The following is a 71,018-nucleotide window of genomic DNA, read 5'->3' on the forward strand; positions in this document are numbered from 1 at the left end:
GTTCTGATTTGCATACACGATTGCTGTTCGCATTTAGCAAGACGCAAATAACACTTCCACCACTACAATAAAGACATGATTCAAAACTAGAGAATTTCAATAAGAGAGTGCAACATTGAGGTAGATAAACTGAAATGCAAAAACGAGGGGGTACTGCCCCCCCCCCCCACCCTCCTAGGATTTTCATGCACTACAGTGTTTATAGTTTGTAGAGAATAATGATAAACAACAACAAAAAAAAAACTATTCAGTCAGGGGCAGTTTTGTGGCTGAAAACAGAGAGAGATCAGAGGGGAATCGTCAGACTCATTAACACTAACAGAAACCCAAAGGTACAAAAATAAAACTCAAACATAGTCAGCACAACTAGGATAGTGTAATAGCTTCTCTGAAGGCAGAACTCATCAGACATTTCTGGAGACAAAAGGGGTTAAAATAACTCCAAGTGGCCATACTTTTTGTAATGTTGAACATTTAAAACAGAGTACTTAATTGTCAGAACTGTGGGATGGGGGGGGGTGATTATCTCATTCAGACTATGTAGAGCAGTGTCTCCCAACCCAGTCCTCAGGGATCCCCAAGCCATCCATGGACCAAGAATGTGGAGTGTCTAGCATAAAGTTTAGAAGGAACTAAAACTTGGACCATCTGGAGGTCTCCGAGGACCGGGTTGGAACACACTGCTGTAGAGAGAACTCCTGCAGGACAGCTGCGATGGGCTTGCCGCTCAGATTCAGAGCCTGCCTGCTGTGCCCCTCAGCCTTTCATGGAGCAGAAGGCCAAGCAGAACCTGCTGCATGGGAAGGCAGACATCACAACTACTGGGCTGTCTCCAGCTCTCCACCTGTACTCTCACCTTCTGCACCAACAGCACATGGCTTATAAACCCAGGCAGTAACCCTTGGATCATCAGGAGGACCTGCTTCAGAAGAATCCTGTTGGATTCTGGTCAGCAGAGCTCCCTTTGCACAGAATGGATCCACATTGCAGAAGAAAGAAGGTCACGGATAATTGGCTCAGAGTTCTTGCCTTTTGTAATCCTCACTATCTCCTCCAAGGCTTCCTCCAAACCCCTGACCCCTGCCAGCCAGTGGAGTAGGTCATCTCTCTGTTGATACTTCTGGGAATGCCCAGTCTCTTTTGTGAAATTTATCCTAGTTAAAAATCCATCCATGCCCAGTTGTTCGCTGTTCTCGCTTAAGGATGGTTTTGAACTTTTCGCCCGAGTAATCCATTCTGCCATCCAGCACCACAAAGGGACACATTTTGCAGACATGGCCTGGAAAATGGCCCCCAAAATGACAATGAAGGCATCATAATGTCCCTTGGGCTGTAGATCCAAGTGAGACGAGAAAGCCAGTGGTGTCTGGTAGTGATATCTATCATGTGTACAGTGCTTGGTATCTTGATATCAAAAAAATGTCTATTTGCCTCAATGTAACTGTATAGTCCTTGAATTCCTATAATGCCACATAGTTCCTAGGTGGAAATATCTTTGTCATCACTTTTTATCTACTGGCCAGGGTAATATTTTTTTCTTTTCTTTTCTCCCCCACAGACTGCTGACAATGCAAATATTTTCTGTAAGAACTGTCTTCTTGATGATTTTTTCTATAGCAGGAAATTCACCTGCATTAAGATCTTTTTCATTAAGATGGCATTCATACATTATTACCGTCGTGGCATTTGTGAATGAAGTAGCGAAGTCAGTCCATAAAAACACCGTCAAAGCATTTCATGGAAAAATTATGAATGTAACGAAATGAGTAAGAAGACAGATACAATTCAACCGGAAGGACACTGACTGTTGGCCATATCGGGCACTTAATGTGTAAAGGCGCTATGTGGCTCTGTGGCTAGGGGATCCATGCCTGTGATCAGGAGGTTGCTGGTTCAGATCCCCTTGTTGGCAGAGTGGTCCCACCATTGAGCCTTTGGGCGCCATTAACCCCCAAATACCCCAGAGACTGACCATGATTTGTGAATTAGATGACAGTGGACAAAAATGTCTATTAAATAAGTCAATGTAAAGTAGTCTAATATTTGCCATGATTACAAAGCATTCTTTCACAAAAAGCATTATTCTAAATGAATCATAAATGACTCATTAATGTTAATACCAGTCTAATACTAGTTTAGTATAGGGAAAAGCAGCGAAAGACCTGCTATAAGAAGGGGCATGAACAGGGACATGTGACGAGAGAGAGAGAGAGAGAGAGAGAGAATGTAATTGGGGCTGGAAATGGCGGTGGTGTAATGGGAGGTTTGAAAATGTGTGGTGTGGGTGTAAACATGGATGGGGGGTGAGATCCCTGATAGTATGATAATGAGAATGACACAGCAGGGAAGTGACTGTGGGCTTGTCATGCGGCTTCACCCTGCCCCCTCTTTCTGAGCTATACGCAAGATTCTAAGAAATACTCTTTACAGTCTGAAGCCTTTTAAATCCTAAATAACATGAATGCCAGCAGTGAGCATAGAGCATAAGAAGATGCTATTCCAGGTCATGATACTACAAAGAGAAACTGACGTTTCATTCTGCTCATGGGTTATCTACAGACAACAAATCGTTTTTTGTCAGTAGAAGAAGCAGCTGAATTTAAGAGGCAATGGCTGTCTCTGGTGTCACCTCACGTCTTTTATCAATATGAGAAGGAAGACTGTGGAGTGTGGGTGTATGAAACTGCATTTCTGCTCTTTGAGTCGGAATCAAAGAGTATTTGACTGACTCTAGTTCAGTTTTGCAGAGCAGTGTTTCCTAACCCAGTCCTCGGGGACCCCCCACCCAGTCCACATTTTTGCTCCCTCCCAGCTCCCTAAACTGTACCAGGTTCTTGATTGGATGGGATAAATGTGCATAAATGTGGACTGTCTGGGGACCCCGGAGGACTCGATTGAGAAATACTGTTGTAGGGTTGGGAAACTCAGAAGATAAGCTGCCCGAGGGAAACGTGAACTGAAACTAGCATCAAAACCTTGATTGTGCTTTTGATATTATTGATGAAACTGAGACATCAAATCATTCAACAGCAGAGATGCTTCCTCTTTCATATAGTTCTATGCAGAAGTACCGCAGCATTTCCTTAGAAAAAAAAACAATTTAACATATCAATATATGCTAATTAAGAATAACAATAAAAACTAGTGCGACTTTCTTCCAAGAAGTTACTGATATCTAGTTGGACGGCTAGATGAACACCGCTTCAGTTCCCAAACCTCCCCTCAGGGGCACCCCAGCCATTCCATGTGTTTGTTAAATTTCACCACCAGCTTATTTAATTCATTAATTTAATTAGTTAAAAATCAATGAGATATTGATTAGCCATGTGAGTTGTGCTAGTGGTCGAATCAAAAAGTACATGGGTGCGTTGGATGGTTCCTGCCAATAATGGAGTGATTTTAGCAGAGGATTTGAAAGGGCTAAGCTAACACACTATGACAGGCATAATAGCATTGTTTTATAACAATGTGACATTCATTTAAATTATTTTCTTTAGCCGCCTAAGACATTTGCACAGTACTGTGCATATGCAGAATAAATTCAAGTGTCTACATTTACCGTACATACTCTGTATTAGGGACCTGGCCTGCATGCAGGCTCCTCGTAGCTCATGATATTTTTATACTGCAGAACTGAAACCACCCCACCTACTTCCTGTGTTTTGATCTGAGGCACAACTGGTGTATGAAACCACAGTTTACATGGGAGTGGAGTAAAGGCATTTTTCAATGACTATCTCACGTTCTCGGAACTTTAAGAAACAATGAAAAGTAAAAGCACCATTGGTGTGATCATTTATTCTTAATTTGGGGGGGGGGATAATTTGTTTTATGAATCTGCTTTAAAAAAATACTGTATAACCAACATTATCAAGTATATAATTGATGTTGTGCTTCTGAACAAGGATAACATTCTTTATGTGCTAGTAGAATGATGTTTTAATACCTTGATTAGTAATATCTTTAGTAATAACTTACTTTTCTTAACTACATTATAACCCAGCTGGGGGATGGACAGCACAGGGTCAGTGGGCTTCTCAGGACGGACAGCCAGCTAACCTGGAATTCCTGTAATGATTCCCTCATTCTGAGTCTAGTAAATATTGGTATTTTCTCTTCTACCTTTCTTGAAGTAGCCCAGACCCTGGTGTTGATGCCAGTCCACTTTGGGTCATTCGGTTACTTCCCAAGAAATCCAGCCCCAAGATCAATTCAGTTTTGTTTTCCTCTCACCATGCTGGCTTCCTGATTTAGTTTTTCTTTTTTCTGATAACTTCTCCTACTGCTGGCCCAGCCCCGTGTCACACAGCTTCACTTGCTGCTCTGACACCCCATCCAGAGCAATGCTGATGCTCAGCATGTTCCCTCCCGTCACCGTGGCAACGTCCGGCCAAGTTCTAAGGAGGCAGCACTACACAATGTTCACCTTGGACTGTTCCAGGTAGAATCCCGGGAAGACTGGACCTTGCGCTTTAATGTGGAATGTATGCAGCAGATTCCTAATATCCTTCCCAGGGGCAGATTCATCAGCGATGGCAAAGAACGAGAGCATGCTTCCCTCACAGTCCAGGCAAACCCTGATCCTTCCCGGGGCCTGCTGCATGGAGTGCAGCAGGGGGCTGGAGTGACGTGTATTGCCCTCAAATGCCTGCAGCCTCCGGCCATCCCAGCGCAGAGCCCAGGCGATGCAGGAGTCTACCCAGGAAGGACCGGGCCCTTTACAAGTGGCCCCCACCTCCCAGCGGCGTGTCCCTGTCAGGGTCACCTCCCAGGAGTGCTGCCCGGAGGTAAATCCCTGGGAGCAGAGGACCTGTGGGTGCAGCCTGAATCGCTCAGGGTGGGCAGGGCATGGCCGCCTCTGCTCCACCCACTCCGCAGAGCGGAGATCGCTAGACAGGCTCAGGTTGCAGTGGGCGGTGTTCGGATCCAGGGTCAGCCTGGACGTGTTTACTTCTGCGGGAGTCGGGATAGTCTGTGACCTCTGTCTCGGGGCAGGCGTTCTGGCCGAGGGGCTCCACTTCAGCAGCAGCTCCTGGCTTTGGCTGGTCCTGTCTCGGATCATCTTGCCAATCCTCCTCACCAGAAGCTGGGACTCCTTTCCCACGTGGCTGACGGAAGGCCTGTCCAGTTCTCGCTTCTGCACGGTGATGCTCCGCACGTGGACGTCGGCCTTCTGCAGCCTGTCCAAGGTCTCGTGATACAAGGTGATGAACTGCCAGTGCGGCAGCTCCACTCGGGCCAGCGCTCGTGCCTCAGCGAGAAGCTGCTGGGAAGCGTCCCTTTTGCTGCTCATCTCTCCCACACGGTCCGCCAGCCGGGAATCCTCCATTCTCTCTTCGGCCTCAATGGAGTCCAGAATTCCATGTTCCTCGGTTGTGAGTATTTCCCGGATGCTGGTGAAAAGTCCTGATACCTGCTCCCTCAGCCTGGCCCGGTCCGCTCTCAGCTGGGCCTGTGCACCCTGGAGCCAGTCCACTGTGTCCTGCAGCAGGGCCTGGGCCTGCTCCAGCCTCCCAGCTTCCTCTAGCAGCGTAGCCCTCCTGTCTGCTGCCGCCTTTTCCAGAGGCTGCCAACTGTGCTCACGGTGCTTTTCCCAGCACGACCGACAGAGGCAGACCTTATGCTGGCAGCAGAAAAATTCCCAGGGTTCCTTGTGTTCTGCGCACCCCGTGACTGTAGGTGGAACCTCCTCTTCTGACTTGCCATCGCTACCTTTTTCCAAAAGCAAGCATTCGTGCTGGATATCTGTGGACTGCGTGGACATCCTTGAGGCACAGAAGCATTCCACAATGTTGGCCAGCTTGAGATTCCTCTGCGGAGCCAGGCGGCAGGAGAAGACGGCCCGGCACTCGGGGCAGGAATAGCTGTCCCGTCCCCCCCGCAAGCGTTCCAGGCAGCAGCCACAGAGGTTGTGTCCACAGCCCAGCTGGACGGGCTGCCTATAGATGCTCAGGCAGATGGCACACTTCAGCTCAGCCTCCAGGTCCGACACAGCTGATGACATCTTCCAGCAGGTTGGCGTTAGGCTTTCAAGGTCCCTGCTCTCAGAAATTTCTCAACATGGAGGATCGGGCAAAGTCTGCCTCTCCTTCATGCTGCCTCTTGAGAGTATTCTCAGGCTTTAGTGTTAGCACAGTGTCACATTTGCAACAGCGGTTTAGCAACTAGTTCGCTGAGAAGGGTGGCGTTTTGTTTCCTTATATGGTGCTGCCCAGTCTAATAGGAAGACGTCCTTTCAGAGATACCACACCTAACTCACCACCAGTGCATTTCCTCATGACCACTGTGCTGTTAGTGCATATAACAAGCAGACAAGATGAACTGTCAAACATTCAAATGTTAATATAGTTTATTGAATGCATGATTATACAAGCAGGAAATTGCCCCAAGATGTGAAACTTACAATTATTCCATGGCACATATAAAGAAGGTGCTCAGATCTTAGATGTTCTGTACAAGGACATATGAATTATGGCTCAAAAAAGAAAAAGGCCAGAGGACAAGAGATTAAAAACAAAGAAAATCCCTAAAGAATGACAACAAACTAAAAAAGTTAAAGCACTTTGGATCTTTTCGTGTTAATTGTACATGTGTGTATAGTAACAGCGCTCGTGTTTAGCAGGGCCTGTCACAGGCCAGCCCACTATTGTGGTGTTTGGCACAGTGTTCAGGGCCTGTCACAGGCCAGCCCACTATTGTGGTGTTTGGCACAGTGTTCAGGGCCTGTCACAGGCCAGCCCACTATTGTGGTGTTTGGCACAGTGTTCAGGGCCTGTCACAGGCCAGCCCACTATTGTGGTGTTTGGCACAGTGTTCAGGGCCTGTCACAGGCCAGCACACTATTGTGGTGTTTGGCACAGTGTTCAGGGCCTGTCACAGGCCAGCCCACTATTGTGGTGTTTGGCACAGTGTTCAGGGCCTGTCACAGGCCAGCCCACTATTGTGGTGTTTGGCACAGTGTTCAGGGCCTGTCACAGGCCAGCCCACTATTGTGGTGTTTGGCACAGTGTTCAGGGCCTGTCACAGGCCAGCCCACTATTGTGGTGTTTGGCACAGTGTTCAGGGCCTGTCACAGGCCAGCCCACTATTGTGGTGTTTGGCACAGTGTTCAGGGCCTGTCACAGGCCAGCACACTATTGTGGTGTTTGGCACAGTGTTCAGGGCCTGTCACAGGCCAGCACACTATTGTGGTGTTTGGCACAGTGTTCAGGGCCTGTCACAGGCCAGCCCACTATTGTGGTGTTTGGCACAGTGTTCAGGGCCTGAAATATTGCAGCTGATGTGCGACTTGCCTCACTTATGTGTAACTTTGGACAAAAGCATCTGCTGAATAATAAACAAAAATGTGTAAATGTTAAGCTTATTTCATGTGATTAATGAAGAATTTCGGTTAAATGAATTACAGAAATTACAGTTTCTTTCAGCGATGTCTTCATCCTAAGATCTGGGGAGGGGAGGGGGGTGAGAAGCTGATAACTGAATGAGGAAGCTGAGAAGAGTGTGGGTCAGACATGTGAACCAGCAGCAGCAACGTCTGCCAGTCACACTGCCATCACAGCACCCCCTTTTGGTAAACTTTGTAATGACCTCTATCTGCATGACCTCAATAGAAAAACGCACTATGTGATGTGCTGGATTTGTCGGTCTGACTTGTGTTGGACCCATTTAGTGTCTTTGTGGGTCATGAGACTAACCCAGAATTAATGTTTCACTTTTCAGATAAGAATGGTTCAGCATTTTACTGATGATTCTGAAAGGGGGTTTCTGTCCTTTTGTTAGACCACAGAGGATGTTCTTTTAAATCCTGTTTCTAAGGGAATATCAGTGTTTTAATGCCCTTGAAAAATGTGTCAAAATAAGACAGGATCCGGTCTGGCCAACATTCATACTACTGGGAGGGAAATATTCCAGTCAGCTACTAGGGGGCAGTGTTGTGCCAGACAGGAGTAAATCCCAGTGAAGCCAATCCAGGTAGAATTGGTCAGATTATTCATTGCAATTAGGAAACCAGACCAGACTGAATGTAAGGGGCATAGCAGAAAAAATTAAATATGACCCTGACTTGTAGGTTACAATAATTTATTGCTGTAGCACTAACTAATCTCTTGCCATGTCATCTGAATCCTATCAGACAAAAAAAGTTAAATAATCTGAATACAGGAATGTGTGCTAATTACAGCCCTGCTTTCTTCAGGCACCTCTAATATTTTTTACTTCTTAGCATCAAGACTACTGTTGACTTTCTTCCTCATCATAGTCATTATTGAGGCCTAACACTGAAAACCTGTTGTTGAGTGTCACATCGTTTGCAGGTCCTCCTTCGGGTTGCTGCTGCCCTCGATCTTGTTTTCTTGTCGTCTTCTCATTACTCAGCACTGCCCCCTGGAGGTCACTGAAGAACTTCTCAAGTGAAGGCAGTCCCTCCAGCAGTGACTCTGGCGTCTGTCCTTCACTCAGCTGCCTCACCACCCCATGCACCAGCGTCCCGCTGTACAGCCTGTGATCCAGGAGCGACAACGTGTGTGAGACAGATCCCACAACCAAGCCCTCACCCCACAGCGAGCAGACTGATGTCAGGAAATTATGTCATGAGGTCTAGAATTAAGACACCATATTGGTGTCTGATTGTGATGCAGAAAAGCTCATCCTGATGACACTGGGTTGGATACAGAAGGAAAATGAAAGGCCATTGATTTTTGACGCTCGGTAAGGAGGGTGAGAGGGACAGAGATGAGATGAAGGTACTGAACTGGGAACACGTAGGCTTGGGCAGAGGACAGCACAGCAGCTGGTTGAGATGGAAGCTGCTCCTCATACAGGACTGCCACTGGTTGTAGAGGTGGGTCGCTGTCCAGTTTGGCCCCCTTTGCTCCCAGTTGATCCGCATACTGCTCTGCTTTCTGACCAACTTTTCTCTTACTGCTTCATCAGTTTCTGTGTTAACTGAAATGTATGATGTATGAAAAGGCAGTCATACATCAAAAGGTTAGGAATTCAAATCCCATAAATTTACTCCTGATTTACCCCTAAAACAACTGCATTTGAATGGGCCTGTATGTCACTTTAATTATTATTATTATTATTATTATTATTATTATTATTATTATTATTATTATTATTATTATTATTTAATACCATCCTGTATGAGTTTTCCATACACCATCCCCAACAGCAGCGCTTGCAGGTGCAGCAGCTCGGGTTTTGGCCTGCAGTTGGACATCCAGTAGCAGGTGACACACACAGGCAATTTCATGCAGGGGGGGACCCCCTCAAGGACAGATATCTCCACTCCAAAGGTGTCCAGGAGGAAACTGAGGCGTTCCTCTCCTGGTGCCTGCAGGACAAAGCGCCTCTCGTGAGCCATTTCCTGCTTGAGGGTGCAGTAGCACCACACCTTTCAACACTGATCTTCACAGGACTGTAGCTTTTCTGCTCTGGTTCTGCTCAGGCTGCATGATCTCCCAGGTCACCCAGGAGTGCTGCCAGAGATTTTAGGCCCCATGAAAGCCTATCACACTGGGCCCCTAACCCAGATCAATCTAAGTATGTTCCAAATTGTTTAGGGCCCCAATCACTCAGGGGCCCATGGAATCATCTTAACTTTCTCCCACTTAAAGAACCCTGAGGATACCTAAACACTGGTTGACGGGAAACAATTCAGTTTTGCTAGATGACCTTCGAGTATCAAATGCAAAAATATCAGGTGTGTAGCTGACGCTGATAAGCGTGTTTATATTGCCATGACAACGCTATTAGTTAAAGTGAATTTCCTAAAACAGAGTTAAAATAATAGCATTAATTTTATGTACTGTTAAAAGCAGTTTGTGGTGTTGCCTACATATTCTAAAGTTTAAAAAGTAAGTATTTTGCATCATAAGGATGAGGTATTAAGTCACATGACCAACGTGGCTTTGAATAGGAAGTTCTTAATACGTGAGAGACATTCATTTATAGATAATTAATGAGAACCCACAACTCATTCTACGACTGGTCAAAGAGGCATCACGGTAAATATAATTTTTGTTACGTAAATATTTAAGATGTGTTTGTTTTCTCTATAGAGTGTGTATGATACTCCATCCACCCATCACTGTAACTACTTAACCCTAACTGGGGTTGTGGGGGGGACTGGAGCCTATCCTGGGAACAAGGGGTTCAGGCAGGAACCAACACACCACAGGGTGTGCACACACAGGGCTGATTTAGACTTGTCAAGCAACCTGCCCTGCACACTTTTGGACCGTGGGAGGAAACCGGAGCCCCCGGCAGAAATCCATGCGAACACGGGGAGAGCGTGCGAACTCCACACAGACAGGTCCTACACCCAACCACTGCACCACCATGCGGCCCGTGTGCATGATACTGAAAAACTTTATTTGTTTCGCGTCCATAGTTTTCATGGTGTAAAGAAGATGAATAAAAAGAATTTGAACATCAGTATGAAGCATTGACTCCCTTGTGACTGGCATAGCTGCAAGGTCCAAATGTCAAAGAAAATGTTTAAAGATATTTATGTGTTAGATATGTAGATATTTATCTGTTATAATTAGAATATATGTAAATGAACAATAATACATAAAAAAGACACAACAACAAGATTTTCTTCTGTTCTTCAAAGAGTTACTGATATCTTTTTGGATGACTAGATGGATGACATCACTTCAGTTCCCAAAACTCTCCCCAGGGGCACCCCAGCTATTCCATGTATTCATTAAATGTCACCATCAGCTCACGTAAATAAATTAACATAATTAGTTAAGTCATTTAATGATGTATCAATTAGCCAACCATGATATGCTGATGATTTGAGTCAACAAATACAACAGATTACCTTTGGAAATGGCAAATTCTGAAATTGCTAAGCTAACACATTTAGACAAAAAATATCATAGTACTAACATGAAGATCACTTAAATATAATTATCTTTGACTGGGTAAGACTTTTCCACAGAACTATAGATATTTTTAAAGAAAAGCTGTAAAGTATTGAGATCGTACCTCTATCAGGCTCTGCAGTGATTGCTTTGGCCTGACGACTGTAACAGGTTTTGATGTCAGTGTCAGACCCTCTCTGCCAAACTCCTCCACATAGTATTCACCTCCTGGTGACCTGTGCTGGCCCAGTGTCCCCTGGCTGACTCCCTGCCGTCTCTGCAGTTCTTCCCCCTCGTGGAGCAGCAGGCCGTACAGAGCCTTTCGTATGGGTAGGGCGACATCATGGCTGCTGGGATCCGACTCGTTCTCCACTTGAACACCAAGCATCACTTTCCCCAGGACCAGTGCATCGATAAGAAGGGCGGTCAGCTCCCCTCTGGCCAGGTCCATGCAGATCCAATCTGGAAGAATCCTTATGGCTTCTGGTATGTCGCTCAACAGAGCTTCCTTCTCAAAGAATGGGGCCACATTGCTGTTAGAGACCCTGTACTCTGCTATTCCCGAAATGAGCAGGTCACGGACATTCGCCTCATTTTCTTTCTCTTTAGTAATCTTCACTATCTTCTCCAAGGCTTCCTCCAAACCTATGAACCCTGCCAGCCAGTGAAATAGGCCATCTATCTTTTGATGATTCTGGGAAAGCCCAACCTTTTTTGCAAAATTCATCTTAGTGAAAAATCCAGCCATGGCCTGAGATTGGACCCAGTCATTCCCACACATGGTGGCAAAGAGAGGGAGGAGCTCTTTCTTCATCCTGAAGTGTGCACAGAAACGGTCAGCAGAATACATTTGGGCTGGGATGTACTTGCTGCCTTCAGTCACAGTTTTCCATTGGAATTCCTTGACAGGGAGGCACCCCCCCTTCAGGTCAAAGATAAAAAAGTCACTGTCTGACGTCAGCACAGGACAGCTCCACTCATTGGCCAGGGAGGCAGCCTCCCTGTCAGCTTCAGCCATACACTGAACAAAGGGCACCTGGAGGCTAGAGAGGACCTCTTTGAAGACCTCTCTGATGAGCAGGGGCATAACCTCCTGCTTTTTTCCAGTAGACATGTCATGTGCTTTCTTGATCTTTTGCTGGGCTCTCTGCTTGACAGTGTCTAACTTTCTGCCTGAGTAATCCTTTCCACCATCTAACACTACAAAAGGTTTTATTTTGCAGATGGAAAGGGCTTTGAAAAAAATTCTAATTGTGTCAGCAAGGGCATCATAATCCCCCCCATGCTGCAGATCCAAGGTGGGCCAGAAAGCCAGATAGTAGAGAATACTTGATCCATCAATAATGAGCTTAGTATCTTGAACCTTCACCTTCTGAAAAAAACATTTTTTTCCCATAACATAACTGTAGAGTCCTCGAACTCCCATGATGATGTAGAAATTCTTTGTGCAAAAAAGTCATAAACAGAAGTATTGCAGAGATTTTCCTTTTCTATGTCTAGAATAGATTAGAGAGGAAACAATTATATCACGGTTAAATTTTTTAATGTGTATGCAGTACAATGAAATTCTTGCATGCTTCTTACATACCATAGTATGGTTGCCAGATGAATAGATTTTGAGAAAGAGTGGAGGTGCTGTACAGTGTTGACTTTTTGTTTCTGTTACATGAAAACGAAACCTTATAAATTTTAAGGAGAACTTTGTAGATATAAATATTAGCATTATTTCCGTAATTTGCATAAACCCATTAATTTCTTACTGCTATTAATTATATTGCTCAAGGAAATGGTGGAACAACTGTACACTGGGCCCTGGGGCAAAAATGGACCATGGACCCCCCATTTCCAAATTCACGACTAAGGCCTAAATATGTTCGCATTACAATGGTCTGGCAAAACCTTATTAACACTGTTGTTTTAACAGTTCGACAATTTTAAAAATGTATACTCTAATGTGGATTCATTAAACTACATACACTGTCATGATTTGTCATATGTCATAATAACGCGAACAAACAAGCTAGAAGGTCTGGGCTTATATATAAATAGGCTACATCAAAACAGAACTAGCCTCCAACCGATGATTGATAAATTGAATGATTGACTGATTGATTGATTTATCTATGTAACTGTTTATTTTATGTTGCGTATTTCAAATATTTGTTATTTTTCAAGTAGGCCTAGGCTACAAAAACAGTCACTTTTTAAACATGTTAGTGTTAAAAGGCCACTTTAGTATAGACCAATTATTTTTTACAGTTATATCCTTTTAAATCTGCAGTTAGAAATATTTGCCAAGTAATTAGGAGCACAGCCTGAACCTAAATCCCCATAACTATGGTTACTGATGCCTGCTACTGCAGTAACATTACTTGGTAAGACATCGTTTTAAAGGGCATGCCTGTCCGACATCTGCTGCATCTTGAAGATAATCATTTATGGACAGCCTGTGATAAAGTCTGCTACAACACATCTGACACACAGGTCTTCACACAGGCTATTTAAAGTGCATCCAACACGCCTTGTGCTCAGTGAAGTCGTCCACAGTTCATGATAGGTCCAGCTTCTTTGCTCGCTCAATCTCCATTGACAATAGTGCTGACTCCTTAAGAATCTCTTCATACATTGTGCTCCTAAGTTTTTAAATAATTTGAGTTTACAGAACGAGCACTCTGCCATTACGACTCTAAACTCTGGAAGTTTAGACTTTGCATATTTTTTCTTGTCTTTCCTCTTTTGTACCCTACTTTTATTTTTGAACATGTTGAATTCAATATTAGCTACAAACACCGCCGGACATGCACAGTCTCTCCCACATCGAGTACTCCAAATATCATACCCATCATGCACTGCTGTAGCTTGTAAATTACAAAAACGTGCTTTTTTCATTAAATAGATATCTCAACAACAGTCTGACTACAAAACATTACAGACTATTACATTTCAAAATTGTTTTAAGGATCACAACAAATATTTTTATGCTATAACTCCCACCATAATGAGACTGTATACATTTAAAAATGAGAGATATAAAAGTAGCATGCCCTGAGTTCATCTTTGCAGTCAGAGGGGGGCCTTCGATGTAGCTGGGGGGGCCCGGGCCCCCACCTACCAATCCACCCCTGGTCCTGACATTACCGTAATTAGATATGCAACCTAGGTGGAGGTATCACCTTTAGCAGCTGGAATGTTTGTGGACTAGTGCATGTGCTGAAATGAGCAAAAGTGTTCTCCCATTTGAAATCCCTGTCAGCTGGTATTGTGTTCCTGCAAGAAACGCACATTAAGCCCGCTACAGCAGACGCAGCTGGTTTAATCAGATATATCAGTCCAGTCTAGTAAAGCCCAGGGTGTGGCAATTTTGATTAGTGAATCCGTCCCACTTAGACATATCTCTACTGTTTGTGACCCAAAAGGCCACATTTACTTGTTTCATCTTACTCTTTTGAATGTATACGGCCCCAGTTTTGATTAATCTTTTAAGGAAAATATTTGATTTACTCGATATTGAGGGGACCATTTTTCAGGTCCCTACAAAGATCTGTAAATGTAGTCAAAAAAGTAAAAATGTCAAAAGTCTTGTATTTTGTTTGGTTACTTATGGTTAAGGTTAGGGCTGGGTAGGGGTTAAGGGTGCTATGTTGGGATTAAAATTATGCCCATAGAAATGAATGGAGAGGCCCCACAAGGATGTAATTACTAACCTGTGTGTGTGTGTGTGTGTGTGTGAGAGAGAGAGAGAGAGAAAGAGAGAGAGTGTAAAAGACAGAATCGGAATTTAATTACATCACAGATTAGAGGCTTTCTTGATGTGTCATGCTGGGTGATGGAGAGCGACACGTCAGGAGGAGGCATTGTGACATCACAAAAATATTTATTCAGCACTGAGACTAGAAAAAGACAAAAAAATCTAAAAATTTATTTAGATTAGAGGAGACAAAAGCTCCATATTAGCAAAGTTACTGAATACCACATTTTTGTTTAGTTTTACTCTTAAAAAAATCTACGCAACAGAATGCCATCATGTACGTATTAAAAAATACTTAGGACTTAGATTTGTATACATAGTTTAGGCTATTTTGTATATGACGTTCCAGGTCTGCATTGTTTTTCATTGTCATTGAGTAACATCTATTGAGTAACATCTGAAAACTAGAATACCTAAGCAAAGTTGTTATTGTTAAATGCACAAGTGGTATGGAAAATGAACAAGTGAATGAATCAAAACTGAAACTAAAACCACAATAAAAGCATTTCATTATTCAGAAATAAAACTATACAGCGCTGGTTCAGTTTTGGGGTGATGTGTCTCATAATTAGCTTTTATTAATGCTTTTATACAAGACAATAGCACCTGCAGTGTATATGTGATGGAGGACATGAATGCTGATATTACAGATAGTAACTCTCTATTTGCTAGTCATTTGATACACTTTTGTGGAGATGATAATTTTATTTTTTCAAGTAAGGTGTTGCTGCCCGCAGACAGTTATACATACATAAGTGAAGCCTGGGTACTTCATCACGGCCTAACCATTGTTTTTGGGCGGCAGATGGGCATGCAGCTTTAGGGAATATATGGACTAGCACTAAGAGACCATATACCTTTTGGTTTTTCAATAAATGTTGAAAAATTGCCATCAACAGCTGGTAATAACACTGCTCCCAGTGGTGTTGCCACTGCAAAATTAGACTGGTCAATTATTGTCACTAAAGAGGACTTCTCGGCATATTATAGCAAGACAGATAAATATTTAAGTAATATTTATTTGCATAGAGAAGCTTTTTTGTGTAGGGATGTCAACTGTCAGGTTGAGGAGAGAGATCTTTGCTGCATGTATGAGGATGTAGTGGCTGCTCTGTTTGATGGCGGTAAAATTTTTCACAAACAATAAGGGTAATAGGACGTATAACATTAGACCTGGTTGGAAGGAGCATGTTGCTGTACATCATGCTGAAGCTCGTGAAGCTTATAATCTCTGGGTCTTGGCTGGAAGACCAAGGCAAGGCACGGAGTTTGACCATTAAAAACTTGCCAATGCAAGATTTAAGTACGGTTTATATCTAAAAATGAGTAAGCCATGAAGGCTAATTCTGTGGCCAACAAAATGATGTGTAATAATATTACTGGCTTTTGGAAAGATGTGAGGGTCCTGAATAATTGTAAACCTTCTCTTCCTTGCACTGTTGAAGGCATCTCGGGAGAAGATAATATTGCAGTATTATGGAGACAGCACTATTGTTCCCTTCTTAATTGTATAAAAAGTGAACCATATGTTGAGGACTCTGATATGAGTGATGAATCAATAATTATAAGGACACATGAAGTGTATGATGCCATGCAGAAACTTCCTAACAACAAAACATGTGGCATGAACCTAATTAATGCTGAGCATTTGAAATATGCCAGTTTGAGGCTTGCCCGTCTACTAGCTCTCAGCTTCACTGGTTTTATGATCCATGGAATATTACCAGATTCAATGATATTAAATGATATTATTCAATGATTAAACCACTATTGAGAAGTTTGATGTTCACGTTTATGTAACGTTTGGATTAATCTACAAACAGTATCATTTTAGCACTATCAAATCCCAATGTGAGTGATTCCCGTTATGCATCCAGAATGAGGGTGTATTGGCTGAGATGTTTGTATGTCATTTGATTTTCTTTATATGTGTTTTCATATTTATCTGTTCTGTTTTGTGTGTATATCTATGGACCTGAGTCTGTTAATAAATGTAATTGAAATTGAATAATTAGAGTAGTTCCAGTTCCGCACCCATACAGTGCCTGTGCAAAATTAGGAAAATTATCCATCAAACAGTTTTCAAGTTATTGTCTTAACAAGCTAAGAGTCTGCACTAAACTGGTGCTTAAACCAAATATACTCCCCATAGTCCAGGGAATGCAATAACGTTGTTACACAACAATTAAATGTTTGATATAATTCCTGGCCATAACAGTGCAATGAAGTCACAGATAACGTTTTTATCCAAATACACCTAACCCAACTTATTTCATTACAACAAGAAAACCTTAACAACAATTTATCAACAAATGTAAAAAAAATATTAAAATATTATGGCATATATATAATCTTATATTTGTTTCTAAAACGTCCCAAGATTAGATCCATTTACCATTTACAATCCAAGAAAACAAGTTTTCAAAGAAAATCTATCAAATGAGCACCTTACCTACTTCCCTGTTGTGGGTGTCCAAATGTGAGATAAAATAACTGGTATATAATGGATAAGATCCTTTCTGCTCATTGCCAAGCCTATTTTTGACGTAATAATTGTTCTGAGACGCTTAGGAAATATATTTAGCATCAGAACTGGTGTAACAGGTGTTGGAAGGTTTATTTATTTCACCTAAAATCTTGCTTTTATATAGTTTTATGTAACAATTTTCTTACAGTATTTACTTGTATTGTATTTTTGTTATTCTTTTGGTCTATTTGTTAATGACATTAAAAATTACAGTACAAACCTTCTTAAATAAATTAAGACAGGAGCTTATTTTGCAATAAAAAATGAAGAGAGTGCTACACACTAGAGGATGTCTGCCTAGCTAGAGAAAACTGTATGAATGAACGCCACATAAGTTTTACGCAATGACACATGCTGATATATCGTGCCTTTATGTAAAAGTTAGGAGTAAATTTATTTACCCCAGGGGGGAAACTCTTGTGCATACACCCGCAAGGTATGAAAATTGCCGGCAAGAAAACATACATTGTGAAACGAAACACGAGGTGTAAACATGTAAATGGACACAGTACACAGACAGATCATCCTGAAAGGAATATTAGGAAATGAGATTAAAAAAAATAAACTAACACAATGTGTGTGTCTGTGAATGCAATTTTAAAAACTAAAAATACCAAAATGCATTTTGTTTGGTTACTTATGGTTAATCTTAGGCCTGGGTAGTGGTTAAGGTTGTCATTTTTGGGATTAGGGTTATTCCAATAGAAATGAATGGAATGTCCCCACAAAGATATGAATACAGTCAGACCTCAGACATTCGCGAGGTTAGGTTCCAGAACCCGTCACGAATGTGGAGGATTTGCGGATGTTTGGTAGAGTCACTAAAAATGGTAATATGTGCTTATTTCTATAGTTTAAACCCTAAATATGACCCAGTCATGCTCCCAAAACACATTAATTTCATTTAAAAGTTAGCTTAATACATCACCTTTAAAAAAAACATTGACAGAAGTCATATACGTAACCAAACTATAATTCAATAAAATACATAAAGGAAACATGTACTGTAAAAATACTATGTGTGCTCTAACCATGAAAAAGAGAGAGAGAGAGAACAAAAATACATACACACATTAAAAATATTTAATAAAAAAACAGTAGAAATTTCGGGGATCTCTGCATTCGCAAATCACGAAGTGCGAATGCACGATGGCTGACTGTACAAACATGGGTGTGTGGATTAGGTTTATATTAAATTCTGTCCCCCACAATGAAATAAAAACCTGTTTTTTATGTTTTGGGGATCATTTTTCAGGTACCCAGAAAGATCTATGAATGCAATCAATTCAATCAACCATTACTTATGGTTAAGGTTATGGTTAATCGTCATGTTGGGATTAGAGTCTTCTCCATACAAATGAATGGAATCCCCACAAAGATATAATTACAAACATGTGTGCATATCTGTGTATCTATTTGTGTGTGTGTGTGTGTGTGAGAGAGAGAGAGAGAGAGAGAGAGAGAGTAAAAGACAGAACAGGAATTTAACTATGTCACAGATTAGAGGCTTTCTTGATGTGTCATGCTGGGTGATGGAGAGCGACACGTCAGGAGGAGGCATTGTAGCGTAGTTATACATCACAAAAATATTTATTCAGCACAGAGACTAGAAAAAGACATATACAAATTTTTTTCTTTCTCTGATTTCCCATTTGTACTGTCTTAATCAAATAAAATGTCAAAAAAAAGCTCCATATTAAAGTTATTTCAACAAAGTTACTGAATACCACGTTTTTTTTGTTTAGTTTTACTCTTAAATAAAATCTACACAACAGAATGCCAGCATGTACGTATTAAAAAATACTTGGGACTTAAAATTGCATACATAGTTTAGGCTATTTTGTATATGACGTTCCAGGCCTGCTTGATTTTCATTGTCATTTTTTATAGGGCTATTGAGTAACATCTGAAAACTAGAATACCTAAGCAAAGTTATTATTGTTAAATGCACACGTGCTATGGAAAATGAACAAGTGAATGAATCAAAACTGAAACTAAAACAACAATAAAAGCATTTCATTATTCAGAAATGAAACTAATCAAAACAAAATTAGGCCTAATACTTTGAGACCCGGGGCCTGTTTCACGAAGCAGGATTACTTTCTTAGCCAGATAACTTGCCAGATTTAAGGTAGTCTGGGCTAAATGTAAGTTGATGAAAATAAGGTCTATTTGAAAAAGTCCTTAGCAAAAGGACTCGAAATAAAAAAATGGTCGGTGTGCCTATGGAGATTAAAGGTCTGTGATTAAAAACTGCCTGGCTTGCTTGTTGAAAGATATTACATTATTATTACATTATTATTATCCAGAAGAATTAATATTGTGGCATACAGATTAGTCATAATGTTTGTGGTGAATGATGAGTCAGGGAACAATGTTTAATCAACCATAAGGTGGTGTTTATTGCACCAGTACCATTCACTCTCAACAACACAAACACACCCTGCCCACCATGCGGGTCACCCCAACTACCCACGCCACATACGTCAGGCATAACACACCACTATATACAGCAATTAAAACTACACATGACATTACTAGACTACACATTAACAATACAAGACATAACACTTACACCAAACTATTAACACTATTTACATCCAGTGATATCGCTCCAACTATCCCCTCCTAGTGGGTTAGCCATCCTGGTACCCCCACATAGTCCCGTAAGTCCTCCAGGCAGTGGCATGCCCTCCGCCCTCCGCCTAACTGGGGGGCTCGCCGCCCGTCCCCCCTCTGCGGGCCTCCCTGTACGGGGCTTGGGCACCCCCTTAGTACCTTGCGGGCTGCCTCCTGGGTTGGACGGGTGGTTGTCTCGGGGACGCGTGGCCATGGGCCCTTGTGCCGGGGGGGCGGCGGGGTCGCCTGGTTTCCCATGCCTTCACCTTGGGCCTGGGGGGGGGGGGGTGCTGTCACTTCCCCTGACAGCATTAAATGCCAGCACATCCAATGACAAATCAGTTCACACCTACACTTGCACATACAAGAATGGTTGAGCGATCAATATCATTATTATTATTACTTTTTAGCGTGTGTTATAGATATAGGGATTGAAATATACATGTATATGGGTAGGATCACCAGTGCATTTCCTCATGACCACTGTGCTGTTAGTGCATATAACAGACAAGATGAACTGTCAAACATTCAAATGTTAATATAGTTTATTGAATGCATGATTATACAAGCAGGAAATTACCCCAAGATATGAAACTTCAATTACAATTATTCCATGGCACATATGAAGAAGGTGCTCAGATCTTAGATGTGCTGTACAAGGACATATGAATTATGGCTCAAAAAAGAAAAAGGCCAGAAGACAAGAGATTAAAAACAAAGAAAATCCCTAAAGAATGACAACAAACTAAAAAAGTGAAAGCACTTTGGATATTTTCGTGTTAATTGTACATGTGTGTATAGTAACAGCGTTCATGTTTAGCAGGGCCTGTCACAGGCCAGCACACTATTGTGGTGTTTGGCACAGTGTTCAGGGCCTGAAGTATTGCAGCTTATATGTAACTTTGGACAAAAGCATCTGCTGAATAATAAACAAAAATGTGTAAATGTTAAGCTTATTTCATGTGATTAATGAGGAATTTCGGTTAAATGAATTACAGAAATTACAGTTTCTTTCAGCGATGTCTTCATCCTAAGATCTGGGGAGGGGAGGGGGGTGAGAAGCTGATAACTGAATGAGGAAGCTGAGAAGAGTGTGGGTCAGACATGTGAACCAGCAGCAGCAACGTCTGCCAGTCACACTGCCATCACAGCGCCCCCTTTTGGTAAACTTTGTAATGACCTCTATCTGCATGACCTCAATAGAAAAACGTGATGTGCTGGATTTGTCAGTCTGACTTGTGTTGGACCCATCTAGTGTCTTTGTGGGTCATGAGACTAACCTAGGATTAAAGTTTCATTTTTCAGGTAACAATGACTCAGCATTTTACCAATGATCCTGGGAGGGGGTTTCTGTCCTTTTGTTAGACCACAGAGGATGTTCTTTTAAATCCTGTTTCTAAGGGAATATCAGTGTTTTAATGCCCTTGAAAAATGTGTCAAAATAAGACAGGATTTGGTCTGGCCAACATTCATACTACTGGGAGGAAAATATTCCTGTCAGCTACTAGGGGGCAGTGTTGTGCCAGGCAGGAGTAAATCCCAGTGAAGCCAATCCAGGTAGAATTGGTCAGATTATTCATGCAATTAGGAAGCCAGACCAGACTGAATGTAAGGGGCATAGCAGAAAAAACAGCAAAAAAACTAAATAAGAGACCATCACATGTTGGTTAAAATAGATTATTACTGTAGCATTAACTAATTTCTTGGCATATTGTCTGAATCCTATCAGATAAAAAAAAACGAGTTAAAAATCTGAATACAGGAATGCACACAAATTACAGCCCTGGTTGTGTCTTTATGCACCTCTAATCCTTCTTAGACCACTGTTGGCTTTCTTCCTCATCCACCTCAGCAATTCCACAACCGCCTAGACAGATGTTTGCAATGTCTTGGCCCTATTTCCTTCTCTTCTTCGTATCCACTTCAGGATAGTGGGATCTCTGTAAAGTCGTGTCACTGTGTGTCACAGGGTTTGCAGGTCCCCCTTCGGGTTGCTGCTGCCCTCGATCTTGTTTTCTTGTCGTCTTCTCATTACTCAGCACTGCCCCCTGGAGGTCACTGAAGAACTTCTCAAGTGAAGGCAGTCCCTCCAGCAGTGACTCTGGCGTCTGTCCTTCACTCAGCCGCCTCACCACCCCATGCACCAGCGTCCCGCTGTACAGCCTGTGATCCAGGAGCAACAACGTGTGTGAGACAGATCCCACAACCAAGCCCTCACCCCACAGCGAGCAGACTGATGTCAGGAAATTATGTCATGAGGTCTAGAATTAATACACAGTATTGGTTTCTGATTGTGATGCAGAAAAGCTCATCCTGATGACACTGGGTTGGATACAGAAGGAAAATGAAAGGCCATTGATTTTTGGCCCTCGGTAAGGAGGGTGAGAGGGACAGAGATAAGATGAAGGTACTGAACTGGGAACACGTAGGCTTGGGCAGAGGACAGCGCAGCAGCTGGTTGAGATGGAAGCTGCTCCTCATACAGGACTGCCACTGGTTGTAGAGGTGGGTCGCTGTCCAGTTTGGCCCCCATTGCTCCCAGTTGATCCGCATACTACTTTGCTTTCTGACCAACTTTTCTCTTACTGCTTCATCAGATTCTGTGTTAATTTAGGGTGAAAATGCAGTCATACATCAAAAGGTTTGGCATTCAAATCCCATAAATTTGCTCCTGATTTACCCCTAGAACACCATCATTTGAATGGCCCTGTATTATTATTATTATTATTATTATTATTGCAGTTATTAGTATTATTATTATTATTTAATACCATCCTGTATGAGTTTTCCATACACCATCCCCAACAGTAGCGCTTGCAGGTGCAGCAGCTCGGGTTTTGGCCTGCAATTGGACATCCAGTAGCAGGTGATACACACAGGCAATTTCATGCAGGGTGGGACACCCTCAAGGACAGATATCTCCACTCCAAAGGTGTCCAGGAGGAAACTGAGGCGTTCCTCTCCTGGTGCCTGCAGTACAAAGCGCCTCTCGTGAGCCATTTCCTGCTTGAGGGTGCAGTAGCACCACACCTTTCAACACTGATCTTCACAGGACTGTAGCTTTTCTGCTCTGGTTCTGCTCAGGCTACATGATCTCCCAGGTCACCCAGGAGTGCTGCCAGAGATTTTAGGCCCCATGAGAGCCTATCGCACTGGGCCCCCAACCCAGATCAATCTAAGTATGTTCCAAATTGTTTAGGGCCCCAATCACTCAGGGGCCCATGGAATCATCCTAACTTTCTCCCCCTTTACAGCTCAGCTCCCCTGAGGACACTTTCACTATGTACTGTATTACTGTATATGGTTGAAATGACAATGAAAAGTCACTTGACCACTTGACTTGACCTAAACACTGTTTGAAGGGAAACTCTTCAGTTTTGATAGAAGACCTTCAAGTATCAGACGCCCATGTTAGGCTCAAAGGTCAAAGAAAATGTTTAAAGATATTTATCTGCTAGATTTGTAGATATTTACCTGTTATCATTAGAATATATGTAAATGAACAATAATACATAAAAAAGACACAACAAGATTTTCTTCTGTTCTCCAAAGAGTTACTGATATCTTTTTGGATGACTAGATGGATGACATCACTTCAGTTCCCAAAACTCTCCCCAGGGGCACCCCAGCTATTCCATGTATTCATTAAATGCCACCATCAGCTCACGTAATAAAATTAACATAATTAATTAAATGATGTTAATGAGGTCAATGAAACAGAGCTAACATTAGCCAACAGTCACATGCTGATGATTGAGTCAACAAATACGACAGATTACTTTTGAAACTGGCAAGTTCTGAAATCGTTAACACATTTAGACAAAAAAAAATCATAGTATTATACAAACATCATCATCAGATCACTTTAACATAATTTTCTTTGACTGGATAAGACTTTTCCACAGAACTATAGATATTTTAAAAGAAAAGCTGTAAAGTATTGAGATCGTACCTCTATTAAGCTCTGCAGTGATTGCTTTGGCCTGACGACTGTAACACGTTTTGTTGTCAGTGTCAGACCCTCTCTGCCAAACTCCTCCACATAGTATTCACCTCCTGGTGACCTGTGCTGGCCCAGTGTCCCCTGGCTGACTCCCTGCCGTCTCTGCAGTTCTTCCCCCTCGTAGAGCCACAGGCCGTACAGAGCCTTTCGTATGGGTACGTCGACATCATCGCTGCTGGGATCCGACTCGTTCTCCACTTGAACACCAAGCATCACTTTCCCCAGGACCAGTGCATCGATAAGAAGGGCGGTCAGCTCCCCTCTGGCCAGGTCCATGAGGATCCACTCTGGAAGAATCCTTATGGCTTCTGGTATGTCGCTCAACAGAGCTTCCTTCTCAAAGAATGGGGCCACATTGCTGATAGAGACCCTGTACTCTGCTATTCCCAAAATGAGCAGGTCACGGACATTCGCCTCATTTTCTTTCACTTTAGTAATCTTCACTATGTTCTCCAAGGCTTCCTCCAAACCTGTGAACCCTGCCAGCCAGTGAAATAGGCCATCTATCTTTTGATGATTCTGGGAAAGCCCAACCTTTTTTGCAAAATTCATCTTAGTGAAAAATCCAGCCATGGCCTGAGATTGGACCCAGTCATTCCCACACATGGTGGCAAAGAGAGGGAGGAGCTCTTCCTTCATCCTGAAGTGATCACAGAAACGGTCAGCAGAATACATTTGGGCTGGGATGTACTTGCTGCATTCAGTCACTTTATCCCATCGGAAATGGTTAGCAGGGAGGCACCCCCCCTTCAGGTCAAAGATAAAAAAGTCACTGTCTGACGTCAGCACAGGACAGCTCCACTCATTGGCCAGGGAGGCAACCTCCCTGTCAGCTTCAGCCATACACTGAACAAAGGGCACCTGGAGGCTAGAGAGGACCTCTTTGAAGACCTCTCTGATGAGCAGGGGCATAATTTCCTGCTTTTTTCCAGTAGACATGTCATGTGCTTCCTTGATCTTTTGCTGGGCTCTCTGCTTGACAGTGTCTAACTTTCTGCCTGAGTAATCCTTTCCACCATCTAACACTACAAAAGGTTTTATTTTGCAGATGGAAAGGGCTTTGAAAAAAATTCTAATTGTGTCAGCAAGGGCATCATAATCCCCCCCATGCTGCAGATCCAAGGTGGGCCAGAAAGCCAGATAGTAGAGGATATTTGTTCCATCAATGATGAGCTTCGTATCTTGAACCTTCACCTCCTGAAAAAAATCTTTTTTTCCCATAACATAACTGTAGAGTCCTCGAACTCCCATGATGACGTAGATTTTTTGTACAACAACACTGATGAACAGAAGTATGGCAGAGATTTTCCTTTTATGTTTCTAGAATGGAAAAATGAAATTACAGAAGCAACAGCTACATTTTGTTTAAAGGTTTTTTGAAATGTGTGTTCATAATCAGGGGCATTGATACCCTGGCTGATTCAGGGGGGGCAGGGGGGTAACATTTGTCAGGTGAACCACTAGTATTTCTAGGTTTGCTTCTGTTCATAGTAAACTGAAATTCTTGCGTGCTTCCTACATACCAAAGTACAGTTGCAGGTGAATAGATTTTAAGACTTTACATTCGGTTTCTCTATTGTGAAAACGAAACCTTTTATGTTTGCATTTTGTATTCACTGGAATTTCTAGAACTCAGTGAATGAATGATACATTAATAACATTTTGTAGGTTTAAATCAGTATTATCATCTAATATCACTTAAATCCATTAATTTATTATTGCTAATAAAAATAATAATAAACCCTGTCACTACAGGGAAGCTGTCAGTTGGTGCTTCTTTCATAGCCAAATGCGAATAACATTGTTATACAACAGTTGAATGTTTCAAATGATTCCTGGTCAAAGCAGTGCAACAAGGTCACTGGCAAAGCTTTTATCTAAATACACTGCCATCCAACTGATTTCATTACAAAATGAAAACATGAATAATAATACATAATATTTAGGTTCTTTTTTTGATAAATTTCTCTCGTGTGTGTGTGTGTGTGTGTGTGTGTGTGTGTGTGTGTGAAACATATATATGTTTCTAGAAAGTCGCAAGGTCCATCTACAAATCCAGTTTTCAATAAAAAATACACCGAATGATCACCTTACCTACTTCCTTGTCGATGTTCAAATGTCAGATGACAGGACTGATCCTCTCTGCCAAGCCCATTCTTTGACGTAATTGTTTTGAGAGGCTTAGTTAGCAAATATGTTTAGCAACAGAGCTGGTGTAACAGGTGTAGGGAGATTTATTTATTTCACCTCAAATCCTGATTTTATATAGTTTTGTGTAACAGTTTTGTTATTTACTTGTATTGTATTTTTGTTATTCTTTTTTAATTTACTTGTAACTGGCCTCTGATCTCCTTGGTTAGGTCGCTTCTTAGGGATTTGTGCGTCTCTCCCTCTACTGAGGAGAGATACATTCACTCGTTTATTTGTCTATTTCTCAATGACATTAAAACGTAAGACACAAACCTTAAAAAGCGTTATGATTTTATTATTACATAGATAATGAGTTTTTATCTTGTTGAAAAACTGCAAGAAAAGGTCCGTTGTTGGCCGCTTTGTAAGTTACCGGTGTGGGGGGGCACCAGTGTTGGCACAGTGTCACATATGCAACAGCGGTTTAGCAACTAGTTCGCTGAGAAGGGTGGCGTTTTGTTTCCTTATATGGTGCTGCCCAGTCTAATAGGAAGACATCCTTTCAGAGATACCACACCTAACTCACCACCAGTGCATTTCCTCATGACCACTGTGCTGTTAGTGCAGTCGAACAGACAAGATGAACTGTCAAACATTCAAATGTTAATATAGTTTATTGAATGCATGATTATACAAGCAGGAAATTGCCCCAAGATGTGAAACTTACAATTATTCCATGGCACATATGAAGAAGGTGCTCAGATCTTAGATGTGCTGTACAAGGACATATGAATTATGGCTCGAAAAAGAAAAAGGCCAGAGGACAAGAGATTAAAAACAAAGAAAATCCCTAAAGAATGACAACAAACTAAAAAAGTAAAAGAAAAATTGGATCTTTTCGTGTTAATTGTACATGTGTGTATAGTAACAGCGCTCATGTTTAGCAGGGCCTGTCACAGGCCAGCACACTATTGTGGTGTTTGGCACAGTGTTCAGGGCCTGAAGTATTGCAGCTGATGTGCTACTTGCCTCACTTATATGTAACTTTGGACAAAAGCATCTGCTGAATAATAAACAAAAATGTGTAAATGTTAAGCTTATTTCATGTGATTAATGAAGAATTTCGGTTAAATGAATTACAGAAATGACAGTTTCTTTCAGCGATGTCTTCATCCTAAGATCTGGGGAGGGGAGGGGGTGAGAAGCTGATAACTGAATGAGGAAGCTGAGAAGAGTGTGGGTCAGACATGTGAACCAGCAGCAGCAACGTCTGCCAGTCACACTGCCATCACAGCGCCCCCTTTTGGTAAACTTTGTAATGACCTCTATCTGCATGACCTCAATAGAAAAACGTGATGTGCTGGATTTGCCAGTCTGACTTGTGTTGGACCCATCTAGTGTCTTTGTGGGTCATGAGACTAACCTAGGATTAAAGTTTCATTTTTCAGGTAACAATGACTCAGCATTTTACTGATTATCCTGGGAGGGGGTTTCTGTCCTTTTGTTAGACCACAGAGGATGTTCTTTTAAATCCTGTTTCTAAGGGAATATCAGTGTTTTAATGCCCTTGAAAAATGTGTCAAAATAAGACAGGATCCGGTCTGGCCAACATTCATACTACTGGGGGGAAAATATTCCTGTCAGCTACTAGGGGGCAGTGTTGTGCCAGGCAGGAGTAAATCCCAGTGAAGCCAATCCAGGTAGAATTGGTCAGATTATTCATTGCAATTAGGAAGCCAGACCAGACTGAATGTAAGGGGCATAGCAGAAAAAAATAGCAAAAAAATTAAATATGTGACATGTTGGTTAAAAAAGTTTATTGCTGTAGCACTAAATAATCTCTTGGCATGTCTGAATCCTATCAGACAAAAAAAAGTTAAATAATCTGAATACAGGAATGTGTGCTAATTACAGACCTGCTTTCTTCAGGCACCTCTAATATTTTTTACTTCTTAGTATCAAGACTACTGTTGACTTTCTTCCTCATAATAGTCATTATTGAGGCCTAACACTGAAAACCTGTTGTTGAGTGTCACATCGTTTGCAGGTCCTCCTTTGGGTTGCTGCTGCCCTCGATCTTGTTTTCTTGTCGTCTTCTCATTACTCAGCACTGCCCCCTGGAGGTCACTGAAGAACTTCTGAAGTGAAGGCAGTCCCTCCAGCAGTGACTCTGGCGTCTGTCCTTCACTCAGCTGCCTCACCACCCCATGCACCAGCGTCCCGCTGTACAGCCTGTGATCCAGGAGCGACAACGTGTGTGAGACAGATCCCACAACCAAGCCCTCACCCCACAGCGAGCAGACTGATGTCAGGAAATTATGTCATGAGGTCTAGAATTAATACACCGTATTGGTTTCTGATTGTGATGCAGAAAAGCTCATCCTGATGACACTGGGTTGGATACAGAAGGAAAATGAAAGGCCATTGATTTTTGGCCCTCGGTAAGGAGGGTGAGAGGGACAGAGATTAAGATGAAGGTACTGAACTGGGAACACGTAGGCTTGGGCAGAGGACAGCGCAGCAGCTGGTTGAGATGGAAGCTGCTCCTCATACAGGACTGCCACTGGTTGTAGAGGTGGGTCGCTGTCCGTTTTGGCCCCCTTTGCTCCCAGTAGATCCGCATACTGCTCTGCTTTCCTAACTCTTCTCTCACTGCTTCATCAGTTTCTGTGTTAATTTTGTGTGAGAAGGCAATCATATATCAAAAGGTTAGGAATTCAAATCCCATAAATTTACTCCTGATTTACCCCTAAAACAACTACATTTGAATGGGCCTGTATGTCACTTTAATTATTATTATTATTATTATTATTATTATTATTATTTAATACCATCCTGTATGAGTTTTCCATACACCATCCCCAACAGCAGCGCTTGCAGGTGCAGCAGCTCGGGTTTTGGCCTGCAGTTGGACATCCAGTAGCAGGTGACACACACAGGCAATTTCATGCAGGGTGGGACCCCCTCAAGGACAGATATCTCCACTCCAAAGGTGTCCAGGAGGAAACTGAGGCGTTCCTCTCCTGGTGCCTGCAGGACAAAGCGCCTCTCGTGAGCCATTTCCTGCTTGAGGGTGCAGTAGCACCACACCTTTCAACACTGATCTTCACAGGACTGTAGCTTTTCTGCTCTGGTTCTGCTCAGGCTGCATGATCTCCCAGGTCACCCAGGAGTGCTGCCAGAGATTTTAGGCCCCATGAGAGCCTATCGCACTGGGCCCCCAACCCAGATCAATCTAAGTATGTTCCAAATTGTTTAGGGCCCCAATCACTCAGGGGCCCATGGAATCATCCTAACTTTCTCCCCCTTTACAGCTCAGCTCCCCTGAGGACACTTTCACTATGTACTGTATTACTGTATATGGTTGAAATGACAATGAAAAGTCACTTGACCACTTGACTTGACCTAAACACTGTTTGAAGGGAAACTCTTCAGTTTTGATAGAAGACCTTCAAGTATCAGATGCCCATGTTAGGCTCAAAGGTCAAAGAAAATGTTTAAAGATATTTATCTGCTAGATTTGTAGATATTTATCTGTTATCATTAGAATATATGTAAATTAACAGTAATACAATAAAAAAGAAGATTTTCTTCTGTTCTCCAAAGAGTTACTGATATCTTTTTGGATGACTGGAAGAACATCACTTCAGTTCCCAAAACACCTCAGCTATTCCATGTGTCCATTAAATGTCACCATCAGCTCACGTAAATAAATTAACATAATTAGTTAAATAATTTTATGAGGTATCGATTAACCGACCATGACATGCTGATGATTGACTCAACAAAAACAGTGATCCCCACCTATTGTGGAAGTTACGTTACAGACCCATCAGCAATAGGTGAAAATCCGCGATATAGAAAGACCATATAAATACATTTTTTTATAGTTTAAGCCTTTAAAGCCACATGCTTTAAACACATGTAAACTTATTAAAACACACTTTGTAAACACATATGATATGTGGACGTCGGGCTAAGGATATGAGTAACATAATAATAATAATAATAATAATATGTAATATATACTGTATATATATATATATACACACACACATCACAGAGAACTGTGACGCGTCGGGGAAAAACCTGCAATATAGCGGGGGCGCGATATCTGAACCGTCACCATCAGCTCACGTAATAAAATTAACATAATTAGTTAAATGATGTTATGAGGTCAATGAAACAGAGCTAACATTAGCCAACAGTCACATGCTGATGATTGAGTCAACAAATACGACAGATTACTTTTGAAACTGGCAAGTTCTGAAATCGTTAACACATTTAGACAAAAAATATCATAGTATTATACAAACATCATCATCAGATCACTTTAACATAATTTTCTTTGACTGGATAAGACTTTTCCACAGAACTATAGATATTTTAAAAGAAAAGCTGTAAAGTATTGAGATCGTACCTCTATTAAGCTCTGCAGTGATTGCTTTGGCCTGACGACTGTAACAGGTTTTGATGTCAGTGTCAGACCCTCTCTGCCAAACTCCTCCACACAATATTCACCTCCTGGTGACCTGTGCTGGCCCGGTGTCCCCTGGCTGACTCCCTGCCGTCTCTGCAGTTCTTCCCCCTCGTAGAGCCACAGGCCGTACAGAGCCTTTCGTATGGGTAGGGCGACATCATGGCTGCTGGGATCCGACTCGTTCTCCACTTGAACACCAAGCATCACTTTCCCCAGGACCAGTGCATCGATAAGAAGGGCGGTCAGCTCCCCTCTGGCCAGGTCCATGTGGATCCACTCTGGAAGAATCCTTATGGCTTCTGGTATGTCGCTCAACAGAGCTTCCTTCTCAAAGAATGGGGCCACATTGCTGTTAGAGACCCTGTACTCTGCTATTCCCAAAATGAGCAGGTCACGGACATTCGCCTCATTTTCTTTCTCTTTAGTAATCTTCACTATCTTCTCCAAGGCTTCCTCCAAACCTATGAACCCTGCCAGCCAGTGAAATAGGCCATCTATCTTTTGATGATTCTGGGAAAGCCCAACCTTTTTTGCAAAATTCATCTTAGTGAAAAATCCAGCCATGGCCTGAGATTGGACCCAGTCATTCCCACACATGGTGGCAAAGAGAGGGAGGAGCTCTTTCTTCATCCTGAAGTGTGCACAGAAACGGTCAGCAGAATACATTTGGGCTGGGATGTACTTGCTGCATTCAGTCACTTTATCCCATCGGAAATGGTTAGCAGGGAGGCACCCCCCCTTCAGGTCAAAGATAAAAAAGTCACTGTCTAATGTCAGCACAGGACAGCTCCACTCATTGGCCAGGGAGGCAACCTCCCTGTCAGCTTCAGCCATACACTGAACAAAGGGCACCTGGAGGCTAGAGAGGACCTCTTTGAAGACCTCTCTGATGAGCAGGGGCATAACTTCCTGCTTTTTTCCAGTAGACATGTCATGTGCTTCCTTGATCTTTTGCTGGGCTCTCTGCTTGACAGTGTCTAACTTTCTGCCTGAGTAATCCTTTCCACCATCTAACACTACAAAAGGTTTTATTTTGCAGATGGAAAGGGCTTTGAAAAAAAATCTAATTGTGTCAGCAAGGGCATCATAATCCCCCCCATGCTGTAGATCCAAGGTGGGCCAGAAAGCCAGATAGTAGAGGATATTTGATCCATCAATGATGAGCTTCGTATCTTGAACCTTCACCTCCTGAAAAAAATCTTTTTTTCCCATAACATAACTGTAGAGTCCTCGAACTCCCATGATGACGTAGATTTTTTTGTACAAAAACACTCATAAAGAGAAGTATGGCAGAAATTTTCCTTTCCTATTTATAGAATGGAAAAACAGAATTACAGAGGCAACAGTTACATCAAGTTTTTCTTTTAATTCTGTTTCAGGGGCATTGGAGGGGCATGGATACCCTGGCTGACTCAGGGGGGCAGCATACTGTATGTCAGTGGCCCTTGAATATGTAAAATCCTACGTAAAATTGGGCGGGGGGGGGGGGGTCATTTTGTCTGGTGGCCCAATAGTTCTAGGTATGCCTCTGTTCATAGGATCATAATATGAAATTCTTGCGTGCTTCCTACATACCAAAGTACAGTTGCAGATGAATAGATTTTAAGACTTTACATTCGGTTTCTCTATTGTGAAAACGAAACCTTTTATGTTTGCATTTTGTATTCACTGGAATTTCTAGAACTCAGTGAATGAATGATACATTAATAACATTTTGTAGGTTTAAATCAGTATTATCATCTAATATCACTTAAATCCATTCATTTCTTATTGCTAATAAAAATAATAATAAACCCTGTCACTACAGGGAAGCTGTCAGTTGGTGCTTCTTTCATAGCCAAATGCGAATAACATTGTTACACAACAGTTGAATATTTCAAATGATTCCTGGTCAAAGCAGTGCAACAAGGTCACTGGCAAAGCTTTTATCTAAATACACTGCCATCCAACTGATTTCATTACAAAATGAAAACATGAATAATAATACATAATATTTAGGTTTTTTTTTTTTATTTTTTTTTATTTACAAATTTCACTCGTGTGTGTGTGTGTGTGTGTGTGTGAAGTCAGAAGGTCCATCTACAAATCCAGTTTTCAATAAAAATACACCGAATGATCACCTTACCTACTTCCTTGTTGTCGATGTTCAAATGTCAGATGACAGGACTGATCCTCTCTGCCAAGCCCATTCTTTGACGTAATTGTTTTGAGAGGCTTAGTTAGCAAATATATTTAGCAGCAGAGCTGACATATGTAGCGAATTACGCCCCACCTTGTAGGGAAAAATGGCTGCTATCCTACCGGGGGAGACTAAGTAATGAGAGGACCTGAGTCCCTCACCCCAAGTTCTTTTAGTCCCAGTATTTGTGTGCAAATGTGTTTTACCCGGCCTGCTGCGGGGAGATGTCAGAAGACAGGTTCAGGAGATGAAATGGACACGGTGGCACCATGAAGTATATATGCTTTCGGCTAGTCATAGATATAACCTGCCGGCAGGCCTGAACCAACTTGAGCAAGGCCTGCCTGTTCGTCACCTGAAGTCATATCCAGATTCTGATCATAGCAAACTATTTGTGCTACTAGTGCTAGACTGCAATCTGCACTCTAATCAATGTCCGATTCTGGTGTCGCTACTGGAACGCAAATAACATCAGGGCCCACTATGTCAGCATCTCCATCAGGATGTTCTCCTGACTTATGACTACTTGGACAACATGGCTGTAACTGTAAAGTACAATATTTGAGTTGATCTCTGCGAACAACTCTATCAGGACCCCCTTCCTCTGGACAAATTGTGTAAATAGGAATGTCCTCATGGTTCTGTGTATTAAGACGCACTTGCGGACGACCACGTTGCCTAGAATTAATCATTGTCCTACTGTTACTGTCATACAGGTGATTGAAGTATTGATTGATTCTGATCGTGTATGGACTGATCATCCTGAGATTCAAGTACGTCGTCCATGATTCACCTATAACAGCAGTCATTAACAGGCGGACCGCGGTCCGGGTCCGGACCCAGAAGCTGTCCCATACGGACCCGGACTGACAGCCAAAACATTTAGTTATTATTTAAAACCTGACGGGGCGCTTTTATTTTAAACGGCGCAGCGTTTGTAGTCTTTTCGGTAGTGGTTTAGCAGTAGAACCGCCGTTTCCCACGCCAATGAACGTCAAACGCCTTTGACTGCCAAGCAAGACGTATAGTTCGGCGTATGCAGCCTTTGTCTGCGGTAATGTGCCTTTCGTGTTAATAGCAGCAGCGAAGCTAACACGGGTAATTGTGGGTAATCGTCTCCCATGCTCGGTCTCAGTTGGCATGCCTCACTCATATAGTCAAAATTTAGTAGAAAAGCACCACCTGAATAAGGGCGTAGCAGTGCGAGCGATGAATCTTTAACGACAATGCACTGTCCACATTTTTGCGAAATCGAAAAGGAGGCAAAAGAGGCTGTCATTGGATGGATTCCTTGTTAAAGTCGCACAAACAGAAAAAGATTCCAGTGAGCCAACAGATAGCAGTGATTCCGTTAATTATAGTGAAAGTCGTCCTACAAAATAACCCTCCTCTTCTCCTCTCCCTCACACCATCCACGATTTTTTTCAAAGGTAAAGCGCAGGTTAATTTGTTTTATGTATTTTTTCTTTATATTTTGTATTAATAATTTTTATATGAATATTTTTGAGTTGTGGAACGGATCATATGAGTTTCCATTATTTCTAATGGGAAAATTCGCTTTGATATACGAGTGCTTTGGATTACAAGCATGTTTCCGGAATGAATTATGCTCGTAAACCAAGGTACCACTGTATATATAATACCTATTTGTAACATTATTATTATTATTGATATTGTTGTTATCATTTTTGTTGTTTGATGTCCTTGTAACGAGGGTTATGTTTCTTATGGTTGTTTGTATTCTATATTCCCCTACACTTCCTTCTCTCCATCCCACCTTCATTATTATTCTTACTATTATTTCTGTATACCTTTGTTTTCTTTTTTTTTCCCCTCTCCCCATGGTGATTAATGTCTGATATTGTTACGATTATTGTTTCTGTGCCCCCCCCCCCTTTTTAAAAATATTTTATATTTTTATATATTATTTTATATGTACTAGGACGGGTGAGAGTTCGGAGCGGCCACACTCTTTACTCTGTACCTTTAATTTAATGTAAAATAAAGTTGTCCCACGAAGAGGGGGGATGGTGGTGGGCAATAAAATAAAAGAGAGCTACATGTATTATAATGAATACAATTAAATGCTTATTTAACCCTTTAGCCACAAAACACATAAATTACACGGATGGTCATAAACATTATAATAATAATAATAATAATAATAAATTTTATTTATAATGCACTTTTCATTAAAACAAATCTCATATATATTTTAATCATGCAAGGATTATGCTTGCAAATGTCCTTCTCCCATTGGGGAGCAGCAGCTGGTCCATGGCCATTCGAGCAGAGACGTCCTCCTCAGAATATCGATGCCTCTGTGTACCAAATCTCAGATATTCCTGAGGAGGTGGAGGGCATGGGCTCCTGCAGATGAGAGACAAGTATTTACTGACCTTTTAAACAACCTTCAGCAGTTCAGGGGTGACACTTAATATATTTGACTGGGATTGCTGAGGGGGTACTTGTGTATACATGTACCCCCTAAACAGCATGATGTAACTCGGAATGATGGGGGTGAAGCCGAGTTCTAATTTGACCTGCATCATGGTATTTAGGCTCTGGTCAGGTGAGGTCTGAGGAACACGGAAACGCCTATTGACCAAACCTATATGTTCAGTTCAGTGTTTGGGTTGTCTTAGTGTGTCTGTGTGTTGGGGGCTGAAGGAGGAGCTGCACTCACTGCGCTGCTGTTCATGTCGGTCAGCTCATACATCTCCATGTGGAAGGAAGTGCTGGGGCTTGGTTCTGCGCTTCCATTCCACTGACTTGCAGATCCAGCTTCACGTAAGAGTGGGAGGAAATAGTGAGTGTTACACTCTCTCTCAAACACACACACACACACACACACACACACAGTAGATGTACATGGTAAAAAGAATGTACTGTACCTGAGCTGCTGTTGTCAAATTCAGAGCCCTGGCCCTCCGCAGTTGGCCAGGAGGACAGGGAAATGCCCGCTTCCAAGTTTGCCTCTCTTCGGTGTTGCGGGACCTGTGCAGGGACCACATCGTCGTGATGTGCTGGGTGCAGGTAGGCATGGGCATCAGGAATGGCGTGCAACAGCAGCACCAACCAGGCCTGTGCCACCAGTATCTGCGCCTGCAACTGGTCCTTCCAGCCTGAGGACTGGCCAGACTGCATTTTCATGGTCCCATAGTACTTAGCCAAATACATGGCCCACATTATGCCAGAGGCCAAGCTCATGGTGAATAAACACATGAACCTCAACCCGGAATGTGGCTGCCCCGGAGCCAAGCCACAAGTCAAGGTCACTGGCACTGCTAAGAACAGGGCCAGCCCGTACATGCAGACCATGGAAATCTGCATTGGCTGGTACTGGCAGACCGGCTGGCCTGGGTGGAGCGCAATGGCCAGTATCCATTCAAAAATGGTAATACCCTGCATTACGGCCAAGCCTATCGCCAGTGCTGCCAGGGCCCTGAAGCAGGAGCGCCTGAGCAATCGCACACCCTGGGAAGTTAGGTATGCGATGCTCAGGACATATAGCACCCCCCAGAGGGCGTGTCGAGCAATGCACACACGCTCCTCACTCTCAATGACGTGCACAAAGCTGACGGCACAGAGCACGATGATGGTGGCGAGGAGCAGGAGCAGCGGTGCCACCCCACTGCGTGCCTCAGGCTCTGTAATGCGCCCCAGGCGGCACAGCAGCACCAGGGCCAGGATTAGTGAGGCCAGGACCGCCACGCCTGCCGCCACTGTCACCGCCACGCCCCACTGTGCGTCCAGGTCGCACAGCGCAGTGAAGGGCCTCTTCAGGAGGCCACAGCCTCGAGGAGAAGCCTTATCCTCTGCAGAGCTGCAGCCCACCAGGGAGAGGATGAGGAGGATATGGAACACCGAAGGTATTGCCATTGCTGACAGAGAGAGAGACAAAGAAATCATTTTTGGTCTGAGCAACATACCATCAGTGTTTAACTACTGTAAAAAAACTGTATTGTGAGGTAGCAGGTTTCCACCATTTAGGGAAAAAAACGAAGAAGCAGAAGGATATACAGTGGAACCTTGGCTCATGAACTTAATTCGTTCGAGGACTCAGTTCGTGACCCGAAAAGTTCGCGACCTGAATCAATAGTTCCATTTAAAATAACGTAAATACAAAACAATTCGTTCAAATATCAGAAACACTAATTTTTTCAATTTTTTCATGCCTAAAATTTTTATATATTTATGTACATTTCGTGATGCAACGCAATGTATGGTGATGAACTTGTTTGTACTGTAAACAAACAATATGCAGTTGCCACTGTGAATGCAGAATATAACACTTAAATAGGAGTTCATTTATGCTATTAATGAAGTATTGTAATTTTATGTATAGATATGTGACTGTTAAAAACCATCACAAACATGTTTATCCATCACTGAAAGGTACTGCTATAACAGAACGTTCTCGCTCTCTATTTTTTTCAGATATTAGACCTCTGAAGAGATATAGTAAAGACATAAATGTACAACAAGTTTTTATACATTCCACGACCGTTCTTGGGCATACTGTACACTGTTCCGTGTTTCGGGTAGTTCTTTGGGGTGCCTTTGGGGGACGTTTGTGTGTTCGCAGCCTAAAACACGGTTCGCGAACCGGTACAAAAAATTTTGGAACGTCTGGTTCGTAACCTGATTTGTTCGTGAACAGGGGCCTGTACTACAAAACGGCGTTACGGGCTTATCGCGGTAAATTGTCGGATTTATGGTAGTCTGGGCAAAATATAAGTGAACGAATATGAAGTCCATTTAAACTGTGGTACCTTAAATCTAAGTTACCCCGATAAACTAGTAACCCCGATTAGTAGTACAGGCCACAGGACTGTTCGTGGGTCGAGGTACCACGTATGTATCTAAGTTTTTCAAAAGCAAAAGAACGAGTGGATGACTTGATGGCTAATCTGCAGGTTTGAAGTACACATTTCGGATAGGGGAATTACGTACCTTGTCGACGTCTGTCGTCTTCACCAGCTCTCAAAACACACCAACCACTTGAGTTCATTTTCATCTAAATGACCAAGTATTGCGTTGAACTACGTATTAAAGAACGCTTGTCACGCGACGATTATTACGTCTTTTAGAATCTCACATACGTCAAAACTGGCACTTCGAAAAAAATAACACCATTTTGAATACAAACAAGGAAAACTTCAAACAAAAACAAGCAAATGGTCCCTGGATAAGGCCACTTAAAATTAATAAATTGTTTTACATGGCCGCCCGCCTCAATTTTTTGGTGCCGCCTCGATTTTTTTTATATTTTATATTTTTCAAAAAATCCGTTTTTTTCACCTCAAAAACTGTGGGTGAAAAATCTTTAATGTCAGCCTCGGATTTTTCAATTTGACGCTTCTCGGACAATGGTTTTTATCGTTTGTCAGATTGTGTGTGGGCCCACGGTATTAAAATCTTGGCAGGGCATCAATATACCGAGTAATATTACCCTTCGCGAGCTGTTTGAGAACTTTTCTAGTTTTAGTATATCGATCTCTGTTGCCGTTCGTCTTTTCGCTAAAAATATAAAATATAAAATCCCCTACTCACCAATATTTTAGAAGTTTGAGTCATGTAAAACAATTTATTAATTTCAAGTGGCCTAAAGGATGTTGCGCCTTAAGCAATAAAGATTCATCAGGATCCTGAGCATTAAGTGGTGTTTTGGCCAACACTCCGGGATATACACAACTTGAATCAGACCCAGGGCCCTGGGAGAGTGATCCCAACCGTACTCTCCACTACGAATATATCGTATAATGTGACAGTAAATAAATGATTATGACATGAAATGTGAACATAAATTTTGTTTCCTGCAGTTTTTATTTAAAAGCTGGTTTAATTAAAGGGGTAGTTCACCCTGAAACTGCAAAAATATATTGTAGAGCTGGGGGGTACCGTCGGACTGGTGCCAGCTTTGTAAACAGCTCTCCACAGTCACCATGCGTTGTGTGTTATTGTGCTGTATTCTATGTCAGGCGTAGTGTTTAAATGTTAATCGTTGTATAAAGCATCGTATGTGTGATCGGTGGCCTGTATTACGAAGCAGGGTTACTGGCTTATCGGGATAACTTTGCGAGTAACTTGATGACGTGTGGTGTAACTTCACGATTAACCCGTACTACGAAAGGTGGGTACTCGAGGCATGCTGCTAAGGCAATTTACGCTAAGTCTCAAACCTGCTCCGAGCAGTTTTTCTTCTTGGTTAAGTCGAGGTTTCTGCGTAAGCCAGCCATATGAGCACCGCCCCTCCGACTGGATGATCCATACGACATTAGCTCGCTAATCGTGAGGGGCTCTCTCTCTCAATATGTATGAAATGGAGCAAATGGATATAATATGCATACAATGCATTAATTAATAACTGTTAGAGAGAAAGTAATTCTGAAAACCATTCTGTGAATTTTAATAATAATTATATTAATAACTGAGGAACCAAGCACACACAAAGCAGAGGCTGGCCACAATTCTGAAAACCATAGAATAATGTATTATCACAAGAACCGGGGCAGAAAGGGGCCAAACAGTAAAAAAAATACAGGCTTTTAGGATTCCTCTGGAGATGATTCAGCTATGAACAACTGTAGAAGTATTTGTGGATGTAAAGTATTTTGCTGCCATGTCATCCTGATTCCAGCTGTATCAGTAGGGCATTTTTGGAAGAATATGTTCCAGTAGATAAATATATACAGGGTGTCTACTGGGCATTAAAAATACTTCAAATGTCTCAGATTTGAATTGAAGCAATTATGGCCTTGAAAATATCATTTTAAACTTGATTTGACTAGGTCTTAATTTTTTTCAGGTTGTAAATGTTCACAATGGTCTACCCTTATCCATGGTTTTGCTTTCCGTGGTTTCCTGAAAAATTTTATTGGAATTATGTCTATAGTTCTTAATCTTTTATCGCCTAATTTATAAAATCAACTTTATCACAGGTATGTATAGGAAAAAACATAGTATATATAGACTTTGGTACTATCCCTGGTTCCAGGCATCCGCTGGGGGTCTTGGAACATTTCCCCCATGGATAAGGGGTGGCTACTGGATTTAGTCTAATGTTGAAAAATATTCAAGTTTAAATGTGACTGTCTCTAAGGGATATACTACCAAGTCTGTTTTTAATCACAGACCTTAGATGTTGACATGCAGAGATGCACATACTGATAATTTTTGCATTTCGAGTCCTTTCATCATGTTTCGTTGTGCATGCAATTCATTTTTAATTAATAATAGAATGTTTGCACTTCATGTTCGCTTGCTTACAGGTACTGGTGGTGAATGGACACTGCAATTACTAATAATGATGTACAGAAATACATAATCAGAAAATCAAGTGGTGCACATTGTTTCCCATCGTACATTGCTTTAAACCAGACCTTGATGGACATGTCTATATCATCTAGCATTATACTTAGTCCATTAATTCTACCACTTTGAATGCTTAATTGAGCATGGATGTTGTTCTAAAATATGTCAACACGTTTGTGTTTGTGTGTGTGTGGGCGGGGTGTATATATTACATTGTGGGGACCAAATGTCGCCACAATGTTATAAAAACCTGATATTTTGATGTGGTATTAGGATTGCTACTGTCCCTGTTTGGCCAGCAGGTGTCGTTGGCCACCCTGTTCCCTCCTCTGTCTTGTAGCCATTAACCTCTAGTATGTTGACCTGCTCCCTGGGCCATCAGGTGGCTTAATGGGCTAAGTGGTTAGCCACCGTTCTCTAACTCCAGAGGTCAACAAATTATCTAATGTTTCTTGGTTTTGTGTTCTTCTGGTTTAACATTTGTATAGGCATTTCAGTTACTGTTCCTTGTTTTTTGTTCCATGTTCCCGGTTCATTCGTTTGTTCTTGTTCTACTTTTCCTTGATGTTCGGTTCTTTCCTATATCTGTTAATTTACTTTTCCGTGCCTGTTGATTGCAAAATGTACTACACCTGTTCCTTGTTGCCCTGAGTCTTTCGTGATTGGTTATTTGTTATGGCTCTCATTTGTTTCCTGTCTAGTCTTGATATCAGTGTATTTAAGCGCCTGCCTATTTTTGATTCCTAAGTCAGTTGTTGTAGTTGTTACTTTGTGTTTGTAGCTATGGTTGTCTACCTTCTTGCTCCCAGTTTGATTGTGTTTCCTGATTGTGTTTCCTGATTGTGTTTCCTGATTGTGTTCAGTTGTGCTACTTTGTCATTACCTTATCATCGATGCCACATACGATGTTCTGCCCTCTCCCTCAAACTTAAATCTCTGGCTGGGAAAAGATCTGGCTGCTCCAGCTACCCTTATGCACATCTTGGTCAGATGCAAGACCAGCCTAACCAGTGGCATAGAAATACATGGTGTGTAAGGTGCATATGCGCCCCCTGTCACAAATATGTAAATTTTACAACAAAAAATTTGTATGTAAAATTCTGAAATATTTACACTTAAGACCTGTGTTCCCCATCATTGTGAAATCCTGTCATTAAAACACATGCTATGCTCATGATTAGGAGTCTACTTACTTTTTTATACATCTTGCAGTAATTAGTAATGGTTTTCATGCACGCTCATGTATTGTAAGGAATTAAAAATTGCACACCAAATAGACCATCAGTTTACTGTATTTTCAATTTCAACATCAATCTGAAGTTCAGTTTTCAGCAATTAAAAGTAAAATCAATGTAATTACAATGAATTAGCATAAATGTCTGCGGTTATGCACCATAATTAAAAATACAGTTTATTGTTAAAAACCTGTTCTAAAGAAACACAAAAATAGGTTGGGCTGTGCTGCAGTTGAGTGTCCTGGGAACTAGTATGTGAGAAGCTGGATATGCATGGTCCCCATCCTCTGTTGAAAATTCCTGGCTACGCCACAGAGCCTAAGGCAAGGCAGATACATCTGGTGAATCTGTGCCCACTGCAGCCTGAGCAGAACTGATTTTGGCTGACAGGATAAAAAACCGACATGGTCATCCAATGTTGTAGTCCAGGGGTCTCCATAAATGTTTCCTTCAAAGCTATAACGTCTTGTGCCTTTTACTTTGAAGTGTGTGTCACGCGGGCACGCCTTCGTAGGCGTGGTAAAAAAGTGGAAGCGCGCGGTTGAGAGACAGAAGTGGGTGGCGGTTTTCCTTGTAGGGTCCACGCGCTTATGTGTTAACAGGGGAAAAACGCATTTTCTTTTCCTCCAGAACCCCAAATTAGGTTCACGGAGCCGTGTTTGCGGTTTGCCTCGTATGCGGTCGCGAATTGGTGAAGTTGCAGTGCGGCAACGCGTTTTTTTGTCGAGTGGAGAAGCCGACGACGGAGCGGGTGGCGGAGTAACCGAACTGGCCGGGAGCTCAGGCTGTGTCCGGAGTGCGCGGATGGATTCTCCCACTTCGCCGTAATAAGCAGGAAAAGGATAAGTAATATTTGGCGTTTTTCTTCTGGACGGTACTGAAGTAACTGAGCGTTGTAAGCGGTAATTTCTAGCGCTCAATTGGGAACCCGCGGAACGCTGACGCCCGCCATATTCGTCTGGGACGGACTTTTCCTTGCCCTGCCATACAGCCAGTATTACAATTGAGGAGGGATGTCATCCCCCCTCTAAAACGATCATCCCCCGTTCCATCCCTTGTGCTATTTTATCAATGAATGCATAGGTTTATTGAGTAAATTACCGTTTAGCGAGAGGGCAACTTTTAAAAAATATTTACCTCAGTAAGCGGCATAGCAGGTGACGGTGTTGATGTGATTTTAACATCATGGCCAAACGGCATGGACAGCTCGATCTGAGGGATATCGGATTTAAAAAGAAAAAAAACTAAGTATTTCAGGTAAGTCAAGAATCAGAAATATCAGGTCACACTTTTTATAAGCCTACTGTTGGCTGCTAACATACCAACTAGGCGAAGTGCGGGAGGTACCACGCGGACGCGCAAGATTTCCAATTATCTCAGTTTCTTTTATTTGCAGATACAAAATGTCCTTTAGATCCATTTACGATCAACTACATCATATGACTCAAACCGTGCAGTGTCAGGTATCAGAGACATAAAAACATTGCAGAAACTCCGGTACAAAATGCGGTCAACAAAAATGTGCTCCCCCTACTTGCCTCTTTCTCCCTGTACAGGTGATTTCCTTTACAAATTAATACCGACACCCATACTCACGTGACTTTAACACCACAAGTAAAAGCCAAAATAAAAGCCCAAGTGCAACATACATATGGCCGTTACACCTAACATTATGTTACCAAAGGTGTAATCTATGGACATAGCAATAACAACACAGTTAATGATGTTTACAGCTAATGACAGGAGTTTCTGACACGTAACATCCACACCATGCATGTTGTTTTAGGATATTAGAATATATTAATTATGTTTTTGCTTAAACAACAATAAAAAGGGTACACAGTTGGTCTCCCACCATGTGCACTGTCATCAGCACAGAATATGTCTGATAAAATTCACCATCCCCCTGATTTGTTTTTACAACTCGACTACTGCATACAGCCATCCTCCAGATCCGCAGCTCATTGGTAATTCTATTCTATTCTAAACAGTCCAGCTATTGTTGTATGTCGCTATAAAATGTGAAGGCTGATTCTATGAATATGTTCGAATATATTCCCCGAGTAATCTACCTGAAGGGAATCGCTACTGATTTTTTTTTTTTGTTGTTCTTGATTAACTATAGTGAAGTTTATTTACTTTGGTTTGAAACCAAAAAGAACAGACTTCTGTTGGTTTATGTGCTTTTATTTTTTCAGTATATACCTGTATCAGTAAGGTTAAAGTTTAAGTGTATGTCTTATTTCACTGAGGAATTGTTGACTTTTACCCTTGAACCTGTTGGAAAGAAAAAGGGTTACATAAAAGGAAAAAGAATATGCTTTTACCGTTTACACTCTTGTATTTTCTAGTGTTATTATTAGTTACCTAGGAATTGGAGCGCCTCATCCATCCTGCTGGATCTGGTAAAGGTGGGTCCATTGTTATGTCTGATAAACGTTCTAGCATACATCACACACGTACGTGGGCCTCCTTGTCTCCTACATCCACTGAAGCCTACCTTTCCACATATTTAGCAAACACACCCACCTTTTGGAGCTTTGCAGCAAGACAGGCACAAACATACTCTCACCTGAGAGTACTGAGGATAAAAGCAGAGTGTGGCGACTCGCATCCTGATATCTACCCTGTGCTGTCCTCACGACACGTGACTATGTGCAACTAGACAGCCAGCGAACAAAAATAAAAAGGTCTCCCCTCAAGGCTTGCTTTCTTGATTTCAGAGAAGATATTTATAAATGCCTTTTTATTATTTTATTTTTGTTCGCTGGCTGTCTAGTTGCACATAGTCACGTGTCGTGAGGACAGCACAGTAAAAAGACAAAAGTTTCCCAAGGCATCAGCACGCAAAGTCCACCTAACACAAACATGAGCTGATCCCTCACCCACCTCTGCTGAAAACCCGATCAGAAGCTCCCCGAGAAAACACCAAAGAAAATCATAGCGAGAGTGCTTACTCAGTCTCGCAACACACAGGCTTTCCAAAATAGCGCCCTTCTTTACATGTGGCCGGTCGGTGCAACTGCACCTCACTAACTAACTTCAATATAATTGACAGAAAGGCATCACATACCCAGTCTTCCTTGGTAATCCCTACACATATACAAGGCAGTGCAGTACACACCACCGCCACACACTGTTAAAACTATGTGAATGTGGCCTCTCTCTAAATATAATATTGTACTGAACTCGCCCTTCATAAAGTATTGATTTTTGAAATTAAGATTAAAACTGGTTTACTTGATGACAAGAATTGCCATAATCGATCAGTTAGTCGTGGTGGCTACTACACAGCGTGGATGCGCTGGATGAAGTGATGATTCGTGACTTGGCTGGCCTGTGAATGCCTTGGTATTCCCTCAGTGGAGCTGGCTGATGAGAGGGAGATCTAGGCATCCCTGCTTAGACTGCTGCCCTGGGACCTGACCCCAGGTAAGCAGCGGATAATAGTTGGATGGGATGGGCTTTAGTACATATTAAATTGTGGATATAAAATATCAATTGGATAGACACACCGACCTACCTACCTACCTACTTACTTACTTTAATAATCCCAGAGGGAAATTCTAATTTCCAGTAGCTCCATACCACAGTGGTATAAACGTAAATGGTAGAAAAAACACACAGAAAAGACGTACTTGTAGCTGCCTATACTACCTCTGTGTCACCCCCCTCAATCTGAACTGGCTGAGGGCATGGTTTAGACTTCCTGTAGTCTATGACGAGCTCTTTGGTTTTGCTAGTGTTGAGCTGCAGGTGGTTCAAACGGCACCAGACCACAAAGTCCCTCACCAGACCTCTGTACTCCTCCTCTTGATCACCCCTGATGCATCCGATGATTGCAGTGTCAACAGCATACCTCTGAATTTGACACGGCTCAGAGTTGTAACTGAAGTCTGTAAATGGAAAACGGAAGGGGGGCCAGCACTGTCCCCTGAGGTGCACCCGTGCTGCTGACCGCAGTATCAGATGTGATGTTGTTCAACCTGACCTACTGTGTCCTGTTGGTAAGGTAGTCCAGTTTCCATGTCACCAGGTGTGAATCCACCTGCATCCTGGCCAGTTTGTCCTGTAACATCGGGGGGTGGATGGTGTTGAACGTGCATGAGAAATCCAGAAACTCTAAGTTCTTACTCTGTTCTTGTCCATCAATGTACGCTCTGACTTCCTCTTGTAGGTATCCTTTGCCCCTCTGACACTGCTTCACTTCCCGCTGTGCTGCCTTTATCTCCTCCTTAACTTTATCAATTACAAAGATGATATACATTATTTTAATCATCCAATGATTATACTGTTACAGATTTATTCCAGTTATTCTCCCAATGGGCAGCAGCAGTCTGCTTATAGCCAATTGAGTACAGATGTGCTCCTCAGCATCCAGATGTCTCTCTAAGGCAAGGTGCAGAACTTCCTGTTGCTATCACAGTCTCAGAAAACAACAAACCCACAACAGCAGTAGCAGAAGACCTCCACAAATGTCCTTCAGCTGGTACTGGAGACAGTCAGCTTGTCTTCCAGCACCCCCACCCCAATATTCACCAAAGCTGCCTGCCTGCGTAGTAAAAAGAAAGTACTGTACCTGAGCTGCTGTGGAACGCAGAGCCCTGGGTCTCTACAATCGACCGGGTGGGCAGAGGAATGCTCTCTTCCAGACTGGCCTCCCTTGGGTGGGGCTGGGCCTGTGACGGAACAACATCATCGGGACCCGAAGGCTGCAGGGCTCGGCGCAGGCAGGCATGGGCTTCAGGGGTGGCGTGGAGCACCAGCAGCAGCCAGGCCTGCATCACCAGCACCTTTTCCAGCATCTGATCCTCCCAGCTGGGGGACTGACCACAGCAGAGGAGTAGCTCATGATGAGCAGACTCACAATCCTATATATCCACAGTGGCTGCCCCCGAGCCAGGCCACAGGTCAAGGTCATCAGCACTGCTATGAACAGGGCCAGGCCGTACAGGCAGACCAAGCTGATACACAGCGGCTGGTGCTGACAGACCAGCTGGTCTGAGTGCAGTGCAATAGCCAGGATCCACTCAACAATGGCGATACTCAGCACTACGGGGCAGGCGTGGGCCTCAGGAATGGCGTGCAATAGCAGTAGCAATCAGGCCAGTGCCACCAGCATCTCCGCCTGCAACTGGTCCTCGTAGCTGGAGGACTGGACGTCCAGCATTGTCATGGCCCGATGGTATTGAGCCAGACAGATGCCCCACATCATCCCAGAGATGAAGCTCATGATTAGCAGACACATGACCCTGAACCTGGACCCTGAGCCAAACCACAGGCCAAGGTCATTGGCACTACTATGAGCAGGGCCAAGCCATATGCAGATCAAGGCAATTTGCAGCGGATTGTACTGACAGACTGGCTGGCCTGGGTGGAGCACAATTGCCAGGATCCATTCAATAATGGCAATACCCTGCATTACGGCCAAGCCCATTGCCAGCACCGCCAGGGCCCTGAAGCAGGAGCGCCTGAACAATCGCACACCATGGGAAGTTAGGTATGCGATGCTCAGGACATATAGCACCCCCCAGAGGGCGTGTCGTGCAATGCATACGTGCTCTTCACTCTCAATGACATGCATGAAGCTGACGGCACAGAGCATGATGATGGTGGCAAGGAGCAGGAGCAGCGGTGCCACCCCACTGCGTGCCTCAGCCTCTGTGATGCGCCCCAGGCGGCACAGCAGCACCAGGGCCAGGATTAGTGAGGCCAGGACTGCCATGCCTGCCACTGCCACTGCCACACCCCACACTGCGTCCAGGTCATATACATATACATATACAGGAGGGAGCCACAGCCTCCAGGAGAAGCCTCATCCTCTGCAAAGCTGCTGCCCGCCAGGGAGAAGTTGAGGAGGATATGGAACACGGAAGGGAATGCCATTGCTGACACAGACGACAAAAACAGTGTACCGCTGTGTGGGAATCACTTTCTTGAAGCAATAGTGTGATAGATTGCCCATATCACAAGAGAAGTGAAGCTCGTGAAGAGCACACAACAGGTCCGGGATCTCCACTGTGGCTGCCCCCGAGCCAAGCCACAGGCCAAGGTCAGTGGCACTACCACGAGCAGGGCCAGCCCATACATGCAGACCAAGCTGATACGCAGTGGCTGGTACTGGCAGACGGGCTGGCCCGGGTGCAGTGCAATCACCAGGATCCATTTGACAAAAGCGATACCCTGCATTACCGCCAAGCTGATCATCACCCCCGCCAGGGGTCTGAAGCAGGGGCATTGGAGAAGTCACACACCCTGGGTCGCTTGGTATGCTATCGTCAGGACAAGCAGTGCCCCCCAGAGGGAGTGCCGGGCAATGCAGACACTGTCGTCCCGCTCGATGACATACGGGAAGCTGAGAACACAGAGCATGCAGATGGTGCCGAGGAGCAGGAACAGCGGTGCCACCCCACTGCGTGCCTCAGGCTCTGTGATCCGACGCAGGCGGCACAGCAGCACCAGGGCCAGGAGCAGCGAGGCCAGGGCCGCCCAGCCTGCCACCAATGTCACCGCCATGCCCCACACTGCGTCCAATTCAGGAGGGAGCCACAGCCTCGAGGAGAAGCCTTATCCTCTGCAATGCCGCTGCCCACCAGGGAGAAGACGAGGAGGATACGGAACACGGAAGGCATTGCCATTGCTGACAGAGAGAGAGACGACAAAATCATTTTATGGGTGGATCAGGCATTAGTCCATTATAAACAGTGTACCGCTATGTAGGACACATCACCTGTGACAAACTGACTTTTATGACATCTGAGCAAGATGGTATTAATGTTTACTGACTGCAAAAAAGTGAATTGTGAGATGAGCAGGTTTCTACAGTTTAGGGAAAAAAAATGGAGAAGCAGAAGGAAACATCCCCCCCTTAACTTTGGTGCCGTCTGTTGATAAAAAACAAATTAAAATCATTTTTCTTAATTCCCACCAATTATTTTGCTATTAGGCCACTTGAGTACAAAAGTGTAGTACAAGTCCGACGTGCATTGCTTTTGTATCAAGCGGACTAGCGTTTTCTTTTGTACTAGTTTTTTTTTTTTGTACTTTTAATCACAGACCTTTGATGTCCATGACCAGAGATCCTGCATTTTCATGGCCCCATAGTATTTAGCCAGATACATGGCCCACATCATGCCAGAGGCCAAGCTCATGGTGAACAGACACATGAGCCTGAACCTGGAATGTGGCTGCCCCGGAGCCAAGCCACAGGTCAAGGTCATCGGCACTGCTATGAACAGGGTCAGCCCGTACATGCAGACCAAGGAAATTTGCATCGGCTGGTACTGGCAGACCGGTTGGCCTGGGTGGAGCGCAATGGCCAGGACCCACTGAAAAATGATGATGCCCTGCATTACAGCCAAGCCTATCACCAGTGCTGCCAGGGCTCTGAAGCAGGAGTGCCTGAGCAATGGCACACCCTGGGAAGTTAGGTATGCGATGCTCAGGTGATATATTACCCCCCTGAAAGCGTGTCGAGCAATGCACACACGCTCCTCACTCTCAATGACGTGCACGAAGCCGACGGCACAGAGCATGATGATGGTGGCGAGGAGCAGGAGCAGCGGTGCCACTCTACTGCGTGCGTCAGGCTCTGTGATGCAGCACAGCAGCACCAGGGCCAGGATCAGTGAGGCCAGGACCACCACGCCTGCCGCCACTGTCACTGCCATGCCTCACACTGCGTCCAGGTCGCACAGCGCAGTGAAGGGCCTCTTCAGGAGGCCACAGCCTCGAGGAGAAGCCTCATCCTCTGCAGAGCTGCAGCCCACCAGGGAGAGGATGAGGAGGATATGGAACACCGAAGGCATTGCCATTGCTGACACAGAGAGAGACAAAGAAATCATTTTTGGTCTGAGCAACATGTCATCAGTGTTTAACTACTGTAAAAAAACTGGCAAGGAGCAGGAGCAGCGGTGCCACCCCACTGCGTGCCTCAGCCTCTGTGATGCGCTGCAGGCATTGCAACCTTAACTCCTATTATGCCCTAACCTTAACCATAAATAACCAAACAAAATACAAGTCTTTTGGCAGTTGTAGTTTTTTGATTGCAGTAATAGATTTCTATAAAATGGAATTTACCCTTGTGAGCACTGAAAAAATGCCCCCCACAACATGAAAATAATAGATTTTTAATGTATATCTAACCCACAAACACAGTGGGCTTTTGGTCCAGATAGCCCCCTCAGCCCCACCCATATAGTCCTGCATAGACGTCCGTACATCCACCTTTATTTAGTGGCGTGTAAGAGTGTTAAAACAAATATCTATAGTTTACCCATAATTTTCTTTCTAACCTCTACATCACTGCTCCTAACTGACGGCCTATTTTGTCTGGGTTAGACACCATGCTGACCGTGAGCCTGTACAGGATATGCAGATTTAGAAGATAGGAGGGTGGGCTGCTATGGGAGCATGACAACATGTCAGTAATTTCTACTGGGGGGGGGTTCATTACCGCTTTTAAAGATCAAGCCCACGACTTATTGTGCTTGATGACTAAGTCAGGTGTCTGCTTGCACTTACTGAGAAATGGGTGGGGGGGGGGGGACATACTAGGGAAGTGGAGTCTATTCAGCAGTCACTCTCATCACTGTACAACTGTACTTGCTGTCAGCAGGAGGCCGACTGGGCCTCCATGGCCCTTCTAGGTGTCAGTGTGGGGAAGACACATCATGCAGAGAGACAGCGAGTGAAGTCACTTGTCTTAACTGCAACAATGGAACTGGGACACAAAACAGCCATTGGACTCATGAGTCATGACAGGTAAAAGCACAGTCAGCGCTTTTATAGAATTTGTGTTATGCTTACACGCACCAAACGTTTTTTTTGTACAAATTATTTTGCATTTTACAAGAAGTAGAAAGTAGTTTTGCTTTCCATTACCTGCACCTTCATAATGCCTTTATAATGCGAAGAAAAAACTTCTTTACTAATTATTTCAAATTATACAGGAAGTAGGAAGTAGTAGTTGAAATATATATAATATTTTTAGCAAGAGATTCAAGAGTTATATTACATATTATTTGCAATTCTTTAGAGTCTTTTACATATGACTCTCCTTGTATTCTCTCTCTCTATTTTGTTTTAATTAAATGACAGCAATTACGTAGATTCACATGCTGTGATAATGTGTGCACTAATTGATAATTTACAATAATACAGTCTATCCAGCTATGGGGTTTTGTTGTTTGAATAACCAAAAGTGCACCTCTGAATGCATAAAAAATATACTAATCTAGCTTCAACAAAACAATAAGAGGCATCTGAATATTAACCCTGACATTCCAGTCATTGACTAATTGGAATAACCAGGCACAAATACAAACTGCAAACAAATGGCTACATTCAGTTTCACTTGTCTAATTTATTAAATGTCAAGAAATAATAAATCATTACCTGCATTACACATGGAGTAATCACCTGAATCAGAGGGGATTATAAGAAGTTCAAATAAATGGCCGCAGAATAAAATACTGTTATTTATAAGCTGATTAAGGTTCTTGGTCTGCATGTCTAGGTGGTTTAATTAATGTTTCTCTCCCTTATCATTAAAAAGTATCTCCACTGTGTGCCGAAGTCTGTATTTCAGAGGCACATACAGCTTCCTTTCTTTGATTAACTTCTCTGACACATATCCTCTCGTCCCCGTCGTCACAGTGCTGGCGTGTGTGGAAGCTGCTGTGGGCTGGTGCACAGCGAATTCCGGGCCACCAACGGAGACTCCCTGGCACTCAACTGCACCTTCCAGGTGCCAGACGAGTCTAGGGTTCGAGTGACCTGGTCTCATCGTAATGGATCCCAGGCAGGCCGTGTGCTAGTGTCCTCCAGTATTCGAGACAATAGAAGAAACGTATCAGAGGATCGGAACCCCAAAGAGCTGGTGTATCGGGAGGTGGGACACAGTTGGTCCAGACTGACTCTAAGGAATACTAGCTTCAACAATCAAGGAATGTACTTCTGTGAGGTGACAGTGGAGATTCCACACCTAGAGAAATGCTCCGGCAATGGAACGAAAGTTATAATTGGTAATTTGGGAGACATAATGTCGCCACAATAGGTTGTAGTGGCACATCGGGCTGCAACAAATGAGAGTGAAAGAAAAACTTCATTTTACTTCTCCGTGAAATTGTGATGGCCGTGAACTAGCTTCCATACATCATATATTTATTATTGGCGAGGTCTCTAAAAAGAGTGATTGTAAACGTAGCGTGACAAAAAGTCTCACTTTACCACTTCCCTCCACAGAAACTTTGCCTCCAGCTGCAGAGGGTAAAGTAGAAGCTCCCTGTGGGCTCTGTGTGTGTCTGTATGTGCAAATGATTCGGGAGGAGAAGACAGGGCTGCAGTGAGGTCACAGAGGAGCATGTTCTGTATGCATGCTCTGTAACAGGAAAGAATCTGAAACATTGAACACTGAAAAAAATGAGAAAAATCCAACCTTTCATTGGAATAAATTTATTTGACGAAAGAACAAATCCTTCATTAAGAATAATTATTTTTAACAAAAACACATGTGCCACAATTATTGGCACCCCTGCAAATTATAGTGAACACAATGTAACTGAAGCATGTTTCCCCTGTAAATTGTACATCTTTGAGTTGATTGGAGTGAATAGGAACCTTCAAGCTGTAATCCATGACTTCCTGATTAACTGGGGTACAAACATGAGGAGACACAGAGGCCAAATTCCCATAGTCATCCATCAACGTGGGAAAGATAAGAGAACACACAGACCAAATGAGGGAGAAGTGTGCTGACCTTCGTAAGTCAGGGAATGGGTATTAAAAAATAGCTACTCACCTTATAATGCCCATTTCTACTGTTAGGGTAATAATTAAAAAGTGGACATTAACTGGAACTGTTACAAACCTGCCTGGAAGAGGACCCAATTTTATTTAGCCCCCACATACAGTGAGGAGGATCATCAGACGGACAAAAAAATCCCCAAGGATGACTGTTGGTGAATTACAAGACAATGTAAAATCTTGGGGTTACCACGTCTCTGAAAAAACCATCAGATATCCCATTCATGCTAACAGATTATTTGAAAGGTATGACAGAAAGAAGTCTTTTCTGTGAGTTACTTCAAATGTAAGTGCCATGAGTTTGCAAAACATTACTACAACTTTGACAGGAATCAAATTCAATGGTCTGATGAAACAAAAATGGAGCTTTTTGGCAATAAACATTCAAGGTGGGTTTGGTGTAAACAGAAGGATGGATATAATGAAAAGAACCTCATCCCAACTGTGAAATATGGTGGAGGTTCTGTGATGTTGTGGGGCTGTTTTTCCTTCAAAGGCCCTGGAAACCTCGTTAGGGTACATGGCACTATGGACTCCATGAAATACCAGGACATTTTATATCAAAATTTGGCTGCCTCTGCCAGGAAACAAAAACTGGGCCTTCACTGGATCTTCCAGCAGGACAGTGATCCTAAGCACATGTCCAAATCAACATAAAAATGGTTAGCTGACCGCAGAATCAAGCTTCTGCCATGGCCATCTCAGTCCCCTGACCTGAACCCCACTGAAAACCTGTGGGCTGAGCTGAAGAGGAGAGTGTACAGGAGAGGGCTGAGGACCCTGGATGATCTGGAGAGATTCTGTAAAGAGGAATGGACTCAGATGCCCTGTTCTGTATTCTCCAACCTTATAAAATGTTATAGGAGAAGACTCAGCGCTGTTATACTGGCAAAGGGTGGTTGTACAAACTATTAAAAGCAGGGGTGCCAATAATTGTGGCACGTGTTTTTGTTGGAAATAATTATTTCTTGATGAAGGATTTGTTTTTCTTTGAATAAATTTATTTCAATGAAAGGTTGGATTTTTCTCATTTTTTCAGTGTGAGATGAAGCTGCTTTGCCAAAAGGTGGACATTTTTCTAACCCTTTTTACAAATTTTTACAAGGGGTGCCAATAATTGTGGAGGGCACTGTATACAGTGGTACTTCGGTTCTCGAACTTAATCCGTTGCAGACTCTGGACCGAATCCTAAAAAATTTGAGTTCTGATTGAATTTTTCCCATAAGAAGTAATGGAAAACCAATTAATTGTTTCCCGGCCCCCCAAAATTACACCTAAATATGTTTATTTTTTTTTTAGCATTTAAAAATAAAATGAACAGGATAAAACAAGAAAAGCATTTTTTTCTTAATGGCTTCCAAAACGATAAAGATCTTATCCCAACATTACCCCTGTCCTGCCCCGATAGTCCGCTCCTTCTGTGTGCCACGCCCCCTCGTTAACCTCGTGTGGGATCCCCATGTGATCGGCTGGTTGTTGTCATTAGTCCTCTGTACGCATGACGTTTGTATCCCAGGCAGTTCCGATGCGTAATCTGCTTTTTCTCCCGAATATCACCTAAAGTAGTGAGAACTGGTTTTCAGTTAATTTACCTGGTAAAACAAAGTTTAAATAAATTATATAAATGCTCTAATAGTACATGTAAGTTAGTGGTTTGTTTATTGTTAGTTACTGTAATGTTGCGCTGCTTTATTTCATTAATCGTCCAGTCTGTGAAGAAGGCATTCAAGTAAGAATTGCATTGTAGTATGACTCATTTCCTGGCGCGTACAATTTATATTACATCAGCGTTCATGGTTCGACTTCTGATATTCAGATCGAGTTCTAGGTCAAACTGGTTTGTTCGACTTTCAAGAAATTCGAGTTCTAGTGAGTTCGAGAACCGAGGTACCACTGTATTTATTTTGAATTGACCATTTATTCTTCCTGATTTCAAAGTCTATTTTTTTTGTTGTCAATGTTTTCTTTACATGACATCAGAGCTGTGGTAGTTGAGTCTGGCCTCAAGTCTCCATATGAATGGAGTAAGTCGTGTCACAGCTAATTTCTTGTATTAGGTCTTGACCCAGGCTCAAACATTCATTAATCACCCCCGCCCCCTCCCGCCATCCCTGATGGATTTCTATATTATCTTCAATTTTGTTCAACTTTGCACATCCACCCTCATGGTTTTATCACATCCTCATCTCTGGTGGTTCCAGGACCATTTTTAAATGTGTTCAGCGAGATTCATGTTACAATGGAGTGTATGATTAGTATGTGTTACAGAGGTATTAGGTGTGTTCCCCATACCTTGCTGTTTGACAAATCATTGGACGCTGCCACATCACTGCAAGACATGGAAAATCTTCTCTGTTTAAGAAGCAGCATGTACACTGTTTACTTATGTGTTTTTCAAGACTGTGGGTCAGATATGCTGCTGGTTTTATGGAATATTTCCCATGTTCCATATTTCTCACATTGTCCCTGCTTTGCCTTCAGGTACTTTTCTATGAGTCAAATGGCAGGAAAATGACAGGCAATTAAAAATCTGGAGTCAGATGAAGGGAAAGGTAACAATTCTTTGAAGGTTTTATGAGAAATAAGGGCATTTCAGCTGAATTTGCTAAGGTGAGTCTTATTTAAACAAAGGTCATATGCACAGTGGCCGTAGCGCCCCAGTTTGACCGATCGGCACCAAAGTCAGAGGGCCTATTTGTGGTCCAGTGCTACATGAGTGGGTCAAATTTGGTGAGGATTGGCTGAAGCATGTCTGAGATGTAGCTGCTTGCTTGAAATGAGCATGAAAATGGTGCAGGTTTGGTGTGGCTGGTGGCCATACTGTACAGGCAGGTCAAGGTATTTTTATAAATCATCTATAAGGGCAGTGTCTTGATTGACTTGCCACCAGAATGACCTAGGTGTGGTGGACATTGTAGGAGTTATAGGAATATGTAATTTATGGATTTTGACCAGTAATGTGTCACTTAAACAGTAATGAGAAAAATGTAAGCTGCACTGGTTTTCTAGGTTTAAACAGACACGTTACAGTGCTGTAACACCCCCGTTTAACCGATTGGCACGACATTTGGAGGTCCCTTGCCCAGTACTGTCCTACAGGACATATTCAAGTTTGGTGATGATTGGCTGAGGCAGGCCTGAGATATAGCAGTCTGATTGCAATGGGCGTGGCACCTGTATGGTTTGGGTGTGGCTATGGGCCGTACCTTACAGAAAGTTTAGAATTTTTCTTATAATTATTTATAAGGACTGTCTCCTGATTTGAATGATATCAGATTTACATAGGTTGGGTGAAAATCCTAGGACAAGTGTGAAAAGTCCTGCCAATAAATGCCAGCTGTACCAAAACAGCCACCAAAAATCACCAAATTTCTCACACACATATCTGCTCATAAACACCTTCACCTGACAAAAAATCAAAACCGAAATACTAGGAATATGGACTTTATCTTACGTTCATAAAGACTTTAAGCTTTTCTTTGCAGCCACTTCAGATTAATATTTTATTAGTACCATTTGTAATAGTTGTTATATATTCGGCTATCCATCTCCCCCAAAAACTTATTAGGATTGGTACGAAAATATGCTTATAATTACAGATGAAATGGATGCTTCAGAGAGCAAATTGAAAGATTGTGGGAAGAAACTGCAAAGGTGGCAGCTCTTTCTCAGTGCGACATTGATAAAGATACGTTTCGCAAACATCGGGGAACTTATAAAGGAGCAGGCGACAAACGAATATATCAAATACCAATATAAAAACACCTTTACGTCTTCTTTCACATGTTCAATGGAGCGTTAAGAGCGGGAAGTGGGATTCGACACATTTGCTTGTTTTTATTTAAGTTTTGCTTGTTTGTATTCAAAGTGGCGGTTTTGACGTTGCTAAGATTCTAAAACACGTACTAATCGGATCATTACGTAGTTTGAATCTGAATTCCAGAACCTCGAAATGGCATTTATGCTACCTCGAAAAATTCAGTTCGCAAATTCAATTTCAATCTAGTGTGACACGCATAACTCGAAATAGCATTTATCCTACCTCGAAAAATTCAGTTCGTAAATTCAATTTCAATCTAGTGTGACACACATCCGGGTCCTTGAGAAAAGGTAATCCACCGCAGATTCACAACGCAACTCATTTCCACGTTTACTACAGTTCTGCAGGTCGGGGTAAAGAGGAGGCGTGTGCCGGGGTGTAGCAAGCGCAAATGCGGGATCATATACGTAATAAAAAATTAAGCAGTACCGGCACTGCTATATCTTAATCTTTATCGTATTCAGTTTTGTAATGCGGATAACTGCAGATTCAAATATACAAAATTCATATTCACTTTCTAGTGGCACAAATATCAGTCCATACACTAGTCTCTTTGCTTTTGAAAGACTTGGATGTATCTTTCTGCTTCTCCATTTGTTTACCTAAACTGTAGAAACCTGCTTATCTCATAATACACTTTTTTGCAGTGGTTAAACACTGATAGTATGTTGATCAGACAGGTGATGTGTCCTACATAGCGATAAACTGTTTATCATGGACTAATGCCTCTTCCACCCATAAAATGATTTCTTCGTCTCTTTCTGTCAGCAATGGCAATGCCTTCCATATTCCCTATCCTCCTGATATTCTCCCTGGTGGGCTGCAGCTCTGCAGAGGATGAGGCTTCTCCTCGAGGCTGTGGCCACCTGAAGAGGCCCTTCACTGCACTATGTGATCTGGATGCAGTGTGGGGCGTGGCGGTTGCAGTGGCGGCAGGTGTGGCAGTCCTGGCCTCACTGATCCTGGCCCTGGTGCTGCTGTGCCGCTTGCGGCGCATCACAGAGCCTGAGGCACGCAGTGGGGTGGCACCGCTGTTCCTACTACTTGCCACCATCTGCATGATCTCTGCTCTCAGCTTTACACACATCATTGAGAGTCAGGAGCATGTTTGTATTGCTCGGCACGTGCTCTGGGTGGTGCTGTGTGTCCTGAGCATTGTTTACAAAGCAACCAAGGGTATGCAACTGCTCCGGCACACCAACTTCAGGGCCCTGGCATCACTGGTGATAGGCCTGGCTGTAGTACCAGCTATGGCCATGTTGGAGTGGATTCTGTCAATTGTGCATCATCCAGGCCAACCAGTCTGCCAGTACCAGCCACTGCATAGCACCTTGGCCTGCATTTATGGACTGGCCCTGCTGATTGCACTGCCGATGACCTTGGCCGGGGACTTGTCTCAGGGGCAGGTGCAGATGCAATGCAGGGTGTTGTGGCTGCTCTTCATGAGCTGCACCTCTGGTGTGCTGTGGACCGTCTGGCTGGCCTACTATAACTATTTGAAAAAGACACCTGGCCAGTCTTCCACTTTGGAGGACCAGTTGCAGGCAGAGGCGCTGGTGGTACAGGCCTGGTTGTTGCTTTTGCTCCACGTCGCCCCTGAAGCCCATGTCTGCCTGCGTCCACCTCCACGGGCCTCAGATCCTGAAGACGTCGGCCCCGCACCAGCCTCGCCCCACCCGAGGGAGGCCGGTGTTGAACATGTGGAAGTGTGGACCACTGGGCAAATTGTGGAGAGCCAAGGCTCCGTGTTGCACAGCAACTCAGGTACAATACTTTCTTTTCACCACTTTGACCTGCGGTGTGTCTGTGTTTGAGAGAGAGCATAACCCTCACTGTTTCCTCCCACTCTTACGTGAAGCTGGTTCTGGAAGTACAGGTGATGGAAGTGTAGAACCAAGACCCAGCACTTCCTACCACATAGAGATGTACAATGAAAACATGGTGAGTACACCTCCTCATTCAGCAGCTCACAGACAGAAACCCAAACACTGAACTGAAAATACATGTGCGGTCTACAGGCCTTTCACTGTTCCTCAGACTTTACCTGATTTCAGCTTAAATACCATGGATGCAGGTCGAATTAAAACTGGGCTGTACCCCCATCAGTCCGAGTTACATTGTGCTGTTAAGGGGGTGCATGTATACACAAGTACCACCTCAGCAACCTCAGTCAAAAATTTCAAGTGTCACCATTGAACTGCTGAAGGATGTTTAAATGGTCATTAAATACCTGTCTCTCATCTGCAGGAGCCCATGCCCTCCACCTCCACAGCCTGGCAGTTTTGGTGAATGTTGGTGTGGGGAAGACCAGTTGTCTGTCTCCAGGATTTCATGTACCAGTACAATCTATGCATGAATAAAATATATAATGTATATAATCATCTGATATGATTTGGTGTGTTTTTTTTGTCTAAAGGGTTACACAAGAATTTAATTTTATTCATCCTACTATATATGAGAGAATTCATATAGGGCAGCGGTCACTAAGGGTGCTTTCACACCTGCCTCATTTAGTTCGGTTGAATCGCATGCACTAGAGTTCGTTTTCCTACTTGGTGCGGTTCGTTTGGGCAGGTGTGAATGTAACAATCGCACCCGAGTGCGCACCAAAAGCGTACCGAGACCTCCTTGAAGAGGTGGTCTCGGTACGCTTTCAAACGAACACTGGAGCAGTTCGTTTGTGGTGAGAACATGATCCGAACTCGAACAGACCCAACTGCAAAAAGTTTTTCAGCCGCATCCGCGCTTCTTTCTCGAAATGTATAGTTTGTCTAAAGTGATGTATACAAACTATATGGTATACGATGACCAGCGATACAATCAGCCAGCGCAGTCGTCCCTCCATACTAAATAGCGGCATGTTGTCTACCGGCTTGTTGTCTCCTCGCTTTGTTTACTTCCGGGAGTTCCATTGGAATTTTCCCGCACGTTAATTCTGACCAATTAAAAAGCAGTTTACGAAATACGTTTAATGGCACATCTGGCCAACGAGTGATGTAGATGTTGTCACATGACTGCATTTTGGTTCGTTTCAACTGGTTCGGACCAGAGCAATCAGTGTGGTGTGAAAAGGACCCAAAACGGCAGAAAAATGCTACACTGTATCAGGGCTAGACATAAGCCGCGGCACCGCGGCCAATGGCCGTCGTGCCTTTCAAAATTGGCCGCACGCCTCCTCAAAATTGAAGTACCTTACGGCCAAGATTGGCCTGCCTTTAATGTTTGTCTGGTCGTATGCCCCCTTTTTACCGAAAGTAACGTTCATTACACAAAAGACTTGCGCATGACACGGTCCACTTTACCTCGTCAACAATCGATGCATCTGTACTGAACCCGAACCCAACCTTCGATACGAGAAACGAGGTCGACCCGCACATCTCGTAATTCCCAACTACTGAATGAACCGCAATGAATTCTGGACTAATACGATCATGTACATGTTCGTCGCATGATTGGCTGGTACGGTATGTATCGTCCAGCCTACTATGGAGCCACAGCAATGACAATGGTGCATCATCGGGGGTTACGTTTTTTGATTGGAAAAGCCATCCGACGGTTTCCGAATAACAGATAGGTGTCCTCTTCGGTAATCATCGTGTAGTTGTCGTCTGCTGCTTATGCTGTCACCATGCCTCGCAAAGATTGAGAACGTAAAAGAAAGCAAGCTGAACTCGCGGCTACTGCCGCAAAATGTTGCAAATTATCTACTTTGTTCAGGTAAGTGTCAGATGGTGTTGTAAAAAAACATTTGCCGAGGCAGAGCAGATTTGACTCAGAGAAGTACCAAGCTCTGCTGGGAGGATATAGGACTGGTAGCGTGCAGTGTGCAAAAAACGAACGTCAAGTCAATTGTCATGTACACTAAAAGAATACGGGTGTTCTGAGCAAACAAATACAAAAATATTGACGGCTCCTTTATTGTTGGATTTTGTTTTTTGAAATAAAGCTATATATATATCTATAAATATATATATTCTGTCTCAAATCGAAGGTCGTATTGCGTAGGTTGTCTAAACTTGGTAATTACAGTAATTGGTAATTAGTGACTCAGTATTGACCCAATTCCTTTTTGCAAAGTTTCTGCTTTTTTGAAAATAAAAAAATGCATCATTTATGGAAATAAAATTCCTCCACAAGGCCCGAGGTGTCCTATGAAATTTCCAGATTTTGGCCTTGTGCCCAGGCTTAATGGCCTTGTGCCCTAGAAAAAATATGAATAGCCAAGGCCAAAGTGGCTGTGCCCTCCTAAATCCTTATGTCTAGCCCTGCTGTATCATTTGTTGCCCTTGGTCCGGCCCAAATGAACCGAACCACAGATGTGAAAGCACCCTAACCGTGCGTTCACACCGCCGGCGGCAAGAGCGTCAAAATTCGCCCTGGCCGCCCTGCCAACGACGCTGTACAGAGATTTTTGGACGCTTTGACGTAGATTGAATGCTTGTCTTGTATTTAAAGGGGCCGCAAATCAAACAAGCTTGTTAATCTTGTGCAGACTGACCACAAGGAGGATATAAGTAATAAGATAACCTCATGAAATATATTGAATGTGAAAGTAAGAAATTGATCGATGGAAAGAACTTTTTTGTAGTTACATGTTTTCTTTCAATTAAAAGCCATTTGTGTGGTGTGTAATTTTTATGTTCATGGTTATAAGTGCTAGTCTAATTTCAGTATTATAGGAGACATGTATTTACTAGTCTTGGTCTTTAACATCAATTAATTAATTAATAATCCAATATGTTTTGATATGTTAGAATATTCTGCAGCAGTAACAGAATTGCATGCTCTGGCGCTAAAGTCAGCTTGAAATTCCCGCTTATTTTCAGAAAATACATAACGTTAATGCACATTAGAAACTCACCAGGAACCCCAACAATCTCGGACACCTTGGTCCATGCATCATTTTTTTTATTTATGTCCCTGTATGCAAACAGGGACACGTCGTAAATTACTGGGAAACCCGCCACAGCAATTATTAACCTCTCCTCCATTCTGCATGGGACCTTCTTTGTTGCTTGATGGCGGTCGGCCATGGGAACTAATGCGGTCGGAACCAAAGTTTACAGGACTGCGTTATCTGGAATCTGCTCAAGCGGTGGACTTCTACATTTCGATTGGTTGCCGCCTAACCGCGTCATAGCTCATTACCATAAAGTTGACCTGATTTCAACTCTCCTTGACGCTCTCGCCGTCCAAGACGCGCCGCGCCGCTGCTCGCCGCCGGCTCACATTGAAAATGAATGACTTCCGGCCACTTTGACGCTCTCGCCGCCGGCGGTGTGAACGCACGGTTATGCTACGTTCACACCGCGAGCATCAAAGACGCCAGCCGTCGCTCCCGCCGCCCTGAACGCGACGCTACCCAACGCCGGAGACGCTCTCTGACGTCATACAGCGAAGGCCGCTCTGAATGCCAGGCTCTGAGAACTTGTGAGAACTTGAACTTGTGAGAAACGTGTAGCTTATATCTTTGCACCGACTCCTGATAGGACATAATTTGTCAAATAAATATTGTTGTGAGCCAGTTATTTGCATTCCCACTTAAAATCAAGCGTTCTGGAGGGAAAATGTTACCTATAAATAGTGTAGCGCTTCTTTTTAAATTTACCTTGGATCACAATGGATGATCGCCAAGTAGTTGCTTGTGCTTTATGTTTCTTTAGTTAACATAAATAGTACTTAAAATGTTTCACGACAGTTCTACTAAAACACATAATTATGTTTTGACAAACACTAATGCTATAAATAGGTTTAACATTACGGACAATTCTCTGCTATGGCGCCAAAATTACTACTGATCTCCTTCCTTTTTCACAAAAAAATATATTATGCACTTCACCATCTCACCTGGAACACCGATTGTTTCGGACACTCTAGTCCATGCCTCATTTTTTTTATTTATGTCCCTGTATGCAAACAGAGACACATCATATATAACTGGGTACCCGGCCACAGCAATAATAGGCTAAGTCTCTCCTCCATTGTGCCTAGGAACGGTTGGGTCGGAACAAAAGTTTACACGCTTATGTTCTGCGGCGCTCTCTTTAGCGGAGCATCTCTACATTCCCATTGGTTGCCGCCCAACCGCGTCACAGCTCATTACCATAAAGTTGACTGGATTCAACTTCTGTCTGACGCTCCCGCCGCTCAGATCGCGCCGCGCCGCTCCTCGAAGGGCGATGGTGGTGCAGGAGGTAGTGCTACCGTTCGGCAACCGGAGGGTTGCAGGTTCGAGCCCCGGGTCCTCCTGACCCCATCAAAGTGTCCTTGAGCAAGACACTGAACCCCAAATTGCTCCCGGTGAGCTGGTTGGCACCTTGCATGGCAGCCTCCGCCACCGGTGTGTGAATGTGAGTGTGGATGGGTGAATGTGAGGCATACATTGTAAAGCGCTTTGGTAAAAAGCGCTATATAAATGCAGTCCATTTACCATTTATTTACCATTCGACGCCTCCCGACGCTCCCTCCCATAGAGAATGAATGACTTCCGGTCGCTTTGACGCTCTCGCCGCTCGCAGTGTGAACGTAGCATTACAGGCGGACCGCGGTCCGGATCCGGACCCAGAAGCTGTCCCATACGGACCCGGACTGACAGCCAAAACATTTAGTTATTATCTAAAACCTGACGGGGCGCTTTTATTTTAACCGGCGCAGCGTTTGTAGTCATTTAGTACTGGTTTAGCAGTAGAACCGGCGTTTCCCACGCCAATGAACGTCAAACGCCTTTGACCGCCACGCAAGACGTATAGTTCGTCGTATGCAGCCTTTGTCTGCGCTAATGTTCCATTAGTGTTAATAGCAGCAGCGAAGCTAACACCCGCAAACAAAAAGTGTAATGTTCTTAACAGAGTGGCTGCGCTATCCTGAAATCGTAAAGCTGAAAAGTTTTCAAGTACAATATGTAATATATTACACGTTGGATAAATAGACGTAGTTTATTGTTGATTTCATGTTCGTTGAAGTTTCTGCATTTTAACATATGTATAAAGTAATGTTATCTGTTATATAAATAAACTCATGTGAAACAAAAAATATACGTTTTCAGGGTTGCCAAATCTCAAGCATCTGGCATGACACGCTTTCAGACTCATGCTAGAAATCTTACGGCAAATCTATATTATTCCATTATAAAACCTAAAATTAACAAAAGTGTATTTACACGGTTAAATACAAAAGCAGACTATTTACAAGGTAAGAACTGTTACATATGTGTGCTGACATCTAGAATTGAAAATCTCACTCCAGCCAGCTGGCCGAAGTTCTATGTCACGTGACAATAAATAATGTCAAAACGTTTTTGAATTGTACTGAATTAATTTGATTGACAGTCAGGTACTGATTACATACAATGTTGATGCAACTAATAGGCTACTTAAATATATATCACACTATTAAATAGTCAGACATTATGATCTTCCGGACCTTTGCTTCAAGAATTTTTCTCTAACTGGACCTCTTTAAATTTTAGTTGAATACCCCTGATATAGGGGAAACTCCAGTATTCATTTGTATTTTATATCCACAATGTAATATTATTTACTAAAGCTTTAATTTTATTTAGCATTATTACAATATAAATCTAGAACTGTAGAAATGGGATTCTGGAAGTATTCATTCAAGCATAATTGTAGAAATAATAGCAGAAATAGGCAGAAAGTCATTTTGTAATAATATCTTTATTTAAATAAGCAATACTTATAAAGAAGGGTGAGTAAAGTACAGGGTGGGCCATTTATATGGATACACCTTAATAAAATGGGAATGGTTGGTGATATTAACCTCCTGTTTGTGGCACATTAGTATATGTGAGGGGGAAAACTTTTCAAGATGGGTGGTGACCATGGTGGCCATTTTGAAGTCGGCCATTTTGGATCCAACTTTTGTTTTTTCAATAGGAAGAGGGTCATGTGACACATAAAACTTATTGGGAATGTCACAAGAAAAACAATGGTGTGCTTGGTTTTAACGTGACTTTATTCTTTCATTAGTTATTTACAAGTTTCTGACCACTTATAAAATGTGTTCAATGTGCTGCCCATTGTGTTGGATTGTCAATGCAACCCTCTTCTCCCACTCTTCACACACTGATAGCAACACCGCAGGAGAAATGCTAGCACAGGCTTCCAGTATCCGTAGTTTCAGGTGCTGCACATCTCGTATCTTCACAGCATAGACAATTGCCTTCAGATGACCCCAAAGATAAAAGTCTAACGGGTGACATTACATTAAGGTACCAATAAGTGGCACCTGCCCTAAAGGTAATAGCGTAGCATTCTTTAACAATCATAGGTAGGTATGTGTCACGCGATGCAGGACAAATGACGAAGGAGTCGAGGCAAAACGAAACTGACAGTCTGGCCCTGCCCCATGTGTCCTGCTTGCATTTTACCAGGAGGTGTCGCTGGCCATCCTGTTCCATCTTCTCTCGTCTTGTAGTCCTTAGGCCCTAGTGTGTTTGCCTGCTCCCTGTGGCTGATGGCCGTACCTTACAGATAGTGTAGGATTTTTAAAATAATTGTTTATAAGGACTGTCTTCTGATTTGAATGATACCACATTCACATAGGTTGGGCGAAAATCCTAGAACAAGTGCGAAAAGTCCTGTTATCAGACCTATGAATTATGCAAAAAAACTAAGATGGAGAACCAAGTTCTACATGTTGCTTGATTTGGTATGTCATACTGAATTGTTCTGGCAATAAATGAGAACTGTAGGCTTGACAGTTCTGGAGAAGTAGGCAGAAACGCAAAATTTGTTGCTGTAGTGCCCCCATCTAGCAGACTGGGGTGCCCTTACCAGGGTGAGGTCAGGGTCCATAGCCAAATGGATTATCCAGATTTAGTTCAGATTGATGATTGCTAGGCCTGTCAAATGGATGCTTGATTTTGATCAGCTGATGGTGGGCAGTATTTTATGACTCATGACTGCTATATTATGGATCTGACCTCAGGCTTGGTCGTAGTACATATCTGCCAAACTTTAGTTGGACTGGTCAAGGCAGTCTGGAGATATTGGCAGTTTTCAGTTGTAGCGCCCCCTATTGATGAAATCCGGCCGGGCTTGTATCGAGCCCCCGAGAGGTGCAGGGAGGTCAAGGTAGGCTAAGGCAGGGCCAAGTTATACCAGTCACACTAAAACAGGCCAAATTTAGGTGGAGTTTGGGCATGATGGCCGTATGATACAGAAATGTCTGACTTTTTTTAGAACTATTGATCAGCTCAGAGGACTGATCGGTTTGACACCTCATTTGTCTGATTTGGTCAGACGGGGTAGGACTTCAAGGCAAAAGTAGGATTTGTTGAATGGATGATGAATGGATTCAGCCATACATTGAAATGCTGATGACAAATCTTTAACTGAAAAATATTAAAGCATAAAAAGCCTAAAATATATCCCCCCCCAACGTGAATGGAAATGTTCTAAAGATCTATTGATTTGACACAGAATTGCCCAAGAAGAAAAAAGGATCTGACACATGTTTGTTAGTTTTCTGTTCCCCTACAGAGCCGAGCCTACGGCTAAATCTACATAAGTACAGATATGTGAAACACGGACTTAAGTAGAGTAACAAAGTAATTGTACTTCGCTACCGCCAAACACTGTCATGTGCACGAAAATCACGTATGTATGGGATCCGCGGATGGTTCGTCATTATGCCCAGTTTGTGACATTCTACAGCGCTTAATCTGAAAAGGCTTAACGTAACTTAATGTACCAAAACAGCCACCAATAATCACCAAATATCTCACCTCACACACATATCTGCTCATAAAGACTTTCACCTGAACCTAAATGCTAGGAATATGGACTTTATCTTACGTTATGCGTTTTCCTCTCCATTGGCGCCCATTATAAAGAAAAGGCTTAACGTGACTTAGGCTGGGTTGCGCCAACATGGTTTAACTTTTAAACTGGATTAAATCAAGATTTATCTACTAATCCTGTTTCACCAAAGTTTAAAACTAGTTTAAATTTAGTGTACAATTAATCTTGGTTAAATCTAAACCTTTGTTAATCTTAGTTTAATTTCCACTCAAACCTAGATTAAATTCAAGTCTGTTGCACCAGTGAATTTAAATCAAGTATAAAGCTGGATTAGCAGTCATATTTAAACCACCCCTCGAGGAGGTTTATGTTAGGTCTGTTTTAGTTTTATTGAAAACATGACTGCATTTATTTGTTGGGTGGGATCAGAAGGAAGAATCCCATGTAGGAAAATTCGAGACAGGATAAACCCAATTGGTTTTTTAAAGCAATAGTGAGTTGTCCATGCGGTATCGATTTACAAATTTAAGAGTGTATCATATACCTTCATTGCAGATCCGTCACACCCTGGACACAATCTTTTCCAGCTCCTCCCCTCTGGCAGGCGCTACAGAACTCTGTACACAAAAACCACCAGACATAGGAGCAGCTTCTTCCCTCAGGTCTTCACCCTCGTAAACAGCTACTGTAGCCTTCTGTCAATTTCCCCCCTGTTGCACTCTACCTCGCACCTTAAACTTGCACAGTGTTATCCATGTGTGTATATTTATAATATTTATAATTTTTCACATTTGTATTTCTTGTATAGTGTAATTTATTGTTTGTATAGTGTCATTAATTGTCTGTGTACTAGGGAGTCTCAAGCAGCCAGAACCAAATTCCTTGTGTGCCCCAGTACACTTGGTGAATAAAGCTGATTCTGATTCTGATTCTGATTCTGATTAGGGGCTAAGTCAAGTTTACCAGGAGCTTGACTTTTTTTTTTTTTAATGGAAGACTGGCATCGGGGCTAAAATACTTGGGAACATGGCCCAGAGTGATCGGACCTAACAACGCCCATGCTCTTACGCAAACCTATGCAAGATAATGCCAATAACGTACACTACAAAAAATCTTTAAAACTTAAAAAAAAAATCACTTGACCGGATTTAAAATAAGCCTCACTGAAAGAATGCAGTTGTACGTGAGCATCCAGCCAAACAGTTGTGTTACTTCGGTATGTTGCATGGCAACTTACAGGTATCATCATAGCAATTCTACTACATCACTAATGGTTGCTTCTGGAGGGAGAGGAAGATGGCGGAATAAGCGATTCAACGATCTGCGGGTCTGATTTAGAAACGTGATTTAGATGTCCTGAAAAGTACTTCACCGACGAACAGTTACTCCAGAAGGAAATAGAAGGAAAGTGAAACCCCCCTGGAAGTTACTTTGGAAGACCTTCAGACGGACATAGTGATAAATCTAGAGCGATAAAAATGGCTAATCCTAAGCTAACAGGTAGCCTTTCCGACCATGATTACAACCTCGCTGCAATGCAGGAAGTATGTGAGGGTGAAGAAATAGGAGAGATGGAACTTCAACAAGATAGGGCAAGACCCACGGGCGACCACACTCCGTTACCAAGTCCCAACCCTAAAAAAATGAAAAGCAAAACTACCGGGAAGCAGGTGAGCATTGAGAACATATATGAAATCTTACTTGCCTTCACAGAAAGATGTGAGGAAAGGTTTGATTCGCTCGACAAGAAATTGGAAGCCTTTGAACAACGCATTGAGGCAAACACAAAGGCAACCAAAGAAAATAAAGAGGAAATTGACAAAGTAAAGACAAAGATGGAGTCGCTGGTGAAGGAAAACAAAGAATTAAAGGAGAGCTGTCTGGAAAGCGCACGGTATCGCAGAAGATGGAACCTCAGAATACTGGGCCTGACAGAGAAAGAAAATGAGAATACACGCGAAACAGTAATTGGCATTCTAACAAGAGTGGTTCCTGTGTCAGTGGAAAAATTGCAGCTCATGGTTGATACAGTACACCGACTGGGGAAAAAAGACAATGCTGTGAACAATAAAGTGCCTAGACCAATCATTATTCAGTTTAGCATGAGGACGGCTAGGGACGAAGTATGGAGGAAGTCCAAAGAGGCCAGGGTCTGCAAAGAACTGAACATAAAATTTAAAGAGGACTTCTCCAAAGAAGACCGTGAAGCTCGGATCAAGCTGTGGCCCAAGGTACAGGAAGCTCAAAATGATGGCAGAAGAGCATTCCTGAAGGAGGGTTATGCAATAATAGCCGGTAAAAGAATTGATCCGTGAGATACATTTAAAGTAATGTTTTAGCTATATGTTGAGCTACAGAGAGTTATAGTTGCTACTTACAAAGAGGGGGTAGTATTTTGGTAATGTGGCTGAGCACTGTTAAAAATGACATATGCAGGACACTAGGCTTATTCCTGCTTGAAGATTTCCTTTTCTTCTCGTAAGTGTCAAAGAAGCCAGTTTTGTTCTTGTTTTGTATTTTGTTGTTCTCTTTTCTTCACTTCTACATGGCTGTTCTAATAAGTTCTTTAAATGTTCGAGGCTTAAAAGACAATGTTAAACGTAAGGCCATTTTTTTATTTTGCAAAGAAATCAAGGCAAACATTCTGTTTTTACAAGAAACACATTCTAGTAAGGAAGAGGAAACGTTTTGGAAACATCAATGGGGAGAAGGTATTCTTTATTCACATGGTACTGCTCACTCAGCAGGAGTGATGATTTTGTTTAACAATTTTGCAGGGAAAGTTATTGATCATAATAGTGATGAAGCAGGACATTGGATTATGGTGTTGGTAGACGTCTGTGAACAGAAAATTATTCTTATTAACGTGTATGGTTACAACAACAGGTCTCTAAATAGAAACATGATGGTAAATCTAAGTAAATTGATTGTACATTGGAGCAATACGTATGGTTCTACTCAGGTAATAACTGGAGGCGATTTTAACCTGGCACCTAACTCATGGCTTGACAGACAACCACAGAGAGGGGAACAACCAGAATACGATAGCATTATCTGTGACTTTTGTACGGCTACTAATATGATGGATTATTGGAGGATGACAAACCCTAATACAAAGAAATATACTTGGTTTAGTCCAACAAATAAGAACGTGTGTTCAAGACTAGATTATTGGCTTGTCTCCCAAACAATATCATCATATGTTACTAAATGTGAAACCCAATCAGCCCCACTTACTGATCATTGTCTGATAAGTCTCTCATTATCTTTACGTAAACAACAAAGATCTGGGAACATATGGAAATTTAATAATAGTTTATTACAGAACAAAGACTTCTGTACACAAGTTAAAAGAATTAGTTTAGAAATTGATAATATGATGATGACTAATGTCAGCAAATGGGAATGGTTTAAATATAGTGTTAAACAACTAGCTATAGAATCAGGAAAGAAAGTATCTGCCCTACACATACGTAAACAGAAAAATCTAATTGAACAAATACATTTGTTATGTAGTAAACCTTATATGACTGAAGAAGAGTCAGAAAGCTTACAATCCTTACAAAAACAACTAGATGATTTGTACCTGATTAAGGCTAAAGGAGCATATGTAAGGTCTAAAGCAAAGTGGATTGAACATGGAGAAAAAAAATCATCTTATTTCTATGGTCTAGAGAAACGTAGACAAACAAAGAAAAAAATAACTAAATTGAGTAAGGATGGAACTATGTTAGAGGACCCAAAACAAATAAGTGAGGAAATTAGCATATTTTATAGCAATTTGTATAAACCAAGGATCCAAAAAGAGAATGCAGATATTCTTTTTGATATGATCAAAGACCAGGTTAAAAAATTAGAAGAGGAAGATAAATTATGGTTAGAAGAAGATTTGAATATATCCGAAATAGAAACAGCCCTGAGACAAATGAAAAATGGAAAATCGCCTGGAATTGATGGCCTAACGATTGAATTTTATAAGACTTTTTGGCAAGACATTAAAGATTTGTTATTTAAAGCTTTTTTGGATTGTTTAAATAATGGAGAATTATCTCCAACAATGAAAACGGGATTAATAACTTTATTGCCCAAACCAAACAAAGATTTACAAGTGCTAGATAATTGGAGACCCATAACACTTTTATGTAACGATTACAAATTATTAGCCTTAGCATATGCAAATAGGATTAAAAGCGTCTTAACAAAACTAATTGACGAGTATCAGTCAGCATTTATTAAAGGAAGGCAGATTCATAATAACATAAGATTAATATTAGATATGATAGACTACCGATCCTTTATTAATACAGAAAGTTTAATATTATTTATTGATTTTTTTAAAGCTTTTGATTCAATAGACCATGATTTTTTATTTAGATCTTTAGAACTTTTTGGTTTTGGAAACAAGTTTTGCAAAGTGATCAAACTGTTTTACAACCAGATCTATAGTTATGTTTCTCTCAACCCAGGCATAACACCTAGAATAGACGTATCCTGTGGAATTCGGCAAGGTTGTCCAATTTCTCCAAAATTATTTATTCTTTGCACTCAATTAATGGCCTACCTCATAGTGAACCATCCAGACATTGAAGGAATAAATATATTTGATACTGAACTGAAAATATGTCAGTTCGCGGATGACACAGTAATATTTTTGAAGGATAAATTAATACTTGAGAAAGCATTGATGGTAATTTCAGTTTTTTCTAAAGCTTCAGGCCTGTATCTGAATCTAAAGAAATGTGAACTTCTACCACTTTATGATTGTTTGGAAAATAGCATAAGGACGATTCCAGTGAAAAATGAAGTAAAATATTTGGGCATTTATTTAAACAAAGATATCAAAACTAGAGAGTCAAAAAACCTAAAAGACAAAATTGAAGGTATGTCCAAAACATTAAATCATTGGTTGATGAGAGATATCACAATTTTTGGACGCAATTTATTATCCAAATCAGAGGGTGTCTCTAAGATGGTCTACCCAGCCTATTCATTATACATTACCCCGAAAAGTATTAAAAAGATTAACTCCATAATCTATCAGTTCATTTGGCGCAATAAAACACATTACATTAGAAAATCACAACTCATCAAAGATTACTCCAAAGGAGGTATAAGGACAATTGATTTTCAATCGATGGTTGGAGCATTTAAAATAAACTGGATAAAAGCTTTCCTCTTAAAACCCGACTCCATATGGTTCCATATCCCTAAAAATATCTTCAAAAGGGTGGGAGGGTTGGATTTTCTCCTGAAATGTGATTTTGATGTATTGAAGTTGCCTGTCAAACTGTCAGAATATCATAAGCAAGCCTTATATTATTGGAAGATGATTTTTGCCCATAACTTCACGCCTCATGGCTCCACCTTGTGGAATAACAGGACCATTACAATTAATAGGAAATCATTATTCATTAAAGAGTGGTATGAAAAAAACATTATCTTCATAACAGATTTACTTGATGAGAAGGGGCAGTTTCTCAGAATAGGTGTTTTCAATGCCAAATTTAACATTCAGT

At 42.4% G+C, this 71,018-nt stretch overlaps 5 protein-coding genes and 1 long non-coding RNA gene across 14 annotated transcripts; 1 reads left to right on the plus strand and 5 right to left on the minus strand.

The window, feature by feature from the left end:
- Positions 1-3,782: 3,782 nt before the first annotated feature.
- On the minus strand, positions 3,783-6,136 carry LOC111857831 (E3 ubiquitin-protein ligase TRIM39-like). Its single transcript, XM_023839024.2, has one exon. The coding sequence runs from the start codon at positions 6,002-6,004 to the stop codon at positions 4,412-4,414; it is 1,593 nt and encodes a 530-aa protein (XP_023694792.2). The 5' UTR covers positions 6,005-6,136; the 3' UTR covers positions 3,783-4,411.
- A 2,093-nt stretch (positions 6,137-8,229) lies between these two features.
- LOC140592480 (single-strand DNA endonuclease ASTE1-like) lies at positions 8,230-12,300 on the minus strand. Its single transcript, XM_072715889.1, has 4 exons — positions 10,999-12,300; positions 9,136-9,367; positions 8,751-8,943; positions 8,230-8,497 (listed from the first exon to the last, which is right to left on the minus strand). The coding sequence occupies exons 1-4, from the start codon at positions 12,298-12,300 to the stop codon at positions 8,230-8,232; spliced, it is 1,995 nt and encodes a 664-aa protein (XP_072571990.1).
- A 7,995-nt stretch (positions 12,301-20,295) lies between these two features.
- LOC111857832 (single-strand DNA endonuclease ASTE1-like) lies at positions 20,296-32,566 on the minus strand. 2 transcript variants are annotated; one of them, XM_072716299.1, is made up of 5 exons: positions 32,507-32,566; positions 23,721-25,091; positions 22,540-22,738; positions 22,185-22,368; positions 20,296-21,931 (listed from the first exon to the last, which is right to left on the minus strand). In XM_072716299.1, exons 2-5 carry the CDS (start codon positions 25,020-25,022, stop codon positions 21,664-21,666), a joined length of 1,953 nt encoding a protein of 650 aa, XP_072572400.1. In that variant the 5' UTR covers positions 25,023-25,091; positions 32,507-32,566; the 3' UTR covers positions 20,296-21,663. The 2 variants fall into 2 exon arrangements, with proteins under 2 accessions (XP_072572400.1, XP_072572399.1); XM_072716298.1 differs by lacking the exon at positions 32,507-32,566 and adding an exon at positions 25,866-25,904.
- A 2,143-nt stretch (positions 32,567-34,709) lies between these two features.
- LOC111857850 (G-protein coupled receptor family C group 5 member B-like) lies at positions 34,710-38,163 on the minus strand. The gene is made up of 4 exons (XM_023839052.2): positions 37,517-38,163; positions 35,455-36,444; positions 35,247-35,344; positions 34,710-34,930 (listed from the first exon to the last, which is right to left on the minus strand). Exons 1-4 carry the CDS (start codon positions 37,578-37,580, stop codon positions 34,865-34,867), a joined length of 1,218 nt encoding a protein of 405 aa, XP_023694820.2. The 5' UTR covers positions 37,581-38,163; the 3' UTR covers positions 34,710-34,864.
- Positions 38,164-41,664: 3,501 nt separating this feature from the next.
- On the plus strand, positions 41,665-58,119 carry LOC111857827 (G-protein coupled receptor family C group 5 member B-like). Of its 8 annotated transcripts, none has more exons than XM_072716304.1 (8): positions 41,665-42,369; positions 43,464-43,523; positions 44,476-44,544; positions 49,727-49,875; positions 50,770-56,028; positions 56,507-57,502; positions 57,597-57,679; positions 57,986-58,119. In XM_072716304.1, the coding sequence occupies exons 6-8, from the start codon at positions 56,509-56,511 to the stop codon at positions 58,025-58,027; spliced, it is 1,119 nt and encodes a 372-aa protein (XP_072572405.1). In that variant the 5' UTR covers positions 41,665-42,369; positions 43,464-43,523; positions 44,476-44,544; positions 49,727-49,875; positions 50,770-56,028; positions 56,507-56,508; the 3' UTR covers positions 58,028-58,119. The 8 variants fall into 8 exon arrangements, with proteins under 8 accessions (XP_072572405.1, XP_072572402.1, XP_072572406.1 ...); XM_072716301.1 differs by having other exon boundaries at positions 49,730-49,875; XM_072716305.1 differs by lacking the exon at positions 44,476-44,544 and having other exon boundaries at positions 49,730-49,875.
- Positions 57,496-59,678, minus strand: LOC140592608 (uncharacterized). The gene is made up of 3 exons (XR_011992958.1): positions 59,041-59,678; positions 57,969-58,084; positions 57,496-57,648 (listed from the first exon to the last, which is right to left on the minus strand). It is a non-coding gene; the product is annotated as an uncharacterized lncRNA (long non-coding RNA).
- Between the last annotated feature and the right edge of the window lie 11,340 nt (positions 59,679-71,018).

This window comes from Paramormyrops kingsleyae, chromosome 9, assembly GCF_048594095.1.
Source record: "Paramormyrops kingsleyae isolate MSU_618 chromosome 9, PKINGS_0.4, whole genome shotgun sequence".
Classification (NCBI taxonomy): Eukaryota; Metazoa; Chordata; class Actinopteri; order Osteoglossiformes; family Mormyridae; genus Paramormyrops; species Paramormyrops kingsleyae.

Excerpts from the sequence above, each read along its gene's own strand:
- LOC111857832 (XM_072716299.1), bottom strand. The coding sequence starts at position 25,022 with ATGGGAGTTCGAGGACTCTACAGTTATGTTATGGGAAAAAAAGATTTT. Across the intron at positions 22,739-23,720 it reads CACTGCAGAGCTTAATAGAG|GCACCAGGAGAGGAACGCCT; the intron begins GTACGATCTCAA and ends TTTGTACTGCAG. Across the intron at positions 22,369-22,539 it reads TGGAAAACTCATACAGGATG|AATCTGATGAAGCAGTAAGA; the intron begins GTATTAAATAAT and ends AAATTAACACAG.
- LOC111857831 (XM_023839024.2), bottom strand. The coding sequence starts at position 6,004 with ATGTCATCAGCTGTGTCGGACCTGGAGGCTGAGCTGAAGTGTGCCATC.
- LOC111857827 (XM_072716304.1), top strand. The coding sequence starts at position 56,509 with ATGGCAATGCCTTCCATATTCCCTATCCTCCTGATATTCTCCCTGGTG. Across the intron at positions 57,503-57,596 it reads CGTGTTGCACAGCAACTCAG|CTGGTTCTGGAAGTACAGGT; the intron begins GTACAATACTTT and ends TCTTACGTGAAG. Across the intron at positions 57,680-57,985 it reads AGATGTACAATGAAAACATG|GAGCCCATGCCCTCCACCTC; the intron begins GTGAGTACACCT and ends TCTCATCTGCAG.
- LOC140592480 (XM_072715889.1), bottom strand. The coding sequence starts at position 12,300 with ATGGGAGTTCGAGGACTCTACAGTTATGTTATGGGAAAAAAATGTTTT. Across the intron at positions 9,368-10,998 it reads CACTGCAGAGCCTGATAGAG|GAAATGGCTCACGAGAGGCG; the intron begins GTACGATCTCAA and ends ACCCTCAAGCAG. Across the intron at positions 8,498-8,750 it reads CCCAAGCCTACGTGTTCCCA|GCTGTACAGCGGGACGCTGG; the intron begins GTTCAGTACCTT and ends CCTGGATCACAG.
- LOC111857850 (XM_023839052.2), bottom strand. The coding sequence starts at position 37,580 with ATGAAAATGAACTCAAGTGGTTGGTGTGTTTTGAGAGCTGGTGAAGAC. Across the intron at positions 36,445-37,516 it reads AGACGACAGACGTCGACAAG|CAATGGCAATACCTTCGGTG; the intron begins GTACGTAATTCC and ends TCTCTCTGTCAG. Across the intron at positions 34,931-35,246 it reads CCGACATGAACAGCAGCGCA|GAGCCCATGCCCTCCACCTC; the intron begins GTGAGTGCAGCT and ends TCTCATCTGCAG.